General features: G+C 42.6%; 1 protein-coding gene across 3 annotated transcripts; it reads right to left on the bottom strand.

The window, feature by feature from the left end:
• Positions 1 to 10,737: 10,737 nt before the first annotated feature.
• LOC124001887 (rho GTPase-activating protein gacJ-like) lies at positions 10,738 to 45,114 on the bottom strand. Of its 3 annotated transcripts, none has more exons than XM_046309024.1 (10): positions 44,964 to 45,114; positions 42,541 to 42,792; positions 42,213 to 42,332; positions 42,026 to 42,079; positions 41,761 to 41,840; positions 41,482 to 41,575; positions 41,002 to 41,073; positions 32,247 to 32,468; positions 31,117 to 31,208; positions 10,738 to 12,472 (listed from the first exon to the last, which is right to left on the bottom strand). In XM_046309024.1, exons 1-9 carry the CDS (start codon positions 45,007 to 45,009, stop codon positions 31,156 to 31,158), a joined length of 993 nt encoding a protein of 330 aa, XP_046164980.1. In that variant the 5' UTR covers positions 45,010 to 45,114; the 3' UTR covers positions 10,738 to 12,472; positions 31,117 to 31,155. The 3 variants fall into 3 exon arrangements, with proteins under 3 accessions (XP_046164980.1, XP_046164979.1, XP_046164981.1); XM_046309023.1 differs by lacking the exon at positions 10,738 to 12,472 and adding an exon at positions 17,333 to 17,848; XM_046309025.1 differs by lacking the exon at positions 10,738 to 12,472 and adding an exon at positions 17,333 to 17,848 and having other exon boundaries at positions 32,247 to 32,465.
• Positions 45,115 to 55,245: the final 10,131 nt, after the last annotated feature.

Here is a 55,245-nt window from a genome sequence, read left to right as displayed (position 1 = left end):
TGTCAGGACCCAAAGTGGGCCCTGGGCATGTATGTAAGAGAAGGGTTATGAAAATAATCACACACTATTTCTTCTTAGTTTGGGTTGATGAAGGACGATTTTGGTCACAGGAGGAACATCAAGTTCTCATTTGAGTCTCGAGCTGAAAAAGTTTAAGAACCCCTGGTCTAAACACATTGATAATAGACCTTAAATAAAGACACAGTTTGATTAATGCATATTTATTTTGAATGAGTCTTAGATTAAGGAGGATGTGATGATTTTGTGGAATATTACGTTAAATGTTTCAGATTCAAACACCAGTGCTGATTTAGAGGTTTGCTTTCATTGTGCATTAAACATGATCACACATTGAAAAGGAGCGTTTGAAGTGCAAGGCAATGACACTGTGGAACATTGACGATAGTGCCCTCTATTGGGTCACCTGGTGCAGTTACACGAACTACAGTTATTGAACTACATTCCAACCAAAATAGAAAACCCCCCAAAATCCCATTTAGTCAGTTAACATGATCAGTTAAATATGAAATGCAAAAAACTAAGTAATACGAGTTTTAAAATATCACATACATAAAATTTTCCTCCGAGTATTTTCATGGCCAGATATTATGAGGTATAGGTAGGCAGGTAACCTGCCCCATTAGTTTCGGAGACACTTTGAAGTCAACTCGGTGCTCTGATAGGCTATATCATCAGCGATCGCCATGGTAATTTCACATCGTGCTTCACATGAACAGTGGGGTCTTTCAGAAGGGCCAGGTCCAATGCTAATGAACCATGACATCTCTCTTATCATACGGTGGCCTGACAGACAGGCTACCAGAGAATACCCAAAGCCAAGGTCAGTAAAGTAATGTCCTCTTCCTCCCCTCTACTCTATTCCTGTGTTCAGGGGCCCTGGTGTGTCATCATACCACAACCCCTCACACCTTGGGGTTAACAAGCTTCTATTCTATTTTTCGCTGCATGGGATAATATTTGATAAGGTTTAGAATATCATCATACAAAGCTGTTGATGTTTAATGCAGCAGAAAACACTAGATAACATATGCACAAGGAAAACCTATGAACAAAGAAAACCTTGAAGTGTTGTTCCCAAGACATCCTATACAGTGCATTCGGAAAGACTTTCCACGTTAAATTGTTTTATCCCTCATCAATATACACACAACATCCCATAATGACAAAGTAAAAAGCAGGTTTTTGCAAATGTATATATAAAAAAACAGAAATATCACATATACATAAGTATTCAGACCCTTTATTCAGTACTTTGTTGAAGCACCTTTGGTAACGATTACAGAGTCTTCTTGGGTATGACGCTACAAATCAAATCAATCAAATAAAATGTCATTAGTCACATGCGCCGAATACAACAGGTGTAGTAGACCTTACAGTGAAATGCTTACTTATGAGCCCCTAACCAACAATGCAGTTTTAAAAAATACAGATAAGAAATAAAAGTAACAAGTAATTAAAGAGCAGCGGTAAAATAACAATAGTGTGAATATATACAGGGGGGTAAGGGTACAGAGTCAATGTGCGGGGTCACCGGTTAGTTGAGGTAATATGTACATGTAGGTAGAGTTATTAAAGTGGCTATGCATAGATGATAACAACAGAGAGTAGCGGCGGTGTAAAAGAGGGGGAAAGGGGGGACCTTCTTGGGAATGATGCTACAAGCTTGGCACACCTGTATTTGGGGAGTTTCTCCATTCTACTCTGCAGATCCTCTCAAGCGCTGTCAAGTTGGATGGGGAGCTTCGCTGCACAGCTATTTTCAGGTCTCCCCAGAGATGTTCGATTGGGTTCAAGTTTGGGCTCTGGCTGGGCCATTCAAGGACATTCAGAGACTTGTCCCGAAGCCATTCCTGCGTTGTCTTGGCTGTGTGCTTAGGGTCGTGTTACTGTTGGAAGGTGAACCTTAACCCTAGTCTGAGGTCATGAGCACTCTGGAGCAGGTGGTTTTGTTTTTATCAAGAACCTCTCTGTACTTTGCTCCGTTCATCTTTCCCTCAATCCTGACTAGTCTCCCAGTAGCTCCCACTGATAAACATCCCTACAGCATGATGCTGCCACCACCATGCTTCACCGTAGGGATGGGGCCAGGTTTCCTCCAGACTTGGAGTAGCTTCCGTCTGGCCACTCTACCATAAAGGCCTGATTGGTAGAGTGCTGCAGAGATGGTTGTCTTTCTGGGAGGTTCTCCCATCTCCACAGAGGAACTCTGGAGCGACCATCGGGTTCTTGGTCACCTGCCTGACCAAGGCCTTCTCCCCCGATTGCTCAGTTTGGCCCGGTGGCCAGCTCTAGGAAGAGTATTGGTGGTTCCAAACTTCTTCCGTATAAGAATGATGGCCACTGTGTTCTTGAGGACCTTCAATGATGCAGACATGTTTTGGTACCCTTCCCCAAGACATGTGCCTCGACACAATCCTGTCTCGGGCGCTCTACGGACAATTCCCTCGAACTCATGGCTTGGTTTTTGCTCTGACATGCACTGTCAACTGTGGTACCTTATATAAACAGGTGTGTGCCTTTCTAAATTGTGTCCAATCAATTGAATTGACCCCAGGTGGACTCCAATCAAGTTTTAGAAACATCTCAGGGATGATCAATGGAAACAGGATGCACCTGAGCTCAGTTTCGAGTCTCATGGCAAAGGGTCTGAATTGTTTTATTTTTTTTATAGATTTGCTAAAAAAAATCTAAATACCTGTTTTCGCTTCGTCATTCTGAGCTATTGTGTGTAGATTGATGAGGAAAAACATTTATTTAATCCATTTTAGAATAAGTTTGTAATGTAACAAAATATTGAGTAAAGGAAGGAGTCTGAATACTTTCTGAATGCACTGAATGTAGTCCTCCATATGACCCCTGTGTAATATAACATGAACTATAAGGGAGAGGACTTTATTGGTAACTTGAGCCATGTTTTAACATTATCCTTCATCCCTGGGAAATAGACATGGACTACAGTAGAGATTGGAGGATCAGTTTACAAAACGGATGTTCAGCCTCTTAGTCCACTCAAACAGTACACATTGACCTAACTCAACATCAACACTCGCTTGAACAAAATACATTTTCAAATGCAACTGTCAACAGCAAAACAAAATGGCACCAGGTATACAGGCCTACAGGGCAAATATTGAACGCCGCAATAAGTTAAACAATGTGACATGTGTGACCTGGTCATGTGGCGGTTTATGATCTGTTCACGGGGTTGGTGCCCTTTAGGGTCAGGTCTCTGGGACACCCCGGCACCAAACTCCTCTCGGTCACAGACTGAGAACCACCCAGCACCTCAGCTGGCCTAGCAGGATAGGTGGGGTGACAGTGACCCTGGGACACTGGCCTAACAAACCCCTTCCTTTAATGACACTAGACTAGAAACAGCTTATATTACAATCAGACAGATACAGTAAGCAAAAAGCCATTTCAATCAATCAGTCAATCAATCTATAAATCACAATAACCAGTCCTAGACCCCAAAGTCCAAGCAGAAGCAGAACCAAAGTGTCCAGGATAAACTCCCAAGTATGAAGAACCCTAGAGAGGAACCAGGCTTTCCATATGTGTATGAGTAAATATCATATTTATGATTCTTGTCATAATTGTTTATAGCTAGGCTATATTACTGATGATTGGAAGTGACCTGCAGAATTCGATAGACCACGCCTCTGCTGTAGTTAAAAAAAGCACTGGATGACCTTTCCTATAAATGATTAGTAGAACGTCCAAATATATCCTTTGCGGTGGGCTGTCACTGGCATCAGATTTAAAGCCATGCAATGATGGAAACCCCCCTCCGAGGCCCGTCCTCCCTGGATATGGAGAGATGGAGAGGAGTTGATCTCATCTCATGACGCGACACATGATCTAGGCATCTACGCCAGCAGCCAGATCTTCAGCATTCTCACGTCAATGTCTTAGATTTTTTATGATTATTATATTTTTCATCTAAACTACGATTGGACGGCAGTAAGCACCACGGTTCGCTGGGTTCTCATGATGGTGGGTCACGATGACACGATGACACAATATGACAGAGAGACGCGTTGCGGTCCGATTGGGGATCCAGGGAGAATGTGAGAATGCACCCTCGGTATGGCGCGGCGCAAGGTCACGTTAAGATAAATATACTTAGTGACCTTTTATAGAGCTATTAAGCTATAATCATGATGACGTTGGTCCACACAGTTTCAATATTAAAAAATGCAAGTCTTCTATACTTCTTTCTCTTTTATCATGATTACCAAGTATAGTCAAGGAGAATAAGGAATTATTATTGCAGAAACCCAAACTTACTGTTCTAGAAATGTAAGTGTAGCAATAATTTCTCATTCATTCATTTCTCATTCAACAACAGCTGGTACAAATGAAATACAGTTTCAAGTGATTATATGGCTGTTCTGTCACTGTATCACTTTCTGGTGAAATGGGCTCAATCTATAAATCTATTTAATACGGATAGGTTGCACTGGACATAAATCTTCTGTACATTTTTTATAATGTATTTTTTACCTTTATTTAACAAGGCAAGTCAGTTGAGAACAAACTCTTATTCATAATGACGGCCTACCCTGGCCGAACCCTCCACTAACCCACAAGACGCTGGGTCAATTGTTCCCCGCCCTATGGGACTCCCGATCATGGCCGGTTGTGCTACAGCCCGGGATCAAGCCCGGGTCTGTGGTGACGCCTGTAGCATTGCGATACAGTGCCTTAGAACTCTGCGCCACTCACCCCCCCCCCCGGGATGAGATTTTTATAAGGGGGCCCATTGAACAACGCATGGGTGGGTGAACTCTGGGTGTGCTGCTGAACTTATACCTTAAATAACGCAGATAAAAATAGAAGGCTGTACTGTTTCTGGAGATTCCGCGTTTCGGACAACACTGCATGGTACTTAGCAACCTGCTCCCGTGACAAGCGCCCCTTAACGTGTGCCGAATACCCAGCATGGCATGCATTCTGCATCTAGGTCCTTTCATTACATCTCCTAAATAAGTCCTGCATTACCTCCGCTCGTCTGGACAGTTATAGGAATGGAACGCTGGGTGTGTCCGAATGGTGTAACTATAGAAACAAACAAACCAAGTTTTTTATATAACTGTATAACCCCAATGGTAATTTACTCTATTTCTACGGTTTAAGAAAGTATTTTCAGTTTCGCACCAAGCAGGATAGTGTTTCCTCTCTAGTTGTCATCCAACCCAGGCAGTACTGTAGTTCATTATGGACCATTAGATTGTTCCAGGGTTTAAATGCTAAGTAGAAATGCTAGCAGTGACTGCCAAAAGAGTTGCGCTGAGTGTATGTGCTGCCTGTGGATGCTGCATAGGATTAGCCTAGCATTAGCACAAGCCTAGCATTAGCCTAGAGATAGCATTAGCCATAGCTGTTGAGTCACAGTACAGTAACAGTATATAACACATGGCATAGTGCTGACTGACTCATTAGCTTGACTGTACTGTATCAATGGCCTAGTTGTGTGAGGTTTACCTTCTCTGTTCCCTTGGGGCCATGCTCTTAATGATGGTCTTTGGTAAACAGAGAGAGGTTGGGCAGGGGCCAGGGCATTCAGCTCCTGCTGCTGCCAGGGCTCACTTCACCATCCTGGGGACAGGCACACGATGACAGACCCTTAATGACCCATGATGGATGGAGAACAAAGCCGAAGTGTATTCTCAAATCCCCCTCTTTCCTCCCTAGAAGAGATGGGGAATTCCTACTGTCTATGTCATGCTTGACTTTTACAGCAGTTGTTCGTTCCACTAAGGTGAAATCAAATTGAGGTCCAGGCAGAAGCTTACATGACTCATGCTTTCCGGTAATGTATATTTTCCCCAAATTTCCAAATTTTCCCATTACAACCATCGAGAGTTAAGGACTAAAAGGTTCTATCTGCATTTTTGTCCAAATGGAATTATTGCCATAGCCTTGTTCTGTTCAATGTTCCCTGCCTATATAGTATCTAAATACCCCAATTCATGTTGTTAAGATCCAAAGAATACAAGATACTAATCACTGACACCATTCAAGCCAATGAGGATTCGGAACTTTAAAGCCAATTATCTCAGAATCATCTTTTTGCAGATATAAACTTAAAGGGGATTTTTTTACTTTAAACTCGGACAAAACAGAGATGATAGTTTTAGGTCCCAAGAAACACAGAGATCTTCTGTTGGATCTGACAATTAATCTTAATGGTTGAATAGTCGTCTCAAATAAAACTGTGAAGGACCTCGGCGTTACTCTTGAACCCTGATCTCTGTTTTGACGAACATATCAAGAATATTTCAAGGACAGATTTTTTTTGGAAATCTTCGTAACACTGAAAAAAATCATCAACTTTCTGTCAAAAGATTATGCAGAAACAAGAATCCATGCTTTTATCACTTCTAGATTAGACTATGGCAATGCTCTACTTTCCAGCTACCCGGATAAAGCACTAAATTAACTTCAGTTATTGCTAAACACGGCTGATAGAATCTTGACTGGAACATAAACATTTGAACATATTACTCTACTGCTAGCCTCTCTACTCTGGCTTCTTGTTAAGGCTCGGGCTGATTTCAAGGTTTTACTGCTAACCTACAAAGCATTACATGGTCCTGCTCCTACCTATCTCTCTGATTTGGTCCTGTCTGTACATACCTACATCTATGCTACGGTCACAAGACGCAGGCCTCCTTACTGTCCCTTGAAAACAGCTGGAGGCAGGGCTTTATAGAGCTCCATTTTTATGGAATGATCTGCCTATCCATGTAAAAGATGCAGACTAGGTCTCGACCTTTAAGTCTTTATTTAAGACTCATCTCTTCAGTAGGTCCTATGATTGAGAGTAGTCTGGCTCAGGAGTGTGAAGGTGAACGGAAAGGCTCTGGAGCAACAAACTGCCCTTGCTGTCTCTGCCTGGCCGGTTCCCCTCTTTCCACTGGGATTCTCTGCCTCTAACCCTATTATGGGGGCTGAGTCACTGGCTTACTGGTGCTCTTCCATGCCGTCCCTAGGAGGGGTGGGTCACTTGAGTGAATTGAGTCACCGACGTGATCTTTCTGTCCGGATTGGCGCCCCCCTCGGGTTCGTGCCGTGGGCAAGATCTTCGTGGGCTATACTCGGCCTTGTCTCAGGGTAGTAAGTTGGTGGTTGAAGATATCTCTCTATTGGTATGGGGGCTGTGCTTTGGCAAAGTGGGTCGGGTTATATCCTGCCTAGTTTGCCCTTTCGGGGGTATCGCCGGACGGGGCCACAGTGTCTCCCGACCCCACCTGTGTCCGCCTCCAGTATTTATGCTGCAATAGTTTGTGTCGAGGGGCTAGAGTCAGTCTGTTATATCTAGAGCATTTCTCCTGTCTTATCCGGTGTCTTGTGTGAATTTAAGTATGCTCCCTTTAACTCTCTCTCTTTATCTTTCTCCTTCTCTCTCTCTTTCTCTCTGACGACCTAAGCCCAAGGAACGTGCCTCAAGACTACCTGGCCTGATCACTCCTTGCTGTCCCCAGTCCACCTGGTCATACTGCTGCTCCAGTTTCAACTGTTCTGCCTGCGGCTATGGAACCCTGACCTGTTCACCAGACGTGCTACTTTGTCCCGGACCTGCTGTTTTGGACTCTCTCTCTACCGAACCTGCTGTCTCTAACTCTGAATGATCGGCTATTAAAAGCTAACTGACATTTACTCCTGAGGTGCTGACCTGTTGCACCCTCTACAACCACTGTGATTATTATTATCTGACTCTGCTGGTCATCTATGAACATTTGAACATCTTGGCCGTGTTCTGTTATAATCTCCAACCGGCATAGCCAGAAAAGGACTGGCCACCCCTTAGAGCCTGGTTCCTCTCTAGGTTTCTTCCTAGGTTCAGATCTTTCTAGGGACTTTTTCCTAGCCACCGTGCTTCTACATCTGCATTGCTTGCTGTTCGGGGTTTTAGGCTGGGTTTCTGTACAACACTTTGTGACATCGGCTGATGTAAAAAGGGCTTTATAAATACATTTGATTGATTGATAATCCCAAGCGCTCACATAATTTTGTCTTTATCTTCCATGAATTGATTTACAGAAGTCCCTAACAGATTACTGGTCATGCATATACATTGTCAAACATTTATCATGGACACTGAGTAGACCAAACATTAGGAACACCTCCCTAATATTGAGTTGGGACCCCCCTTTGCCCTCAGAACAGCCTCAATTCATCAGGGCATAGATTCTACAAGGTGTCGAAAGCGTTCCACAGGAATGCTGGCCCATGTTGACTCCAATGTATCCCACAGTTGTGTCAAGTTGGCTGGATGTCCTTTGGGTGGTGGGTCATTCTTAATACACATGGAAAACTGTTGAGTGTGAAAACCCCATCAGCTTTGCAGTTCTTGACACAAACCTGTGCACCTGCCAGCTACTACCATACTCCGTTCAAAGGCACTTACGTTTTTGGACTTGTCCATTCAACCTCTGAATGGCACACATACACAATCCATGTCTCAAGGCTTAAAAATCCTTCTTTAACTGTCTCCTCCCCTTCATCTGGATTTAACAAGTGACATCAATAAAGGAGATAGCTTTCACCTGGTCATGGAAAGAGCAGGTGTTCTTAATGTTTTGTATACTCAGTGTATGAATACTCACCTGTGTGCCCAGTGCAGCAAGTAACCACAAATCTGAATGGCCCAAGTATGACTTTCTCCACTTTGTAATCAAATTAATGCATCGACAAAGTTATTCTTAGGGAAAATTGACATTCAGAGTAACCTGGCAAAAGAATATTAAGAAAAATCATTTAATTATATAATCTACATTCTTGTGGAAAAAAAGGTGCTATCTGGAACCTAAAAGGGTTCTCCGGCTGTCCCCATAGGATAACCCTTTGAAGAACCATTTTAGGTTCCATGTAGACCCTTTCCACAGAGGGTTCTAGATGACACCTGGATCCAAAAAGGTTTCTCCTATGGGGACAGCCGACTAATCCTTTTGGAACCTTTTTTCTTTTTTGTGTAGACTACCATATAGTGTCGACTACCATATAGTGTAGACTACCATATAGTGTAGGCTACCATATAGTGTAGACTACCATATAGTGTAGGCTACCATATAGTGTAGACTACCATATAGTGTAGACTACCATATAGTGTAGGCTACCATATAGTGTAGACTACCATATAGTGTAGACTACCATATAGTGTAGACTACCATATAGTGTAGGCTACCATATAGTGTATGCTACCATATAGTGTAGGCTACCATATAGTGTAGGCTACCATATAGTGTAGACTACCATATAGTGTAGGCTACCATATAGTGTAGGCTACCATATAGTGTAGGCTTCCATATAGTGTAGGCTTCCATATAGTGCAGGCTACCATATAGTGTATGCTACCATATAGTGTAGGCTACCATATAGTGTATGCTACCATATAGTGTAGACTACCATATAGTGTAGACTACCATATAGTGTAGACTACCATATAGTGTAGGCTACCATATAGTGTAGGCTACCATATAGTGTAGGCTACCATATAGTGTAGACTACCATATAGTGTAGGCTACCATATAGTGTAGACTACCATATAGTGTAGGCTACCATATAGTGTAGACTACCATATAGTGTAGGCTACCATATAGTGTAGGCTACCATATAGTGTAGGCTACCATATAGTGTAGACTACCATATAGTGTAGGCTACCATATAGTGTAGGCTACCATATAGTGTAGACTACCATATAGTGTAGGCTTCCATATAGTGCAGGCTACCATATAGTGTAGGCTACCATATAGTGTATGCTACCATATAGTGTAGGCTACCATATAGTGTAGGCTTCCATATAGTGTATGCTACCATATAGTGTAGGCTACCATATAGTGTAGGCTACCATATAGTGTAGGCTACCATATAGTGTAGACTACCATATAGTGTAGACTACCATATAGTGTAGGCTACCATATAGTGTAGGCTACCATATAGTGTAGACTACCATATAGTGTAGGCTACCATATAGTGTAGGCTACCATATAGTGTAGACTACCATATAGTGTAGGCTACCATATAGTGTAGGCTTCCATATAGTGCAGGCTACCATATAGTGTAGGCTACCATATAGTGTATGCTACCATATAGTGTATGCTACCATATAGTGTAGGCTACCATATAAGGACATAAACATTTGTTTTACTTTAGAGTTATATATGTCTGTAAATTCCTAACCATGCCCATGACACCACTTACTTCTGCGTTCTGTTGTGTACTGTAGCACCACCACCTCGTCGTGTAGGTTGTCTGGTCATATCTGTCACACTCTGTTCACGCCGGGTTTAAAAACATTCTTTGCATTCTCAACAAGTCCGTAAAGTTTATAGCTCTTGAACATCTCTAAACCTCTACATCATGGTGTTGATGAATGGCTAGTTACAGCTGCACGGGACAGTTGTGGACAATGCATTCTGGCTGTTCGTGACAGAGGCAGCCCAATTCTGATTTTTGTTTCACTGATTGGTCTTTTGACCAATCAGATTAGTTCTGAAAAAGATCTGTTGTGAAAAGATCTGATGTGATTTGTCAATGACCAATTAGTGGAAAATGATCAGAATTTCTCTGCCTGTGTAAACGCAGCCCTAATCACCCACAGTTTTGTACTCAAGTGAGCAAGCTTTGTCAGGACTGTTAATAAGTGTGAAATAGATGCTGAGGTTAAGGATCGGACAGTGAGGAGACAGACAGGATGTTCTGGTGCTCACCACTCAGAGGCTTTTATTTACAATATTAACAGGTGCAGGACAAATTGGCCAATATACGTTGTACAGAACAGAACAGGATGTTGACAAAGACTTGAAAAAATCAAAGATATTCTCAGTAAAAAATATTCAGGCAACAACTATTTCCTGATAACAAAACTCAGGTATGGCTCTACTCTAGCCAACCTGCTACCTGCCCAGCCTGTACTCTATCCAGGAACTCCTTTCAGGAATGTTCCAACATGATAGCCCACAAGACCTTTCTATCACAAATGCATAATTTCACATGGACATCCCAACATATCATAAACAACGGTTTTCCATAATTTCACATGGACACATTGGGGGTTCTACTAAGATAACAAATGGAATTGTTTTAAGATGGTCATACCAAGGATCATTTAGATATTTGATTTAGAACTTCAGGTCCCTTGTAGCTATAAAAAACAAGCATTATTTGATAAAAATATTGAATTTAAGCTTTACTACTTGTTGGCGATACATTGCAGTGAAAATTAATAAAGAGTCTTTCTCAAACCAATCATTTGTTTCTTTGTCATTGTCTAGAAGTCACAGACAATAAGGCAATGGCAAATACTCAGCACCTTCATACTTCACACTAAATTCAGTCACCTCATACTTGGATCTTGTCACAGAAAATCCTACTTCAGTGAACCTATGGGCCCTGGCATTTCTAGTGGAAAACCTGGAACTGTAATCTACACGAGGGTCAAACCCTGCATGTTGGGGGAAGTGGGAAGGGGACAGTACAGTTGCAGTGGGGTGGAATGTTTTCTTAGTTGAGGATGGAGTGTCCTATATAGCAGAGCTGGGTCTGCAGCTGCTGTCCAGGCAAGAGCCATGCACCCTGCCGGGACGCTGTCTGCCACAGTTACAGTATATTACATAGGAATGTTACACTGTACTCTGTCGTTGAATGACCAGACTAGCCCACTTGTCCATGCTGTCCCCATTCTGTCAGGTATAAAGTTACTGTAGTGGCTTACACTCGTGGGAATCGGCCTATAAGGATCGGGAGAAATGAAAATGTTTCTTACAGAAGAAAGATGGAAAGCGTATGCATAACCATAGTAGCAATTCAAAATGAACAGTTTGGAGATTGAGAACATTATCAGACTAAAAGGCGAGGACAAAACAGTCAATCTGACACAAGACTGAATTCAAACATTACAGTGTTGACGTTATGTGCATTTTACATTTACTGCACCTTTCCCCGCATTTGTTGATAAGGAAATCTGAAAAAACTGTGGACACATTCAGTAACATGATAAGAATATTCATGGGACATTTGGGGTAGGCACAACATAAGAGAAAAAAAGGAGGAGAAAAAAAGTGTTTGAGTGAGAGGACTAACTGGTTTCTTTCCCCAGGTGGCCACGCACCTCTCCAAAGTAATGCACTTTTATGACTCAAAGAGTCTTTCCCTATAAGGTGCTTTTTTTTCAGCTCTCCTAGCTGCTGTTGAGGAACTAGAGCAAGCATTGCCCTGTATTCCCAGCATCACACAATTACTGTTGTTTACACATTCCAAAAAAGGTCCATTATGAATCTAAATGTGGTCAGACGGGCATCATTTGAAAGCGTGTACTACTGCCAACATGGCGAAGTTACAAAATGCAGTGGCTGTCTTTTTTGTTGTTGAGTGCTCCAACTCCTTTTTATCTTGAATGAGTCCTCTAGGAAGTTTTACTTGGTAAGCCATTCGTACGATCTTACTGTGGAAACAAGAAAATTCAGAGAAGCAGATTGTAATTTTGGTGTGCATAGAATAGTCACGAGTGCATTCGGATGCTTGTTCCACGCCAAATTTCTTCACAACTGTCACGCCTTGGTCTTAGTATTTTGTGTTTTCCTTCATTCTTTGTTCAGGCCAGGGTGTGACATGGGTTTATTGTATTGTCGTATTGGGGTTTTTGTAGGCATTGGGATTGTGGTTGATTAGGGGTGTGTCTAGTATAGGCTTGGCTGCCTGAGGCGGTTCTCAATCAGAGTCAGGTGATTCTTGTTGTCTCTGATGGGGAACCGTATTTTGGTAGCCTGGGTTTCACTGTGTATTTCGTGGGTGATTGTCCCTGTCTGTGTAGTTTCACCAGATAGGCTGTAATTAGGTTTCACGTTCCGTTTGTTGTTTTTGTATTTGTATAAGTATTTTTCATGTATTGCGATCTCTTCATTAAAGACATGAGTAACCACGCTGCATTTCGGTCCGACTCTCTTTCGACAAACGAAGAACGCCGTTACAACAACATGACAAACAGGCTCATATATATTTTTTAATTATTATACAAAATTATCAACATCTTACAACTACATCAAACATGTCTAACACAAACAAAACACAGGTATAAACAAGAAAATACTAAATACATACAAAAAATATATTAAAAAATAAAATATGAAAGTACAATTGCATTCACTGAAAAAAATGGCATTATAATGATTCAGTAAGATGTTATTCTTTGTTATTCACTATGGATAATATCTGAACAAGATTCAATCAAAAATATTTGTCATTTTTGTTTGTGTATAAAGTATTTGGCAACAATAATTTTTTTAAATCACTATCATTTCAATGGTCTTTATATCATTGTAATAGTAACATATTATATCCTTCTTGTTAAAAACATGTGTTCAAAACGATAAATAAGTATTCAGGTTTTCCCAAACATCACAGATTAACATTCGTTGAACAAGTGAGTAAGATTTTCACCTTTTTCACAGAAAACGCAGATATCATCAATAGATGTAGAAACAAGCTCATTCTGTTCAGAACAACCCAGGGTTTGACGCCATGTCATCTTATAACTGTACATCAAGCTTAGTGATCATAACCGTTGACACTGTGTAAGACATGAGTTTTATGATATGGAAGTGTGAAGTACACATTTGGACTAACTGGTGTTTGGCTTGTATGACATCAAGGCGGTATATTTATTATAATCCTAATCACCTCGTCTTTCAAAATACACAGAGTCCTCTTTATTTACAGCATCTCCCTCACTCAGACAACAAAAAGATGTTGCACAATATTTTATTTTGCGTGCGGTGTTCAAATTCAGAACCGCTGTCAGTCAAAACCAATACTGAACCGTGAAGTGGAGACCTTGATCTCTGACGTCATGTATACCATGTTACTGTACAGCGACTGCGTCCAATTTAAACGCTTATCAGTGTCCAAATCTGCTATTTTGAACCCGGATTTGGCAATTTCAGACACCCGTTGCTGACAGGTGTATAAAATCAAGCACACAGTCATGCTATATGCATAAACAAACACTGGCAGTAGAACGGTCTTACTGAATAGCTCAATGACTTTCAATGTGACACCATCATAGGATGCCACCTTTCCAGTCAGTTCGTCAAATTTCAGCCCTGCTAGAGATGCCCCTGTCAACGGTAAGTTCTTTTATTGTGAAGTGGAAAGTTGTAGGCCACACAAACTCACAGAACGGGACTGCCGAGTGCAGAAGTGTGTAAAAATCATCTGTCCTCGGTTGCAACACTCACTACCGAGTTGCAAACTGACTCTGGAAGCATCGTCAGCACAAAAACTGTTTGTCTGCAGCTTCATGAAATGGATTTCCATAGGAGAGCATCCGCACACAACCCTAAGATCACCATGTGCAATGCCAAACGTTGGCTGGAGTGGTGTAAAGCTCGCTGCCATTGGACTCTGGAGCAGTGGAAACGTGCTCTCTGGAGTGATGAATCACGCTTCACCATCTGGCAGTCCGACGGATGAATCGGGGTTTGGCGGATGCCAGGAGAATGCTACCTGCCCCAATGCATAGTGCCAACTGTAAAGTTTGGTGGATGAGGAATAATGGTATTGGGCTGTTTTTCATGGTTTGGCTAGGCCCCTTAGTTCCAGTGAAGGGAAATCTTAACGCTACAGAATACAATGACATTCTAGACTATTTTGTGCTTCCAACTTTGTGGCAAAAGTTTTGAGAAACTCCTTTCCTGTTTCAGCATGACAATGCCCACTTTTGCAAACAGAGGTCCATACAGAAATGGTTAGTCGAGATTTGTGTGAAAGAACTTGACTGGCCTGTACAGAGCCCTGACCTCAATCCCATCAACCACCTTTGGAACGCCGACTGTGAGCCAGGCCTAATCGCCCAACATCAACGGCCGACCTCACTAATGCTTGTGGCTGAATGGAAGCAAGTCCCCGCAGTAATGTTCCAACATCTAGTGGAAAGCCTTCCAAGAAGAGTGGAGGCAGTTATAGCAGCAAAGGAGGGACCAACTCCATATTAATGCCCATGATTTTGGAATGAGATGTTTGAACGAGCAGGTGTCCACATACTCTTGGTCATGTAGTGCATGTTTAGAAGGTCCAATATACCAGATTCTGAACAGGGAGAAGTTCTGGTGGCCACCTTCTTGCCCTGATCACCTCTGATAAGCCCCCCTCCACATCCTCAGAATAGCACCCAGAAAGAGGGTCCACCATAACCCCTTTCTCTTTGCTTTCACCCTTTGACGCAAGCATCCGAATCATCCGGCCCTCCTGTAAAAATAAACAGCGTATAAATAGGGGATACCAAGAAGGATCCGAATACATTTGGATCCGGTTCAGTTCAGGGAGAGGATGGGAGGAGGAGGGTAGTATTCTGCCTCCTTTAGCTGGTTGGCGCGAGGCCCCAATGACTGTGGTCAGGTTTGAAGGGTATGAGCCTGCATTCCAGTGCCTCTCCTGCCGTCATGAACTCACCACAAGACCCGATGCAGCATTTCAGCTCTTAATGGTGGATTAAGATGTAAAAAAAACCACCCGATTGGTCCGCTGGCTGTAGGGACTGGTGTTATCACCTGGCAGAAGCCCTGGAGACAAGCTTCATATAGCACCTGGAACAGGCCCAAAAACTAGGCACTAGATGGGTGGTACAATAACTACAGTACAGAAAACTTTAAAAGTACGTATGATCACGATAGTCATAAGTAAGCATTAATGCACAAGACTGTGCATTGTCAGGGAATAACTACACCTCCAGCGGTGTGAGAAGGCACACGGGCCGAAAGAGTTCACCCTGGAGGAGTTTAGATGGAGTGCTCGAGAGTCTACGAACAGAATGTCCTGGTCGATCCATGTTCCACGGCTATATTCAAGGTCTAATTAGCGGTGATGATGAGCTAGCTCTTGAACGCCAGTCCAGCTAAAAGAGCCCTGCTAGAGACTTGAGGGAGTGCTGCACTGCAGTCCCAGGAATCTGTGGCAGAGTGTCAGGGAATTCCTGTCTTTTAACGCTGTCACTTTGAAGCGAACGCATTCGCACCTGTAGCCAATGTTTACGCTTACCATAACATGACCGGCTGGACCGGAGGCGGGATGCTGGACAGTTGGCCGGTCAGCAAGAAGAATGACATTGTAACTAGGGACACCTTGTTACAATGACAGCTATTTTAAAAAGGTTTCTTGAAAAAAAAAAATTCGCCTTGAAAAATCTGAGAGAAGGAAGTGCTGTCTCCACACTTTTAGAAAAAACAAAACTAGATGCTGCAGATGTTTTTTGATTGATTTATTAAAATGTACAAACAAGAGAAACAGGTGTTCTAGACAGAGCATTATTTATGGAAACGTCTTCTGGACAACTTAGCTTTTTACATTTTATTTGTGTCAAGATTTCAGACCTGATGCATGAAAAAAGGATGTATAAATTCACACACTACATTGGGATGTTTGTGAATGAGTGTGTAGAAAGAGGAGAAACTATCCTGTAAAGGAAACAGTTTGGAGTTCTCTCCTGTATCCCACCTCTCCCAGCTGTTTCTTTCCTATCTGTCATAGCTAGGCTATATCACAGTATCACTTTCATTTCCCCTGGATCACGAACCAACACTGCTATCTTCTTGGCTTGGACTGTCTCTAGCCCTGGCCTCCCTTTCCTCTCCTTTTAGTTGTTGTGTTTTACTACGTGTAAATTATAGCATATCTGCTGCTATTAGCATCATCCAGAGCAATCCACCCATAAGCCTTTTAGGATGTCGTCTTGGATGGAGATGCAGTGGATTGGCTTGATAGCCTGGTTTCTAATTCATGAGGTTATTAACAGGTGGCCTCGCAATAGCAGGGTCCAGTTCACTGTATGTTGGGGACCAGGGCTGCATTTAGCAGGGCTCAACATTGTGAAACGTTCAGAAATGTATTTTGCAGAATAGACATGCCTCTGTGAGATGCGGAATCAGGAATCACGTCAGCTCTAATCAGGACATTTCTATCTGAAGGGTTTCCACAACGTTTGGCTCCTGAACGAGGCCTAGATGACACGAGGGGAAGTTGAAGAACATGAATAAAACACAAGCTTCACGCTGAGTAGTATTTAGATCGCCCAATAACAGACATATTGTGACACATTCACTACATTTATCTAGCTACTTACATCAAAAACAGCCAAAAAGGATGTAACCAAATCCATGCCAAAAAAAAAATGTACAAAACATGATGATGGAAGTTTTGCTGTTTTTTCAAAAAGACAAAAATAAATTGACAATATAGCTTGAGGGGGAATGTGAAAAATCTGCATAAAGATTTGAAACTGATCTCCCTAAAAATGTATCTTGGAAACAGAGACCTCATATTTCATATGACTTCATATGAGTTTATGTAAATAAATAAGGCAACTTTCTAGAATGCCCTACAAGCCAATCAGAGATCAGTATTCAACAATGCCATGGTATAAATCCTAAGTACATCAGAATAACAACATGAACACATTCTGACACTGCTACTCTTCCCTAAAGACATACATTCCTATCTATACTATATACACACGCAAGAGACATGGACCCTGTGATGCAGGGCATATGTTTAGAATTTAAATGAAAGAATCAAAATTATGCTTATTAACTTCGAAGGCATACGATAACAAAAATACAATATAATAAAAGTAACAGAATAGAAACATAGCGTTTGTGAAATTTAACTTAGCATTTCCATTCCTGAGATATAAAAGACAACAATAGTTACATTGTTTATAGACAGAGAAAACATCAACTTAATCAACTTGCCTATATAATATGAATTGAAAGAAATACTTTGTTTTCAGGCGTTTCCGATGACTTGACCTTTTACTTTTTTCTTCAGTCTAAAGAACACAAAGAAAACAACGTGGAAGTCAGCATGAAGTCAGTGGGTCAAATGATTCATTTGGTTGTGCAGAACAGTTATTCATCCGAAAAGCACTTAGCTTCAACCTTTGCTAATCCTGCTTTGTAATCGATGGGAGCGTCACGATGGGGAGATCAAACTGGGCTACCTTTCAGGGCTCTTTCTCCTCAGTTTTCTCCATCTATATTTCTACCTGGCTGAATTTTCATGGATAGTTGTGTCCTTAGTCATTCTGTGACACCACTGTCCTGGCTCTCGTCACCTGTAATCCCCTGCCGTGCCTTCTGCTTTGACCATGTTTACGTGGCCTTTGACCTTTGACACCTGTGCTGAAACATCTGTTTGCGGGACAGGATACCGGACATGGGAAAAACAAAAAAAACTCAATTGAATTGATTTATGATGACCCTTTTATGGATTCTTCGAACCGGTGTATGCCCCCTAGGTGTGAAGACCGTGGAGTTGAGGTGGTTCAACTCCTTAAAAAGACATTGATGACTTAGACTAGATTAACTTTTAGCTGAGTGTACAGATTTCATACATAAAACTCAAATACGAAATACGAATTGAAGACAGCTCACAGGTGTTCATTGGATATGGATGGTGTGCAGTCTATAGTACATGACCAAATCAATGGAAACCGACCATGCTGTAGGAGTGTCTCATCCTCACAGCTCTTATATCCTGCCGTTGCACTTTCAAATGTGACCCCCCCCCCCCGGTAATCTCAAATGCATGCAATAAAAAGGAGACCAGGTAACAGAGAACAGCTTTATGTGATTACTAAGAGGCTGATTGCATATTGCAGAGCTTTATGTGATTACTAAGAGGCTGATTGCATATTGCAGGACAGGTGAGCTCTCGCACAGCTCTGTAAAGTGGCTGGGCTAAACTGAGCTAAAGTTGAGCCATATAGGAACAGATAGGCATCTGTGTGGAGAGAACCCCCAGTTAGGCAGTTACTATAGTGAAGGAGAAACCTAGTCACTGAAAGGCTTGACATTCCACTGGGGATTTAGTGACTCTGGGGGAAATGCTACTAAGGCTAACCTGAGTCCAGCGAGAGACTACCACCTCCTCAATCTGGTCTCTGAACAAGAGCTCAAATACTGGGTTACAAAAGTAGTGATTACAATTGATTATATTTCTCACATTGTAGTAAGGCCTAGGAGTCAAGTGTTTGAACTGTAGCGGAGGTAAGTTTCCACCTATCATTTTGTTTGTCTCATTACCTACAACCTGCATAAACCTGTTTACTACCTTAAACTTTACCCCCCTCTAAAAACACCAGGTGGAAATCCTTTCTGTCCTAAACTGACTATATACCTTTTTTTTCATTGCTTTATGACATCACAGAGGGAAAGTTTCAAACATGACAATTTATCACCGCTCTTTCCATCTCCTCTGGGCTTTTACAGCGTGCAGTAAAGCAGATCAGGCCGTTTGGGAACATCCACTCGTCATCACAACGGTCTCCTCTAAACTACCTGTTCCACGCAGTCAATATTCCTACACTGCATGGTAGAATACAATAGAACTGTAATTGTCCATTTTGTCAGAAGCCGTTTCCATAAAGACATTTTTGGAAACACTTTGAATGAAAGGGCAATGCATGTGTTTATGCTAATTACCTACCTATTAGTATGGGCATGTAAAAACAGCTAAATAACCAATGAGAGAAAACAACTAGGGACGCAAAACCTGTTTGATCTGACAGATTAACAACTGAAAGGTTAAGTGCTGAAAAGTTGAATAGCTAATCGTAATATATTTTAGGTCAAAGCAATGCAGCGATTCACTACATATTTAGTATGCAGTTGTTAATATCAATGGGAAAGCTTGCTGAGGAAGAACACGACCGCAAGTTAATTTAAAGGTACAGTGTTTCTTCTAATAGGTTTATGTGCAATATAAACATAGTGCATTACATTAACAACAACAAAAGCCAAAGTCATCATAGTCATGAATATGCACAGCCCTGCGTCAACTCGCATTACTTATTTCTCAACTAGTAACATTTCACTATCAAACATCCCCATTTTAAAACCACCATAAACACACATCAAAATGTAGCAATAGTGGCCGCAGTGTAACATACCTAAAGCGTTCATTTAAAGTAAACTGTTCTTACACCTGGAGAGTGGGGAGAAAAGTCCCCCAACTGAGATGACTAACACACTGAAAGACACAGGCATATTAAGCCGCGGTGTGACTCGTCAGTATGGGCCTGCGGAAGGAATGTTGGAGGTTGGAGCTGATGCTTGAGGCGATACCAGCAGGTGAATGTCCATCTTTCACCAAGTCTCTGATCACAGTAGGCCCAGAGGCCCGGAGAGTAGGTTCGACCCAGGAAGAGTGGACAGGAATGCTAAAACAACCAATTTTGTTGGATGGGGACACAGGCTGAAAATACAACAAGCAGAGGATGGTGACAGGTCTATCCCTTACATACTATTGAAGTCACAGACAGTATTGCATTATGGAGATGGACACTAAGCTGTTATGGCTGCTGCTCCTTCCAAACAGTGTGCCTCCAGGACACAATCTGACCACATGGGGACTGTCAATGAGATCAGAACGATGACTGGTTTGGTACTATGACGTCAGTCCATCCAGAGATAGTATGATAGTTGGAAATACTATATTCTCTCTTGACTGATGTAGAGATTTGGTTATGGCTCATGAGAATAGAAATACCATGTCAGGAACTAAGACTAAATCCATCCACAGTACTTATTGCTTTGTACATAGAAACGTGACAGTATTTGTGAATGAGTGTGGAGAAGGCATCACCAGGGCCCAGTTATCTGGATTTCGCCTATCGGATAGGATTAACTGCATAGAAATAGAATGAATAGAACAGAGTAATTATTGACTTGAATTGGGAACACCCGTTCTATTAATTTAAATCGTATCCGATTGCCAAAATCCGGGTAGATCACTTTTGAAAAACTGAGCCCAGGGGCTCTAGAGGAGCTGAAAGGATCGGCCACTTCTCTAATCCGGCATTTGGCAGGCGGACTCAATTCCCCGGAGATTATCTGGATAATCCTGCCCCAGGGGAATTCTGTTCAGTAAACAAAGCCTAACATTAGTTCTGCTGACTACTAGAGACGTTCGACTAACTGCACCTCCCAACTCCCCACAAATGATTTTCTGAACTCTTAGTAGATACTCAGAGCACTGACTGTTTGTAAAACAACTGGAAGTGACAGATGGTGTTGGTCAGAGGAACTGTAAGGGTTTTGTTCAATGACTGGATTATTGTCTTTCATTGTTAGTCTAGGATACCGGATTTCAACTACAGAGTATAGGTACAGATGTAGGATCTTAATTTGATCACCCTGTTGCAGGATAACTTTCCTGCAATGCAGGACATTTAAAACTCGTGGACTATTTGAGGTTCAAAAAGGCTAAGTAATTCCATGATGAAATTTCAGACTTGATTTTCCCTTATGAAATATGTAATTACCCCTACAAAAATGTAGATGAATTATAATCCACATTTCCTGTTGCAAACTGTCCCAAATTAAGATCCTACATCTGCAATAGACTGCCCTTTGGCCTGGTCTCCTTTGTAAAGCTCAATGGAACATCCAGATGCAATAGGAATAGTGTCTGGGCAAAGTGGGCATCACATCATAGCATGCTACCAGATCACACACACAATGCAATGAAGATAGGTGCTATTCGGAAAACCCTGTGTCGAACAACGGGACACTATTTAGAGAGCTATGGAACCTGGGTGACCTCTGACAAGCTATGCTACCAAGGTGTAAATACCATTTCCATGTAGCATATCAAACTTATAGCCATATTATTTTATTGCCATTGCCTTTCTATCGTCTGCTTTCCTTTGTTGACTGACCGGTATTATTATTATTTAGCTCCTAAAGCGAAGTCAATAATGGTGTGTGTCTTACAGCACTTGGCAACCAGCGGTCTGCTAGCATGGCGGGAATACAAGAGAGAGAAGGGAAAATGTGACAGCTACGGTGGAACTCTTTGGAAGAGTCTAAAATATAAACACTCAAAAAAGGTCAGAGATCACCGTTCTCTGACATCCATCAATAATGGGTTAGGTAGAGGGTATGGTGAACAGTGAAATTGTAAAAGTGAGCTCTTAAGAATTATTTTCCTTTACCTGGCTGTGTGTGTGTGTGTGTGTGTGTGTGTGTGTGTGTGTGTGTGTGTGTGTGTGTGTGTGTGTGTGTGTGTGTGTGTGTGTGTGTGTGTGTGTGTGTGTGTGTGTGTGTGTGTGTGTGTGTGTGTGTGTGTGTGTGTGTGTGTGTGTGGCATCTGTATGTGTGTGTGTGTGTGTGGCATCTGTATGTTTATAGGTGCAATATGCAGAAATTGCTCTGCCATTTCCTGGTTGCTAAAATTCTAATAGTTTGCCTAATTTTAGTTTATGTGACCAAACAGGCAATGTATAGTGTAGAGAAACAATGTACCATCTAAACCGCTGTGAAATATCTTATGAAAATACCAAACAATATGTTGCTGTTTGAAGCTGGTGTATGAAACAGAAAGTAAAATTTGCAACTATAAAAGGTAAGACCGGGAGTATAGAAATAATGCACCTAGAACATATCTACCACTTCTTAGAGTTGAGAATGACACATTTCTATGTGAATTTTGTTGGGTCCCCCAAACAGTTACATATTACAGCTTTAAATGTGTGCAGGTCTAGATGTTCCATGAGGACAATTCCCTCTAGGTCAACCTCTGCATGGACATGTCTCAGTGACCACTAAAGAATGTGGGTGTGTCTCCTAGGACACAGGGAGTACATCACTCATCTCCTTGTGGTCAGCCTATGCCCTTTAATTAGGTTGCGCTGACCTCTGACCTTTTCACTTAGCTCCCACCGCAAAGGGTCACTGAAGGTTAAGGAACCCAAGCAGGAAGTTGGACCGACCCCACCTAGCGGTTTTGTGATATGGAGACAAGTTCAGGAAGTGAACACGTGAGATGTGTGTGGTATTATACAAACTAGATCTGACTGATCTCTGGACCAGATAGCAGTGGTAAATGCACTGCCGATATGACTAATGGGTTGGGGCATGGTTTCAGGTCACATAAAGGAGAGATACTTCCTTTCATAAAGAGAGGCACAGTATAGTGTGTAAAAATATCACAGACCAGGGCTAGCAATAGATACTCAAATCAATGTATCAATTATACTCCCTTGTATTCTACAGAAAGCTAATGAACAAGGCTAATCAGCTTACTACGCAACAAGAGTTTGATAGCAACGGAAGGCTATATTTTAGTCGACTATATGAGTTTTGTGTAAGTATATGATAAAACAGCTAAACTATAATTCAAACACAGCGAGAGAGAGAGAGAGAGAGAGAGAAAGGGAGAGAGAGAGTGAGTGAGAGAGAGAGAGAGAGAGTGAGAGCGGGAGAGAGAGAGAGAGAGAGAGAGAGGGAGAGAGAGTGAGTGAGAGAGATAGTGAGAGAGGAGAGAGAGAGAGAGAGAGAGAGAGAGAGAGAGAGAGAGAGAGAGAGAGAGTGGTTGGAGAAGGAGGACTTGTATACTTAGGGTTGTTACTGCAAACAACTGCCACTAAATCAACTGGCTGAACTAGCAAATGTCTTTTTCACTCAGTTATTGGATTTTTCACAAGATGAATTTGACACCCAGGTTGCTCTGACCTCTGCCACAGAAAGAGATAGTGTTTCAATAGCGAGCAGCTAGCTAGCTACATTAGCTACATTCCACCCACACCAGCAGCTGTGTACTGTACTGTGAGGCAGGGCTGCCTCCTAACGTTTAAATATAGTAATGGTTAAATATACTAATGGTTTCACTAAGTGTTGGTAAAAAAAAATTTTTTTTTTTTTTTTAAACATTTTTAAAAACTGGAAAAGGGCAAAGGGCTACGACCAGGTTATGACAGATGCAAAGCTAACAGGAAGGCTTGGGTGAGCCAAATGTTTATAATAGATTAATTAGCACCTGTAAGTGGCCCTCTTGTAAATTTACCCTCTTGCATTCTAAACACATTTAGATCGTCTGAAACACGCCTGACCACTAAAACCAAAGGAAAAGACAGCTGAGTTGCAGTTGTAGGAAGTGTTTCTGTTTTACAGCCTACCAACCAAAAGTGAATATACTCCCATGTGGAATATTTATTTATTTATTTAACCTTTATTAAACTAGGGAAGTCAGTTAAGAACACATTCTTATTTACAGTGATGGCCTACCAGAAGGCACAAGTCCTCCTGTGGGGACAAGGGCTGGGATAAAACATTTAAAATAAATATAGGACAAAACACACATCACGACAAGAGAGCAAACACAGCACTACATAATGAGAAACCTAAGACAACAACACAGCATGGTAGCAACACAACATGGAAGCAGCACAAAACATGGTACAAACATTATTGGCGCAGACAACAGCACAAAGGCTAAGAAGGTAGAGACAACAATATATCACACAAAGCAGCCACAACTGTCAGTAAGAGTGTCAAAGATTGAATAAACAGTGCATTCAAAAGCATTCAGACCCCTTAACTTGTTCCACATTTGTTACGTTACAGCCTTATTCTAAAATGGATTGCATTTTTCCCCCTCATCAATCTACACACAATACCCCATAATGACAAAGCGAAAATAGGCTTTAGAAATGTATTAGGAAAATAATTTATTTACATAAGTATTCAGACCCTTTTCTATGAGACTCAAAACTTTGCTCAGGTGCATCCTGTTTCCATTGATCATCCTTGAGATATTTCTACAACTTAATTTGAGTCTACCTATTGTAAACTTAATTGATTGGACATGATTTGGACACCTGTCTATGTAAGGTCCCACAGTTGACAGTGCACGTCAGAGCAAAAACAAAGCCATGAGGTAGAAGGAATTGTCCGTAGAGCTCTGAGACAGGATTGTGTCGAGGCAGAGATCTGGGGAAGGGAACCACCAAGACTCTTCCTAGAGCTGGCCACCTGGCCAAACAGAGCAATCGGGGGAGAAGAGCCTTGTTTAGGGAGGTGGCTAATAACCCTATGGTAACTCTGAACTCCAGAGTTCCTCTATGGAGATGGGAGAAACTTCCAAAAGGGCAACCATCTCTGCAGCACTTCACCAATCAGGCCTTTATGGTAGAGTGGCCAGAAGGAAGCCACTCCTCAGTAAAAGGCACATACATGACACTTGGAATTTGCCAAAAGGCACTTAAAGGACTCAGACCATGAGAAACAAGATTCTATGATTTGATTGAACTCTTTGGCCTGAATGCCAAGCGTCACGTCTGGAAGAAACTGGCACCATCCCTACGGTGAAGCATGGTGGTGGCAGCATCATGCTGTAGAGATGTTTATCAGCAACATGACTGTGAGACTAGTCAGGATCGAGGGAAAGATGAACGAAGCAAATAACAGAGAGATCCTTGATGAAAACCTGCACCAGAGCGCTCAGGACCTCAGAATGGGGCGAAGGTTCACCGTCACTTTTTTGGTTACTACATGATTCCATATGTATTATTTAATAGTTTTGATGTCTTCACTATTATTCTACAATGTATAAGATAGTAAAAATAAAGAAAAATCCTTGAATGAGTAGGTTTGTCTGGTCCTGTATATGTCAATAGATCCACTGCTAGACCCGCTACAATCCGGCCTGGATCAGCACTACAAATAGAGGCAAACAAACAAGGTGTGAGGATTCACAGAGAAATCAACCATCTGTGATGGATGCAGCACAGCAACGTCAAACAGTGGAGGCTGCTGAGGGGAGGACGGCACAAAAATAATGTCTAGAATGGAGTCAATGGAATGGTCCCGGACACGTGGTTTCCATGTGGTTTATACCATTCAAATGACTCCATTCCAGCCATTACTATGAGCCTCCAGTGACTTCAATGTAGGAGGGGACCCAGGCCAGTGTGTGCGTGTGCGTGTGCGTGTGCGTGTGCGTGTGCGTGTGCGTGTGCGTGTGCGTGTGTGCGTGCGTGTGTGTGTGTGTGTGTGTGTGTGTGTGTGTGTGTGTGTGTGTGTGTGTGTGTGTGTGTGTGTGTGTGTGTGTGTGTGTGTGTGTGTGTGTGTGTGTGTGTGTGTGAGAGAGAGAGAGAGAGAGTGTTTGCGGAGCCCAGCCAGCATAGGGCGTGTCTGAAGGCCTTTAACTCTTTATCTGAGCATCAAAGGGAACCTTTACTCTGCATCTCTCAACACACTGGCTGAGTAGAAACACGGAGACAGGGAGGCAATTCAAGACCTTCTGTGTTGCGCTGGTTTAAATAAGTAGGGCGGAAGGGATTAAAGAAGGGGTGTACGAAATGTTGAGGGTAATGGCTTTACAAAATGAGACGTGGGGTGTCATTTGACAGTGCTGTGTGATAAACAATGACTATGAAGATGCTCATTATGTGGTCTTTCAGTCAGTAACGGAATTTAGGGATTACAAGTTGATATCAGGTCAGGATTTCATGTCAAACCAGATGCATTTCATGATCAAAGAAATGTGTTTTGAACAACAGTGGGTAACAGTAACATCCAGAGGCTGTATATAACAGTATCACATTCAAAACTAGACGCCAGAGACGACATTTTGTCATAGGGCTTTTGGGACCCTCAGACAGTTAAGTACCATCAACACTGAAACCTGACTCCACGCTCTCCACCTCCAAACTTCGGTCACAGGCAGCAGTCAGCCACCAACACAAACATGTGTGTTTTAATCTCATTCAAACCCAATAAGTGTTTAATCTCATGGCTATATACTGTATTACCTAGGTAATTGTCAGAGTAGAGGACTACTTGTGCTATGTGAGTCAGACAATACGACCTAATACTAATCTAATATAACATTATAAATATCAGTCTGTAGATACATGCAGCTGTTGTCATATTACACATCCTGAGCTGGTCTATTGTTGAATGATTCTCAGTGTGGAGCCCTGCACAATGTCTAACTCAGTTGGTGAGCCAGGGCAGAGAGTACACTGCTTATGTCATGGTTTGGGGAATCAAGCTTGTCTGAGGCCTGAAGACTTGTGTGAGCTCCCCAAGCGAATGCTTAGGCTTTTAGCTTAGTGGGCTAACATTGTTGTGTTGTGCAGGACACAAGAGGCAGATTTGGGATCAGCTGACACCAGCTGTTTCTGTCCTGTGTGTGTGTGTGTGTGTGTGTGTGTGTGTGTGTGTGTGTGTGTGTGTGTGTGTGTGTGTGTGTGTGTGTGTGTGTGTGTGTGTGTGTGTGTGTGTGTGTGTGTGTGTGTGTGTGTGTGTGTGTGTGTGTGTGTGTGTGTGTGTGTGTGTAAGGGGCCTTTCCAGCCTGCCTTTCCACTAGTCCCTCCCTGTGATAAAACATCAAGCCAGTCAGGTGACATGACAGAGCCCTGTCATCTCCATCACCACATCAAAACCCACACATGCAGGAAACACCACCCAGCAGCACCCAGCCACTGTTATTACTGAGACCAGGCACCCCCTCACACTGCCATGGAGCCATTGGGACGTCCAAAACGGTGGACTCAAACCCCAAAATGGAGGTCTGGTTTCTTTTTTATTACTGGGGACAGCATTGCCACTACATAAACAAGAAAAATATTTATTTTGGAGACGATGAATGACAAATATATCTAAGCAAAGTTAGTAGATCTGTTCATAGACATATGAGATATAATCTCACCCTTGACCTCTGAGTCTCTACACAGCCTTTCCCTGTCTTTGAACCTGTGTGTCCAATCACATCGAACGAAATCCCCTCTCGAACAATAAAACAGCCCACACTAATTACTAGCTAGGCTTGTCCACATTTTCTTGTCTCTCTCTCTGGACCGACGGTCTATTCCAGTCAAATTCAAGATAACCCCTGTGAGCTGACAGCATGAAAGCAAACCCGATTAGAAAATAACACAGCCGGCCTAACCAGCTAATTATGCTGTTTCGTGAGCTGTCAGGTCATGTCCATTATCTCCCCTGGATGGGGGAGACAAGAGACCTTTCAAGTTCAGGCTTTCCAGCTTGCTCATCACGACCTAAACCAGGTGGAAGGAAGAAAGGACTGGTTGTTTCTTGATTTCCTCTTTAGGTCTCCTTCAAGGTCGATTCAGTATGTTTTCTTTGCATGTAAAGCACAAAATAGACCGCTTTTGTTATTGTTTATGAGCAAGGCCCAGCTCGCCTTCCAAGAAGGGCATTTTCTCCTCGTGCTCAATGTGAAATCCACCGCTGAAGCAGCTGTGTCATCCAGTCTTTTCCACTGTATTGAGAATATAGAGTTAATAACTACCATTCAACAGTGAGAATAATAGGCTGCACGCTTAGAAAAAAAGGTGCTATCTAGAACCTATGAGTGTAACTAGCAAGCCTATCAGTGGGCCGTCTTGCTTTCCATTGCCGAAATATAAATAATGCCGCTGTAGTTGCCGTGATCCAATACCACTCCCCCAGTGTGAAACTCTAAACCATATCAAGGACCTGCTGCTAGAAGGTAGCCCTGGTAGACTCAGCTCCCACTGTTTGTGTAAGTCAAACGAAAGTTCTGGAAGGCAATGGTATAGGAGCAATTACGTACCAGAATCTCCAGGAACTAAAATGTTAAACTGTGTGTATATGTGATAATATACCACTGTGACATAGGTAAATAGAAACTAGCATAAAACATATCATTTTAACAGCTGTATTTTGCTACATTACACATGTAGGATTATTAACGTCGTCATATATTATCTACGGTTAGTTATTCTCCATCTACATGGTCAACTCTGTCTCCAACGATTCTGTTAAATACGTATGTAAATAAATGACATGGAATGGATCCTGGGACGATGAGGTGCATGGGGCCTTGTGTACTGTAAAATACTCTGAACCAAGGTAGTCATTTCTTCAGAGAGTGGCTCTGTCTGGACCAATTATCCAATCCTCTAATGAACTAATTATGGCAGCCTGAAGGCAATGATTGTAATTATATACACAGCCACAGCATAGCCACCTTACTTGAAGCTAGCAAGACTTTCTCTAACGTTTTCCCCTACCTTAAAGACGGAGATTGGAGACATGTCAGTCGTCTTTAAGAATGACTATGGTTACACTGTGCATATTAGTGTACATGCATAGTGTACACTTGCATACCTGCATTATTAAAACATAAAGATCTATTCTCCCCTTACTCACCCTCGTTCTAAATCTCCTGCTCAAACCATCCTGGAGGGGGGAGAGCGAGAGAAAGAAGAAATAAAGGAAGAGAGAGGGAGAAAAAGGGGGAACCCTGACTATTCTTCCCACTGGGATGGAGCAACGGGCTGCCTTACAAATCCCCACGCTTCTTATCCAGCCTTTCCTAAATACCCAAAAAGGACAGGTTTGTCAGTGGTGCTAGGCAGTAGCCTTCTCTTCTAATGCCACTCTCCTACATGACCACATTCATTCTGCTGTAAATGTAGTTTTATGAGACCTAATTCATTCTGCTATAAATGTAGTTTTATGAGACCAAATTCATTCTGCTGTAAATGTAGTTTTATGAGACCAAATTCATTCTGCTGTAAATGTAGTTTTATGAGACCTAATTCATTCAGCTGTAAATGTAGTTTTATGAGACCTAATTCATTCTGCTGTAAATGTAGTTTTATGAGACCTAATTCATTCTGCTGTAAATGTAGTTTTATGAGACCTAATTCATTCTGCTATAAATGTAGTTTTATGAGACTTAATTCATTCTACTGTAAATGTAGTTTTATGAGACTTAATTCATTCTGCTGTAAATGTAGTTTTATGAGACCTAATTCATTCTGCTGTAAATGTAGTTTTATGAGACTTAATTCATTCTGCTGTAAATTTAGTTTTATGAGACTTAATTCATTCTGCTGTAAATGTAGTTTTATGAGACCTAATTCATTCTGCTGTAAATGTAGTTTTATGAGACCTAATTAATTCTACTGTAAATGTAGTTTTATGAGACTTAATTCATTCTGCTGTAAATGTAGTTTTATGAGACCTAATTCATTCTACTGTAAATGTAGTTTTATGAGACTTAATTCATTCTGCTGTAAATGTAGTTTTATGAGACCTAGTTCATTCTGCTGTAAATGTAGTTTTATGAGGGATGGTCACTAGACATCTTTCTACATTTTGTGATTCTACTATACTGTATGAAGAAATGTCAATACTACACGTTATCTTAAGGGTCACCCAAAAAAGCAGGCCAAGCAAAACTACTGACTGAGCGATAGAGAAAGAGGGGAGGAAGAGAGAGGTGAGAAAAAGTGAAGGACTGACAACCCCTGATGGACGTGCCATCTGACAACAGGGATTTCTGGAGGTCTGCTTTTTTCTGAAATGGGACGCAACCTGTGACTGTTAACACGTTGCGTCTCGGCGGCGGGCTTAAGATCTGGGCCTATCATCGGCTGCTAAGAGTGGGATGGATTCCTCAGGTCTTCAGGATCCAGGCCCTGGGCTGCAGCACTGAAGTGGTGGCAGGCTTCAGAGAGAAGAGAGACACAGGTGCAGGGGGCTATAGTTCTAACTTCCTGTCTGACTGACTGACCGAGAGGACCCAAGCTGCTGGGGTCTGTCTGATGAATCGAGCTGGAGTGCCTGATCGAAATGAGATAAGAGGCAGAGTTATGAGCAGAACAACTGTATGAGAGAGGATGAGTGGAAATCGGAAATGCATTGTTTAGTGGCAAGTGGGCAAGGAGATCTTGAAGAGGGTTGGGAGCTGTTTGGTAGATTGTGAAAGATATTTGATGTGCAAGTTGTGGTCGTTTCCTTCTAGCTGTATGACTTGTTCTTGTAGAGGCTAAACAACGTCTGTCCATTAAATAAGTGTCCCTCTCACTCAACCTGGAGCCTATATAAATCCTCCCTACACAAGAAATTCAACTTTGATATATGCTGCAATATCTTCTGACCGTCAATGGAGAGTTGAGTCGGGAGGCATCAACAACCACAAACATCCCTTCAAGGAATATATATATATAAAAATGTGGATTAGCCTCATCAAGAAGACTTAGGAAGATGGGAACCCATAATCTAATGCAGACTGATAGATAATGGCCAGCGGTACCGGTAGATTGGTGGTTATGACGTCCTATTTATACTGCAATGTTAATTCAGGGAGACCGGTTCAGTAACATATCTGGCACTTCCAGCAGAAGTCGTTTGCGGCCTGCTGACCTGGCTGGTAGGGTGGGGGTGGGGGGGGCTGATCCGTTTACTAACACCTGAGCTGGGGAAGTAGTTCAGCAGCTGCAGGGGGGAGGTTGGGGGTCCGATGGGGGCTTACCGTGGTTGTGAAGGGGCTGCAGATAAAGGAGGATCTCTTTTAGGCCGGGTTGTCCAGAGGAACCTCAGAGAAGCTGCTGGTCATTGCCCGTCCTGAGAAAGTGTGTGAGAGAGAGAGAGAAGAAAGTGTGTGAGAGAGAAAAAGTGTGTGTGAGAGAAACAAAAGAATGAGGAGACAGGACATAGATGAAGTGATGACCGTGGGGAGTTTTAACCATAGATCTATGGCTCCATTTCACCTGCTAATGGTTACTGAAGGCTGCTGGAGTAATGGCAGCAGACCTACAGTCAGGATCCCTGCCAAAGTAGAACATTCAATACTGATGCCATGGTAGAACATGTGTTCTGAATCATATACTGTGGAACCATCTGACAGTAGTGGGATCTAAACAATGGACTCCTACAGCCATTCTTACGAGTGACCCTGCAGCCACGGTTTACAAAATGTTCCATGCATTTTTGGACTGCTGAACGGTTGAAATTACAACTGGCGTTCTCTCTTAGTAAAGGGGAAGGGTCAAACACACACATCTGCTGCTAACTACTGCCTTTCACTTGCCATGGCTTGACCATATAGTGATGCTTTCCATCGGTTTTGACCAGACATTCAAAACTGACTCAAGCACCACCGCTAATAGAGCCCAACTGAATGTTGCTTTAGAAAACGACAGCTTGAACTAACTGTCGTGTTGAGTTGTTGGTTCAGTCTTCACCACCCAATTATAGAAGAATCCTTCACACTGAGATATGGACATAGTCTGGGAGTTGTGGTCCTATCACCATGCTGTGTTAATTACATTCTCACCCAGGAGAGGAATGTTCAAGGCATAGTAGAACACTTCTGTTCAACATTGTATCCCTGAGTCAATTACAGAGAAAGAGGAAGTGGATAAACCAATCTGTCTCGTTGTGTTTTCAAAAGAAGCGAAAAGAGAGGTGTGATTTGTTTTTGGCCACTTTTTGTAAACGGCGAGGAACAATATTCAATTAACGGCATCAATAGACATAGATACCATGACGTTAGAAGAAGATGTATACAAATGTTCAACGGAAATGTGTCTTCTTTACCCCAAGCCGTCAGAAAGAGACACATACACACAGAGGTTGTAACAGATATTGAACTATACCAACCTCTTGGAGTTGTTGAAGCGACCCTGGCGGTGATGCTGGTGTTATTGTTGTTGCTCTCGTTGGCCTCCACTGACTCCACTGAGGTCTTATTGGAGACAGTGTTCTCGTCATCAGTCTCCCCCACTGGGGCCTCAGGGGCCACATCTCCAGGGGCCCCCTCATCAGGTTTGTCCACAGGGCTGGCAGGCGGTGGGTCAGAGTCAGAGATTTTCTCACTATCTGCTGCAGAGAGAGTACAGAGTTTAATCATGTCAGTGTCTTAACATATTATAGTTGAATTATACACCATATCTCTGAAGAGCCACAGCACATTTCAACAGACCCATTATTGCTTGTATAAACCTGTATTTAATACATGTTCACCCAAATTCCGGCTAAGAAAGGCATATTTACCTTGCTCTGCAAGACTGTGCTTTGTCATTACCCCTAAGCATTACTATAATGATAGCATTTCCTATCTGAGTCTCCTGGCCGGCAGTGTTTCTCTTTCTGTTCCTACAAGAATGTTTCTGGCCACTTTGACTGTTGGGGGATTTCTCCTCTACTGAGCCAGCTGATCCAGGCCCAGGCCTCTGGTTGGTCGCCTAATGAGGTCCTGATTACTGACCGGGCCTTGCTGGGAGAGCAGCACCACACAGCTGGTTAAGAGCTGTGGGAAAGTATGGCCGCCTCGTTATTATCTTACCCACGGTGAGGGGGGGGGGACTGAGGGGGATGGTGGGAACAAGGGTACTACGAGGCTGGGGAGGGGGGGAGGGTAACACCACTGCTGTTCTGGACATATCTGCAGCATTATTCAGATCTGTAAACCGCTATTTTTTAAGCACCATTGCTACCTCTTGTGAGGACAGACGCTGGGAGACCAGACGCAAGTACAGGGAGTGAATATTTAATAGATAATAGACATGAAACACGGGCAGCATATGGACAAGGGAAACATAACATTATTGCTGACACAGGGATCAAACGGCGGCTATGGAACCCTGACCTGTTCACCGGACGTTCTACCTGTCCCAGACATGCTGTTTTCAACTCTCTAGAGACAGCAGGAGTGGTAGAGATACTCTGAATTATCGGCTATGAAAAGCCAACTGACATTTACTCCTGAGGCTTGTTGCACCCTCTACAACCACTGTGATTATTATTATTTGACCCTGCTGGTCATCGATGAACATTTGAACATCTTGGCCATGTTCTGTTATAATCTCCACTCAGCACAGCCAGAAGAGGACTGGCCACCCCTCGTGGCCTGGTTCTGCTCTAGGTTTCTTCCTAGGTTCTGGCTTTTCTAGGGAGTTTTTCCTAACCACCGTGCTTCTACACCTGCATTGCTTGCTGTTTGGGGTTTTAGGCTGGGTTTCTGTACAACACTTTGTGATATCAGCTGATGTAAGAAGGGCTTTGATTGAAATTTGATTGAATAGATAGATATATAGGAGGCAATCAATAAATTGATGGAGTCCAGGTGAGTCCAATGAAGCGCTGATGCCCGTAACTATGGTGACAGGTGTGCGTAATGATGGGCAGCTTGGCACCCTCGAGTGCCAGAGAGGGGGAGCGGTAACGGGTGTGACACCTCTGGCTACTGTGTGTTCATGTTTTCCTACCTGATCAGGACCACAATGTCCTTTTCATGTCCTGAATTTGTTAAAATCCTATTTTTGGCTTAAGGGTTTCGGGACTGGGAAAATCTTATTATTTCTTATTATTCTTAAATATTTCTTAATTTTACCCCTTTTTCTCCCCAATTTCGTGGTATCCACGAAACTGCTACTATCTTGTCTCATCGCTACAACTCCCGTACAGGCGAGACAAAGGTTGAAAGTCATGCGTCCTTCGATGCACAACCCAACCAAGCCGCACTGCTTCTTAACACAGTACGCATCCAACCCGGAAGCCAGCCGCACCAATGCGCCGGAGGAAACACCGTGCACCTGGCCACCTTGGCTAGCACACACTGCGCCCAGCCACAGGAGTCACTGGTGCGCGATGAGACCAAGCCCTCCCTAACCCGGGCGACACTAGGCCAATTGTGCGTCGCCCCACGGACCTCCCGGTTACGACAGAGCCTGGGCGTGAACCCAGGGACTCTGATGGCACAGCTGGCGCTGCAGTACAGCGCCCTTAACCACTGCGCCACCCGGGAGGCCCTAGGAAAATAGGATTTTGAACGGGAATACATTTTTAACCCCCAAAATGTCCTGAAAAGGCACTCAGTGGATGGTTGCTAAAACAAATCCCTGTCAATAGGTCAGTTTCTTCCAGGCCCCCGACCGACTCAAAACCAACACGCTAATTTACTGTCCAAGGGAATGTGGGAATGGAGAGTGAGATCTGTAATTAGCCGTGATGAGAGCTAAAATCAGTCTCTGGGTCCAGAAATTGAGAAAATAAAGTGTCACGGTCGGTCGCCACAGCAGTTGGTAGAGATTAAGGAGCAGTTGGTAGAGATTAAGGAGCAGTTGGTAGAGATTAAGGAGCAGTTGGTAGAGATTAAGGAGCAGTTGGTAGAGATTAAGGAGCAGTTGGTAGAGATTAAGGAGCAGTTGGTAGAGATTAAGGTCGTTTCAAGTCATCCCTCACAGCTGGAGCCAAAGCTAAGAATGAGAGAGTGACAGGCAGGGGTACAAGTTGAGAGTGGCGGACTAATTAGAGGCCGAGGCATTGCTCTGCATGCTAGCAAGGATTAATGATAAAGTTCGGGTTTTTCATAGTTTGTAAAATATGGTTACAAATATATACAGTACCAGTCAAAAGTTTGGACACACCTACTCAATCAAGTATTTTTCTTTATTTTTTACTATTTTCTACATTGTAGAATAATAGTGGAGATATTGAAACTACGAAATAACACATATGGAATCATGTAGTATCCAAAAAGGTGTTATATGTATTTTGATTTGTTTATTATTTATATATTTGAGATTCTTCAAAGTAGCCATTTGCCTTGATGACAGCTTTGCACACTCTTGGCATTCTCTCAACCAGCTTCATGGGGTAGTCACCTGGATTGCATTTCAATTAACAGGTGTACCTTCTTAAAAGTTTATTTGTGGAATTTCTTTCCTTCTTAATGCATTTGAGCCAATCAGTTGTGCTGTGATAAGGTAGGGGTGGTATATAGAAGATAGCCCTATTTGGTTAAAGACCAAGTCCATGTTATGACAAGAACAGCTCAAACAAGCAAAGAGAAACGACAGTCATTACTTTAAGACATTAAGGTCAGTCAATGCGGAAAATGTCAAGAAGTTTGAACGTTTCTTCAAGTGCAGTCGCAAAAACCATCAAGCGCTACGATGAAACGGGTTCTCATAAGGACCGCCACAGGAAAGGAAGACCCAGAGTTACCTCTGCTGTTGAGGGTAAGTTCATTAGAGTTACCAGCCTCAGAAATTTCATCCCAAATAAATGCCTCAGAGTTCAAGTAACAGACACATCTCAAAATCAACTGTTCAGAGGAGAAAAAAACACTACTAAAAGGACACCAATAAGAAGAAGAGACGTGCATGGGCCAAGAAACACAAGCAATGGGCATTACACCGGTGGAAATCTGTCCTTTGGTCTGATGAATCCACGTGCAATTTTTGGTTCTAACCGCTGTGTCTTTGTGAGACGCAGAGTAGGTGAACGGATGATCTCTGCATGTGTAGTTCCCACCATGAAGCATGGAAGAGGAGGTGTGATGGTGTGGGGGTGCTTTGCTGTTGACACTGCCGGTAATTTATGTAGAATTCAAGGCACACTTGACCAACAAGGCTACCACAGCGTTCTGCAGCTATATGCCAATCCCATCTGGTCTGTGCTTAGTGGGGCTATCATTTGTTTTTCAACAGGACAATGACCCAACACACATCCAGGCTGTGTAAGGGCTATTTGACCAAAAAGAAGAATGACGGAGTGCTGCATCAGATGACCTGGCCTCAACCCAATTGAGATGGTTTGGGATGAGGTGGACCGCAGAGTGAAGGAAAAGCAGCCAACAAGTGCTCAGCATATGTGGGAACTCATTCAAGACTGTTGGAAAAGCATTCCAGGTAAAGCTGGTTGAGAGAATGCCAAGATTGTGCAAAGCTGTCATCAAGGCAAAGGGTGGCTACTTTGAAGAATCTAAAATGTATTTGGATTTGTTTAACACTTGTTTGGTTACTACATGATTCCCTATGTGTTATTTCATAGCGTTGATGTCTTCACTATTATTCAACAATGAAGAAAATAATACAAAGAAAAGAAAAACCCTTGAATTAGTAGGTGTTCTAAAACCTTTGACCAGTAGTGTGTGTGTGTGTGTGTGTGTGTGTGTGTGTGTGTGTGTGTGTGTGTGTGTGTGTGTGTGTGTGTGTGTGTGTGTGTGTGTGTGTGTGTGTGTGTGTGTGTGTGTGTGTGTGTGTGTGTGTGTGTGTGTGTGTGTGTGTGTGTGTGTGTGTGTGTGTGTGTGTGTGTACTTCCACAAGCAGAGAACTCTTGAAAACGAGAATAGCAACGTTTCCCCTTTTTCTGAGGTTCAAGAGGTTCTTACAACATCACACCGAGTATGTAGTAACACAATCTAACCCTTACATCATGGCACCGAAAAACAATCCTACAAAGTGGAAGTCGACCAAATCGATCAGCTGACGGACATGTAGGACATTTTGGTCAAGCCAAACCATAAAAAGGAACACAAATACATAAAGGACCGACAACAACCAAAATATTTCAAAAGGGCTTTCTCTCCACACCTCTAGTAAAGGAGACGGACTGCAGTGCAAGGATTTTGACACCCGTAAAGACCACAGAGAGGTTAAGAAATAGAGACCATGTCTAATCTGTGTGTCTTTGTGTTTGAGCGTGCGTAATTCATTCTAAAAGGAGTTCAACTGTTCTCATTACTCTGCTTCATACACATCAGATCCTTTCCATTGCGTCCATCTCAAACCCAGGCCTAGTGACAGTTGTCTATCCTTTTTTAACAGACTGACTTTACAGGCATGGGGCAGCAGTATGCTTTTACAACAGTGGAATTCACACCTCTCCAAATCATGGTTTCATTTGTTTGACTTGTATCTCTTTCAGAAAGAGCACAGAAAAAAAGTCAAGATGAAAGGTTACTGCCGGGAGAAGTGCAAAAGAAGCAGACGTCTGTCGCTACTGAGCTGCATCAAAACAGTAGCAACACATGATGCCAGTGCAACGTCTTGAGTTGATGATTTTTTTTAAAGGAGAGGGAAAAAATGACTTGAGAGGTAGTTACTTTTAAAAGAGCCAATCAAAACTGACCCATTCCACAAAGTGTGACTCAGGGCGAAGAGAGAAAGACAGGCTCAGACATGCCAACAACAGTCACAAAGCCTGGGAAGACCTCTGAGAGAAATAAGAATTCAACCACTTTCAACCTAAATGAAAAGTTAGGTCAAAAGGAAGGGCTATCACAGGTTGAGAATAAATTAAAACAGCTGCATGGTGTTCTCTTCTCTTACTATAACGGTTGATGTTTCCATTATTTCACTGTGTGTGTTTTATTACACAGGTGTCTGATGCCTGACATCCAGGATTCTTTAGCAGGGTTCTACAGTGCCACCATTTTTCTCGCATATGTGGCAAAATATTTTGAAATGTCCTCTGTTTAAAGCACTGAGAACAATAGACCACAGTATAAAAGGTCATGTCTTATAACACAAGAACACATTAAAGGTAACCTATACCATAGAAGCTGTAGTTACACATCCATCAGAGACCAATGAACAACTCGCTCTGTGCTTTGACTCTCCTGTTCATTCTCTAGGGTTTTGTTTCCATCCAGTGGCGGACGTTGGTATGGCACCTCACCACAAAGATGACATTACACAGAGTAGGTTGGGTGCTGTCTTTCAATGGAGCAAGACGGGACATTCCATTTTATAGTGTCTCTTGTAATACATTCAACAGATTGAGAGCACTGAAATGCTAATCATTTGACGTTTTGTAAAAGTCCCAAATGCGTAAACCCTTCCTATCTGGCAGGTAAGCTCAGTCAAATGCTTAACGCTTAACGTTTTGGCAAGAAGACCAATACTGTTTGAACCCAGGTCTGCTGCATAGAGGTCAGTCTAACCCTTATCTGGAGGTTATCACACTGAGATCAGGCTGAAGTCACACACAGACATACACGTGTCATACAGTCTATTCTCGCATATCAACCTCCACGAGTCATGCGGCTCTGTTATTCAAAGAATGATCTGACACCGGGCAGAGTTAGCCTGGGGCGTGAGAAAACATTTGACAAATCAAACGTGTTATGGATGGTGACCATGGTGTCACAAAGGCGTGGGCAATGAGAGCTGACCCACTAGGCAGTTCAACGTCTCGTTTTGATTTACAGTACGTTTGGTTGAGTTGTTAATTAACGTGAATTCAAGGTGACAAAAAATGGCTCAATCTCATTGGATTTAGGTTCTAAAGAAAGGAGAAAAAACGATGAAAATCCCTAATGTTGATGACTTCTTTCAAATCCAATCAGTTTTCCAAGTTGATTCAATCCGTTTTTGCCCAGTGGGGAAGTTCTTATCTATCTAAACAATGCATAGTCATGACTGAAAGTATTGGCACCCTTGATAAAGATGAGAAAAAAGACTGTATAAATAACACAAATACTGAGATATATTGTATGCTCAACATTTTGGGGGAAATTATATTATATTAATACAATTGCTCACAGATAAAATATTTTGTTTACCAAGACATTTAAAAAAAAAGATGGGTATCAAAATGATTGAAAGTCCGAAGATGGGATGGCTACCACAAATGTTTAATTTTGTGGCCAATCAACCTTTTCTTTGTGGATTTTGATGTGTTCTTGGGGTCATTTCCTTGCTGGAAGATCCACTTGTGGCCAAGTTTTAGCCTTCTGGCAGAAGCAACCAGGTTTTTGGCAAAGATGTACTGTAACTTTGGGCTCCTGAGTGGCGCAGTGGTCTAAAGCACTGCATCTCAGTGCTAGAGGTGTCACTACAGACACCCTGGTTTGAATCCAGGCTGTATCACAACCAGCCGTCCCATAGGGTGGCCAGTGTAGGCCGTCATTGTAAATAAGAATTTATTCTTAAACTGACTTGCCTAGTTAAATAAATAATTTTAAAAACTTGGTAAAGTTCATGATGCCGTTGACCTTAGTTAGCAAGGGCCCAGAACCAACAGCCCCCACAACATCAAAGATCCACCACCATATATTACAGTATGTATGAGGATGTGTCTCTTAAACACCAAACCACGGTGTGTGTGACCAAATAGCTCTATTTTTGTCTAATCTGATCATAGCACCTGGTTCCAATCCAAGTGCCAATGCTGTTTAGCGAACACCAGGCATTTACATTTGTTGCTCAATAAAGGCTCCTATTGGCATGGAGGTGGCGTCTATTTGTAGATTTGGAGTCTTGGTGACGCCAGGATGCGACCAAGTTCGGTAATTCTCGAAAGATGACCCTCGGTCTTTTCTTTGCCTAACCATCTTTCCTCACTGTGATTGGGGACAAGTTACACTCGGGTCTTCTACCAGACATGCTAACCTCTGTTCCAGTGGTTTTAAACTTTGTAAATGTTGCCCAGTAGTTTCCTTTTCCCCATTGTGATGGATGACAAATGGATTTTACATGCGTGTTACTTCATTTTTACCCCAGTTAAACAGGAAGTCAAGAAAGGCCACAATACAGTTCTGTAAATTATGCATTTTGTGTCACCATGAATAAGTGGCCAGGGACACTTTGCTTCAGGGGGAGTTGTGATATGCAAAAAAACACATTTCCATGACATATGTGTGTTACAGGACAAATATCTTAAAAATGTGACTGCTGACATGCAAAACATTTTGGGACTGTATCAACAGTGGACTAATGAAAAAGACACTAAAATATAGTTTGAGTTCCCCTATAGGCTGAGATGAATGCAAAAAAAGTATACTATGTTAATGCTGATTCAATTCTGTTTGATTTTATTTATAAGAATCGTTAGGAGAGCTTATCATTTTGATATATTTTTTAGATTTGTTTTATTACTTGTTAAACAACATATTTTTCTCTGAGCAGTTGTATTAGTAATATAATGTTCCAATACATTGGCCAGGTCGCAGTTGTAAATGTGAACTTGTTTTCAACTGGCCTACCTGGTTAAATAAAAAATAAATTAATTAATAAACCTCAGTATTTGCATTATTTATTTTACACAGTCTTTTTTGATCATCTTTATCAAGGGTGCCAATCATTTCGGCCGTGACTGTAAATGTAAGCTCTTAGGGACTCTAAACCTCACACAGTGCTCAATTCACTGTTTTGAATCAAACTTGAATAGAAACAGTGATATGAGCAAGAGCCGGCGAGAGCAGTGTGCGGGTTTCTCTTTTCTTTGAAGTTCTCACTATTCCCACACACCTGCCACACAAGACATGATGAAGTTTTAAAAAATAAGTTGAAAAATGTATTATTTCAGCTGTGACTCTGGCCATTTTAAAACGTAGATAACTACGAATATATTTGAGCTATTAGCACACATTGACTTCCTTCTCTCTTCTCTTTAACGGCTGTTGCAAAAGAGGAAATCCACTCTGAACACAAAAGCCATTCCAGTAACGAAACAATACATCACACCTGACAGATCACTGTGCAATAACTCAACAACTCATAAAACTACAAATATAGAATTCTCAATAGAGAATTGTTCCTCTTTGGGGGCACATTGTCATAGACCCAGCAAAGTGACCCTACGAGAGGACAGTACATGCACTTGTCCATTGCTTCATCAAGCTCACCTCTTTCTCCCTCACTTCCCTTAACCAGGACCTCGGTGCTGTTGAGATCCACGGCGGTAAAGGTGTCCATCCCTGGAGAGGTGATCAAAGACAACATGCAATTTGTTCTTAACTGACTTGCCTAGTTAAATAAAGGTTGAATTAAAAATGGTTACTACCAGTCTAACACGTTATTGACCACAAGTTAATGTACATTAGCTAGATGCTCATTGTTCTTTTTTGGGGTAGTTCAGTTTGTCTTTCTCTCTGCATTGTTAGGAATGGCCCATAAGTAAGCATTTCACTGTTAGCATGGGAGGAATCAAATCTAAATCAAGATTTACAGAAGTGTTTTGGTGATGTCTAAGTTTCCCTATTAATGTGTAGTAAATGATCGTTAATGAGGAGAGTGTAAATAAATGTAGTGTATTCTCATCCATACAGATGTATAATACTGCATGTTTTATTCTATACATATTTTATGTCATTCTATGTTGTCACCCTTCTGTGTTGAGGAGTTGTCAAACACGGCGTCGGGATCCGCAGTACTCAGAGGCAGATCCTCATGCCTGTCTCGGAGATCTACGGAGTACCTCTGAAAACACAACAGGGTACAACACACACACCTCAACGGGCTAGAAAACAGACAGGCATCTACAGACATCATTGAATGGTAGCGTTTTGGTGTTTGTACAAAGTCAAGTTGAAGATTTGTTATAGAATGTTAGAATGGATTAAATCAGAGAATTGAACTGGACAAACAGCATATACCTTACTCACCCTTGATGTCTTCTTAGTAAAGAAGCATATTAGTCCAAGCAGACAGGCAGCGATGATGATCACAATAAAGATGATCAACCCTATCAAGAAACAGAAAACTATCAATTGTTGAGCAACAAGATAAAAGGCCAAGTCATTCTGGACCTAAATGTTGATGTCATTTATAATGTGGGTTAGTCTGACAAATGACAACCAATTCAGATTTGGTGTCAGAACACACACCGTTGGGCAAGTTTGAGACATTTTTTAAATGCAATCATGTTACCAATGTGGGGCGATTTTCTCGCAGAGGGTTTTGGTTGAGCAGTTCCCGCCAAACCTTTTGAATAAAGAGAAGATAAAAGTTGTGTGCTGATGGATTCACTTCATGGTGGATTCACTTCACAGTGGATTCACTTCACGGTGGATTCACTTCACAGTGGATTCACTTCACTCTGGTGAGATCAACTCACTTCTATTCTCGGTGGTGCTAGTAGCAGAAGTGCTAGCAGTTGTGCTGCTGGCCTCTGCTGGGAGCTTTGATGTAGAGACGTCCATTGGTGAGGGCCAGGATGTCGGTCCTGGAGAGGCATCTTGAGAAAAACGACTGTTACTTTACCTCCACCAAAGCAGGTAGGAAATTAGCATCGATCAGAGATGGAGCCAAGACTTAGACCCCTTGAGACCGAGACTGTATCGACTGGTCTTGTTGACCCAAGACAACAAGGTCAAGACTCCATCTCCAGTATCGACCACTGACCAGAAACTGACCATACAGTGAAAGCAGCAACTCCAACCTACCTGAACTGGTCTTCAGTGGTGTGGTTACCGTGTGGTTAGGCCTCCCGGTGGAATTGGTTATAGGGACGTTATCAAAAATGAGATCAGTAAGGTTTGGGTTTATGGCGGATAATGTTAAATTATTGTTGTCTACAACCGTGGTGTGTCCTAGAGTGGCTGTGTTGTTGGCTGGGTCGGAGGCTGAGGTGGGCTGGGTTACAGTGGGATTGACTGGCTGTGTCTGGGCTGTGGTGGTAGAAGCCAGGACGAGACCTGGAAAAAGACATGGGTATGGTTTAGAATCAGTGTTGGGGAGTAGTGAACTACATGTAGTTCAACTGGTCCTATTAATGACATTCAACTGGTCCTATTAATGACATTAAGCGCCTCTTCAACCTCAGGAGGCTGAAGAAATTTGGCTTGTCAACAAAAGCACTCACAAACTTCTACAGATGCAACATTGAGAGCATCCTGTCGGGCTGTATCACCGCCTGGTACGGCAACTGCTCTGCCCACAACCATAAGGCTCTCCAGAGGGTAGTGAGGTCTGCACAACGCATCACCGGGGGCAAACTACCTGCCCTCCAGGACACCTACACCACCCGATGTCACAGGAAGACCATAAAGATCATCAAGGACAATAACCACCCGAGCCACTGCCTGTTCACCCCGCTATCATCCAGAAGGCGAGGTCAGTACAGGTGCATCAAAGCTGGGGCCGAGAGACTGAAAAACAGCTTCTATCTCAAGGCCATCAGACTGTTAAACAGCCACCACTAACATTGAGTGGCTGCTGCCAACACACTGACTCAACTCCAGCCACTTTAATAATGGGAATTGATGGGAAATGATGTCAAATATATCATTAGCCACTTTAAACAATGCTACCTAATATACTGTTTACATACCCTACATTATTCATCTAATATGTATACGTATATACTGTACTCTGTATCATCTACTGCATCCTTATGTAATACATGAATCACTAGCCACTTTAACTATGCCACTTTGTTTACATACTCATCTCATATGTATATACTGCACTCAATACCATCTACTGTATCTTGCCTATGCCGCTCTGTACCATCACTCATTCATATATCTTTATGTACATATTCTTTATCCCCTTACACTTGTGTCTATAAGGTAGTAGTTTTGGAAATGTTAGCTAGATTACTTGTTGGTTATTACTGCATTGTCGGAACTAGAAGCACAAGCATTTCGCTACACTCGCATTAACATCTGCTAACCATGTGTATGTGACAAATAACATTTGATTTGATTTAATTTGATTAATAACATTTTGTGGTAGCTTGCTGGTACTGTAGTTGAACTAAATTCACATCTTGGTAGTGTTTTCAGTAGTTTATTACTTTGTTGCCATGTTGTGGTGTAGCTAACTACTGGAACTACACACTACTTGTTTTTTGCAATAAGAAAATAAAGTATGGGTGAAGTAGGAAATAATCTCCTTTCTATTTTGTTGGTATCAGAGTTTGGGAATCCCCGGTCTAGGATATTTCAGATTTAGAAATGATCATTTTCACAAAGTAGCGATTCAATGTAGTGAACTTCTTTTTTTTTAAAGTTCAAATGAAGTTGTAGTCACATTTTGCATATTGAGCAACAACTGTCCCGTAGACGGGACACCGATCCACAACAAGTTTAAGTAAACTATAGTTCCCTTGAGGTAGGGCTCTACAGCACCACCTTTTAACTCGCATATGCGCCTAATTCTTTTGCTGTGAGAACTGGAATAGAAAAATCAAGGATGTAATATCTCAAATATCTTTCATTGTGCTCCTAAATGTATTTGTGTGCACCTGCATTTTTCAAGTTAGGTGCACACATGCTCCTCGTAGAGCCCTGTAAGGGTAGCTTTAGTGTAGCTCATCATCTTCCAATGTAAAGTAATTGGGAGTTTGGTAGACTATAATATCAGAGTAGCTTCCCCAACCAACACTGTCTAGAATATAGAGAGAATAAATCATTGCATAGATAGAGCATTGATTACATCAGCAGCTTTTTTGGGCAGATAAACTGAATTGACAAAACCAGTTGAGAAAACAATCTCGTATTTGTACAATAACCTGTGCAAAATAATCAAAGACTTGATCTTAACTATACAAAAACAAGCAAAGTACATCAAAGTAATGTTATACTAGATAACATTCAAGTAACCTTAAGAGTGTTTGGCCAGCCCCCAAAAATAAAATCTATTTTTGTTATTACTTTAAAGATTTTTAAAAAAGAGCTTTTGGACAATAAACGAAAGGTCGCTGGTTCGAATCACCGAGCCGACTAGGTTGACGTGCTCTTGCACAAGGGCACATCAACACGTCTCCTGTAAGTCAGCCTGGATAAGAGCGTCTGCTAAATGACTCAAATGTAAACATACTGTAAATGTCACAAAAACAGAGAAAGGCAGAGAGGCAGCTTACCCAAAAGGACAGTCAGACAGGAAAAAGTCAACTGCATTTTGTCCATTTTGAGTAACCCTTGTGTGTAGTTCTCTTTCCTTGTCACTCTAGTAGCCTGCTGTAGACTGTGTCACTAACAGAGTGAGGAAATGCAGTGCAGTCTAGTGCATCCCTCTCAGGATGCTGGGCCATGAAGCCACAGAGAACATTCACCGCCACAGGATGTATAATAGAGAAATAGCGTTGCTAGAAAAAGTACTGGGGGAAATGACAAACTTTTATACAAAACTACCCCCCCCCAGGTCCAGAATTCAGACATTCTCTCAAAAGCAGAGGAGTAATGCTTTTCTATGATCTAGGATTCTGCCCATACCCAACCCCAGACATTTAATGTTTGATTCCATCATTAAAAGTGGTTGCTGAATTTGATTCCTGATGCTTGTGTGTGTTAAGGTACCCTTACAACACCCTTATCTTACCTCATCTTAAGACTGCATTGGGTCATGTCTGTCATTATCAGGTTGCCACAGATACTTGTTGTTGATCTGAGTCATCATGCTGCATTTATGTCTTCCTTGTAACCTCTCAGTTCTTTCCTTTGAAGGCAACAGACAGCAGGCACATACAGTGACGATGGGGCTCAGGCAACAAATAACTAAAAAAAGGTGCTGTCTGGAACCTAAAAGGGTTCTTTAGTTGTCCCCATAGGATAACCCATGAATTAACCCTTTTTTGTTCCAGGTAGAACCCATTTGGTTCCAGGTAGAACCCTTTCCACAGAGGGTTCTACCTGAAACCAAAAAGGGTTATCCTATGGGGACAGCAGATGAACCCTTTTTTCTAAGAGTGTAGTGATAGTGGATTTAAAGGCCTCTCGCACACTCCTCATCCTCTCCAGTTGCCTAATAAATTTACACTTTGATACCAGTTGCTGGTATGCCGTCAAAGAAAACACTGCAGAATCCTGGACATGTTGCTTACAAGCTAGAATGTTGAATACAATTTTAACTTACACTATAGGTTGTCTATCTGTGCGGTTGGTCCTTCAACTACTCGAAATTTGAGGCAAAATATCCACAGGATATAATCGTTAACATAGTACTGACATTTCTATCACCTAGCAAATGAGCAAAACCGCATGCAGGGCGTGAATGTCAGATACAATCAAATCAAATAATATTTTGATTTGCACCCCCCACAACCACAGGGCCCTCCAGGGCACATACAGCATCCGATGTCACAGGAAGGCCAAAAAGATCACCAAGGACAACAACCACCCGAGCCACTGCCTGTTCAACCCGCTATCATCCAGAAGGCGAGGTCAGTACAGGTGCATCAAAGCTGGGGCCGAGAGACTGAAAAACAGCTTCTATCTCAAGGCCATCAGACTGGCCACCACATGTATATACTGTATTCTATTCTTCTTAGTCTATGCCGCTCTGACATTGCTCGTCCAAATATTTATATATTCTTAATTCCATTCCTTTACTTTAGATTTGCGTGTATTGTTGTGAAATTGTTAGATATTACTGCACTGTTGGAGCTAGAACACAAGCATTTCGCTACACCCGCAATAACATCTGCTAAACATGTTTATGTCATTTGATTTGATTGGAGATCAGAATGCCAGTTTTATTTTTATCCACAAGAGGTCAGCATTGTATCATAGGCGAATAAAACCATAACCACAGCTCTCTCCTCTAAATCCAAAACGCTTTGTCAATGGAGCTTTTGAGAGTGTCTTGGCAACATCTGACCCAACAGTGAGACAGACGCTGCTGGTACCTTTGGGCGGAAAGTTGGACTCTGACTCAGTCCTCAAGAAACATTCCATGTCAAATGATTTACACTTTCCCCATTAAAACAAGCCAACGTTCTGAGAAACCCTTTTAATCTCAAATAATGTGCTAGTAATTCATGAAGCTAAACGTACAGTCAGTACAGGCCAGTGTTGATGTCTACAGAGCCAAAGTAGACAGAGTTGAGGCCTAAAGTAAAATAATATCTAAACCAATTGGTTCATAAGATCTCAATATTGGACCGGAGTGCGAGTGTGGTGCTATGTGGTTAGGTCGAGGTGAGGTCTTGGGTTGTGGGTTGTTCCTGGGGTTTAGACTTGAGTGGAAGTTGAGGTTCTGTTTGGCCTGGTTGCTATAACATGGAGCAATACTAGTTAACCTTTTAGGGCTCATTAAGCTTAGTTTTCATGTTCTTTTGCAATGCACAAATATTAAAGATAAACAAAAATGTATGTTTTGATAGGCTTTGACATGATATGGCTTTGATTTGATAGGGTTTGACATGATATGGCTTTGATTTGATAGGCTTTGATATGATATGGCTTTGATTTGATATGTTTTGATAGGCTTTGATATGATATGGCTTTGATTTGATATGGCTTTGATTTGATAGGCCAACTACAGCGACACAGGGCAGAATAAAAAAATTGTAAAACGTGTCTGGATGTAATAGGTTGCTGTGCCTGTGTATAGAAACGCTATGATGGGTGAAGGAATACAGTGTGTAGTGCGAAGGAGTGTGTGTTTGTATGTATGTATGTATGTATGTATGTATGTATGTATGTATGTATGTATGTATGTATGTATGTATGTATGTATGTATGTATGTATGTATGTATGTATGTATGTATGTATGTATGTATGTATGTATGTATGTATGTATGTATGTGTGTGTGTGTGTGTGTGTGTGTGTGTGTGTGTGTGTGTGTGTGTGTGTGTGTGTGTGTGTGTGTGTGTGTGTGTGTGTGTGTGCGTGCGTGCGTGCGTGTGTGTGTGTGTGTGCGTGCGTGTGTGTGCGTGTGTGTATGTGTGTGGCAGATTGTCGTTTATTGGGATGAACACAGAATTTAGCGATATTCGCTAGATAGGCCAGCTGCAAAGTCAAATTGGCTATATTGTAAACATTTATGAAAACAAAAATATGCCTTTTGGTCTTCATTTAAGGTTAAGGTTAGGCATTAAGGTTAGCAGTGTGGTTAAGGTTGGGGTTAAGGTTAGGTTTAAAATCAGATGTTATGACTTTGTGGCTGCGCCAGCTAGTGACCACTCTACAGAGTTGCCTCCAGAACAACATTCATGAGTATTCAGATCCCTTGACTTTTTCCACCTTACAGCCTTATTCTAAAATGGATTAAATAGTTTTTCCCCCTCATCTACACACAATACCCCATAATGTATGATGTTACAAGCTCGGCACACCTGTATTTGGGGAGTTTCTCTCATTCTTCTCTGCAGATCCTCTCAAGCTCTGCCAGGTTGGATGGGGAGCGTCGCTGCACAGCTATTTTCAGGTCTCTTCCTAGAGATGTTTGATTGGGTTGAAGTCCAGGCTCTGGCTGGGCCACTCAAAGACATTCAGGGACTTGTCCCGAAGCCACCCTTGCGTTGTCTTGGCTGTGTGCTTAAGGTCGTTGTCCTGTTGGAAGGTGAACCTTTACCCAGTCTGAGATCCTGAGAGTTCTGGAGCAGGTTTTCTTCAAGGATCTCTCTGTACTTTCCTCCGTTCACCTTTCTCTCAATCCTGACTAGTCTCCCAGTCCATTCCGCTGAAAAACATCCCCACAGCATGATACTGCCACCACCATGCTTTACCGTAGGGATGATGCCAGATTCCTTCAGAGGTGACGCTTGGCATTCAGACAAAAGAGTTCAATCTTGATTTCATCAGACCAGAGATACTTGTTTCTCATGGTCTGAGAGTCCTTTAGGTGCCTTTTGGCAAACTCAAAGAGAATGTCATGTGCATTTTACTGAGGAGTAAAAGTCCTTCTGGCCACTCTACAATCCTGTCTTGGAGCTCTATGGACAATTCCTTCGACCTCATGGTTTGGTTTTTGCTCTGACATGCACTGTCAACTGTGGGATCTTATATGGACAGGTGTGCACCTTTCTAAATCATATCCAATCAATTGAATTTACCCCAGGTGGACTCCAATCAAGTCGTAGAAACATCTCAAGAATGACCAATGGAAACAGGATGCCCCTGAGCTCAATTTCGAGTCTCATAGCACAGGGTCTGAATACTTATGTAAATAAGGTATTTCTGTTTTTTTACTTGTAATACATTTGGAAAAATTCAAAAAAACTAATTTTGTTTTGTCATTATAGGGTATTGTGTGTAGATTGATGAGGAAAATGTTTTATTCAATCAATTTTACAATCAGGCTGTAACGTAACAAAATGTGGAAAAAGGGAAGGGGTCTGAATACTTTCCGAATGCACTGTAGTCTCCCTGTCTGTGTCGGCCCCTGGGCCCTGGCCCTGTAAGAGCAGGGCAGAGTGCCGGGCTGGCTGGCCGGTGACAGGCCCTTGGCTCCCAGCCTCTCTCATACAGGGATCCCTCGGGGCAGCCTGCTCAGCGAGCCACCAGCCCTTTCATACATTCCCCCACACCGCCCCCAGCCCCAGGCCTTTACCCACCCGCTGCCAACCAACGCAGAGCCACACAACCGTGTGTGCCACCCAGCGCTCCCCAGGCAGACCCAGACACCTGAGCTGGCACAGCAGAGAAGGAGAGGAGGGATGGATGGAGGGAGGGAGAGCCCAGCCAGACTTCTAGCCAGTCGGCCAGCAAGCGATCCCTGCACCCCGCTGCAGCTGTTCCGTCCCGCTCCACAACGCTCCCACTGTTCCACTTCCAATACAGAACTAATTAAAACTGCGCCCATCTCCGTCCCTGCCAGAACGTCCCCCCTCCTCCACACACACACACACACACACACACACACACACACACACACACACACACACACACACACACACACACACACACACACACACACACACACACACACACACACACACACACACACACACACACACACACACACTCCTCCCCCCTCTACCCCAACTCCTCCCCCCTCCTAAACCCACCCCAACAGCTGCCTCCACTGCACAGTTGAATTGAGTTATTGACCAGCCTTTTTGTAAACTAAATTTACTGCTTTCGCGCTTTCCTCCATTGATTAAATCATCATGTAATTGATTCCTTCTCTGTGGGCTTCTCTCTGCTCTGCTCCCCCTCCCTACCTCATGTTCCCTCTATGCCTTTACAGAGCTGCTTGAGAAATTAAGCACAGGGCAGTGGTGCAGCCTGCTGCCAGCAAGGCATATAAATACCAATTGCACCATAATAGTAGGTGATCTTGGCCTAATTAAAACATCTCAGTTATAATCTCAGAGGTCAGGAAATACCATATAAGGTCAGGCCACCAACTGACACAGTATTATCAGGTGTTCATTACACATCCCTGGTGTTATTGTTTTCCCACGTTGCCAACCTCCAGTTTTGGTGCTCGGAAACCTTCCTCTTACCACAAAATTACACAATAGTGATAGCTTCCTTCTGTAATTTCAAGGCAAATTTGTTGTTCCAGAGGACCAGAAATAGGTTCTAGCTTCTCTCTCTCGCATCAATCCACCCCGTAATTGCCATGCAAAAAAATGATGAAGAGTGTTGGCTTCCAAGAGCAGCAACCCTCCTAGTCTCGGCCACTTCCTTTACCTTGTCCTCACCAAGCATTCCGATATAGATTAGCTGGAAATCTTTCCTGCTCTGCCAGGATAATCCCTTGACCATGTATTAGGAATGATTTAGGCACACTGTATTCCGGCCAGAGCAGGACATGGCCAGACCTTAGTTTTCATTGCACCCCCCATGATTTGGGTGTTCCGATTGTTTTACATTGTTAAGGGAGGGGGGTCTTTTGTCGTTGAAGAGGGGGGAAAGAAAGTGGGCAATATATATACTACTTATACTGTGGAAACAGAGTTCAAAGTCATCATGTGGACGTGAGGAGATGAATTAGAGTCACTGTTAAAGGGCAGAGTCGGAGCCCTTGGAGGAGAGTGTGTGTGTTCGTGTGTGTGTGTGTGTGGTTTGAAACCAGGGGGTCCTGGGAGTGAAGTTATTAAGAGGTTTGAAGTCTGAGGGGTATTTCCACATTTTTCAGCCACACCGACCGACGTTACCCACCACAAAGCTGGGTTACATTCATCAGTTAGGATTGTTAGTAATATGAATGAGGATTTCAACAAAAGAGAGCTGCAACGCCTTAGTGTGGGAGATGAAATATCTGTACATGGGCGTGTTCTATTGGACACAGTGTTACATACACTCTTAGACAGGAAGGTTCCAAAAGGGTTCTTCAGCTGTCGGGTTCTTCAGCTGTCCCATAGGAGAAGTGCCAGGTAGAAATACCCTTTTGGATTCCAGGTAGAACCCTCTGTGGAAAGAGTTTTATATAGAACGCAAAAGGGGTTCTACTTGGAACAAAAACGGTTATACCTGAAACCAAAAGGGTTCTTCTACATTGAACCAAAAAGGGTTCTTCAAAAGGTTCTCCAATGGGGACAGCCGAAAACCCTTTTAGGTGTATAGACAGTGTGTATAGACAGTGATACATAACATGGAAAATATAGATGTGAGCTAGAGGATATAGGCATGATGTCCACAGTCGTTTCTGACAGCCCTCTGTCAGGTTCTATATACTGATGTGAGACTCTACAGTGCATTCGGAAAGTATTCTGACCACTTGACTTTTACCACATTTTGTTAAATTAGACTTATTTTAAAATGCATTAAATACATTTTTTTCCTCATCAATCTACAAACAATACCCCATAATGACAAACCGAAAACAGACCCTTTGCTCTGAGACGCACACACCTGTCTATATAAGGTCCCACAGTTGACATTGCATGTCAGAGCAAAAACCAAGCCATGAGGTTGAAGGAATTGCCAGTAGAGATCCGAGACAGGATTTTGTCGAGGCACAGATCTGGGGAAGGGTACCAAAACATTTCTGCAGTATTGAAGGTCCCCAAGAACACAGTGGCATCCATCATTCCTAAATGGAAGAAGTTTGGAACCACCAAGACTCTTCCTAGACCTGGGCGCCCAGCCAAACCGAGCAATCGGAGGAGAAGGGCCTTGGTCAGGGAGATGACCAAGAACCCGATGGTCACTCTGACAGAGCTCTAGAGTTCCTCTGTGGAGATGGTTGGTCTTCTGGAAGGTTCTCCCATCTCTGCAGCACTACCAATCGGGCCTTTATGGTAGTGGCAAGAAGGAAGCCACTCCTCAGTAAGACAGCCCACTTGGAGTTTGCCAAAAGGCACCTAAAGGACTCTCAGACGATGAGAAACAAGATTATCTTTTGCCTGAATGCTAAGCGTCACGTCTGGAGGAAACCTGGCACCATCCCTACGGTGAAGCACGGTGGTGGCAGCATCATGCTGTGGGGATGTTTTTCTGCAGCAGGGACTGGGAAACTCGTCAGGATCAAGGGAAAAGATGAACTGAGCAAAGTACAGAGAGATCCTTGATGAAAACCTGCTCCAGAGCACACAGGACCTCAGACTGGGGCAAAGGTTCACCTTTCAACAGGACAACGACCCTAAGCTCACAGCCAAGACAAAGCAGGAGTGGCTTTGGGACAAGTCTCTGAATGTCCTTGAGTGGCCCAGCCAGAGCCAGAACTTGAACCCGATCGAACATCAAAATCAAAATAGATGTGCAGCGATGCTCCCCATCCAACCTGACAGAGCTTGAGAGGATCTGTGCCAAGCTTGTAGCGTCATACTCAAGACTCGAGGCCGTAATCGCTGCCAAAAGTGCTTCAACAAAATACTGAGGAAAGGGTCTGAATACTTATATAAATGTGATATTTCAGTTTTTTATTGTTAATACATTTGCAAATATGTCTAAAAAGCTGTTTCTGCTTTGTCATTATGGAGTATTGTGTGTAGATTGATGAGGGGAAAAACATATGTTAATCCATTTTAGAATAAGGCTGTAATGTTTGATTTTTATTTTTCACCTTTATTTAACCAGGTAGGCTAGTTTAGAACTAGTTCTCATTTGCAACTGAGACCTGGCCAAGATAAAGCAAAGCAGTTTGACACATACAACAACACAGAGTTACACATGGAATAAACAAACATACAATCAATAATACAGTAGGAAAATCTATATACAGCATGTGCTAATGAGGTAGGATAAGAGAGGTAAGGCAATAAATAGGCTATAATGGCAAATGAATTACAATATAGCAATTAAACACTGGAATGGTAGGATATGTAGAGGATGAATGTGTAAGTTGAGATACTGGGGTGCAAAGGAGCAAGATAAATAAATTAAATAAATACAGTATGGGGATGAGGTAGATTGGATGGGCTATTTACAGATGAGCTATGTACAGGTGCAGTGATCTGTGAGCTGCTCTGACAGTTGGTGCTTAAAGCTAGTGAGAGAGGTAAGAGTCTCCAGCTTCAGAGATCTTTGCAGTTCGTTCCAGTCATTGGCAGCAGAGAAATGGAAGGAGAGGTGGCCAAAAGAATAATTGGTATTGGGGGTGACCAGTGAGATATACTGTACCTGCTGGAGCATGTGCTATGGCTGGGTGCTGCTATGGTGACCAGTGAGCTGAGATAAGACAGGGCTTTACCTAGCAGAGACTTGTAGAATACCTGGAGCCAGTGGGTTTGGCGACGAGTATGAAGCGAGGGCCAGCCAACGAGAGCATACAGGCCGGAGTGGTGGGTAGTATATGGGGTTTGTTGACAAAACGGATGAGACTGTGATAGACTGCATCCAATTTGTTGAGTAGAGTGTTGGAGGCTATATTGTAAATGACATCGCCGAAGTTGAGGATCGGTAGAATGGTCAGTTTTACGAGGGTATGTTTGGCAGCATGAGTGAAGGATGCTTTGTTGTGAAATAGGAAGCGGATTCTAGATTTTATTTTAGGATTGGAGATGTTTAACGTGAGTCTGGAAGGAGAGTTTACAGTCTAAACAGACACCTAGGTATTTGTAGTTGTCCACATATTCTAAGTCAGAACCGTCCAGAGTAGTGATGCTGGACGGGCGGGCAGGTGCGGGCAGCGATCGGTTGAAGAGCATGCATTTAGTTTAACTTGCATTTAAGAGCAGTTGGAGGCCACGGAAGGAGAGTTGTATGGCATTGAAACTCATCTGGAGGTTAGTTAACACAGTGTCCAACGAAGGGCCAGAGGTATACAGAATGATGTTGTCTGCGTAGAGGTGGATCAAAGAATCACCAGCAGCGAGAGCGACATCATTGATGTATACAGAGAAGAGAGTCGGTCCGAGAATTGAAGCCTGTGGCACCCCCATCGAGACTGCCAGAGGTCCGGACAACAGGCCCTCCGATTTGATACACTGAACTCTATCGGAGAAGTAGTTGGTGAACCAAGAGAATCAATCATTTGAGAAACCAAGGCTGTTGAATCTGCCAATAAGAATGTTGTGATTGACAGAGTCGAAAGCCTTAGCCAGGTCAATGAATACGGCTGCATAGTAATGTCTCTTATCGATGGCGGTTATGATATCGTTTAGGACCTTGAGCGTGACTGAGGTGCACCCAGGACCAGCTTTGAAACCAGATTGCATAGCGGAGAAGGTACGGTGAGATTCGAAATGGTCGGTAATCGGTTTGTTAACTAACGCAACAAAATGTGGACAAAGTCAAGGGGTCTGAATACTTGCCGAACCTGTGAAAAAGTGTCATCACACTAGACTGTGTAATAGCACGATATATCACACCAGAATCTACCGCAGATTGCATGCGCGCATGTGTGTGTGTGTGTGTGTGTGTGTGTGTGTGTGTGTGTGTGTGTGTGTGTGTGTGTGTGTGTGTGTGTGTGTGTGTGTGTGTGTGTGTGTGTGTGTGTGTGTGTGTGTGTGTGTGTGTGTGTGTGTGTGTGTGTGTGTGTGTGTGTGGTTCTCCAACAAGATTTCTCATTTTATGACATGATCTCAAGCTGTGCCGGAGCTCCCTGGAGTGGGCCAGGTCAGCATGTATCATTTTAATTATTCATTCATGGAAACACACTGTGACTGTGTTGTATTACTCAGAGTGACTGTCTGGGTGACGAAGCAGTGGCAGTCCCAGGCTGAGTCCGCAAATGGCACCACGTTGCGTATCTAGTGCACTACTTTTGATAGGGCTTTGGTCAAAAGTAGTACACTATATGGAGAATAGGGTGCCATTTGAGACGCGAACCAAGTCCCACACCGGGTACATAATACAGCATTAGACATGGAAAATCCCTTCCCGGATGGGCCAGGCCGAGGGGAGTAAAGACGGGCTTATTTCACCTAAAGTGAATAGGACAGTATGGGTAAGACAGGGGTTTTAGTGGTTTTGCAGTTCAGTGCCTGTGTTTGAAAGCATGCTTTTTCAACAACGTGGGTGGCAAGGTTTCTTCTTACTACCATCTCTCCCCAGTATTGTAGTTGGCTCTTTGCACTTGTCAGAG

The sequence above is a fragment of the Oncorhynchus gorbuscha genome, linkage group LG17, assembly GCF_021184085.1.
Source record: "Oncorhynchus gorbuscha isolate QuinsamMale2020 ecotype Even-year linkage group LG17, OgorEven_v1.0, whole genome shotgun sequence".
Lineage (NCBI taxonomy): Eukaryota > Metazoa > Chordata > Actinopteri > Salmoniformes > Salmonidae > Oncorhynchus > Oncorhynchus gorbuscha.
Note: the sequence above shows the minus strand (reverse complement) of the source record. Positions and strands in the feature narration are given on the sequence as shown.

Excerpts from the sequence above, each read along its gene's own strand:
- LOC124001887 (XM_046309024.1), bottom strand. The coding sequence starts at position 45,009 with ATGGACAAAATGCAGTTGACTTTTTCCTGTCTGACTGTCCTTTTGG. Across the intron at positions 42,793-44,963 it reads CTGTCTGACTGTCCTTTTGG|GTCTCGTCCTGGCTTCTACC; the intron begins GTAAGCTGCCTC and ends GTCTTTTTCCAG. Across the intron at positions 41,576-41,760 it reads TTACTAAGAAGACATCAAGG|AGGTACTCCGTAGATCTCCG; the intron begins GTGAGTAAGGTA and ends TTGTGTTTTCAG.